Genomic DNA, 72,089 nt, shown 5'->3' with positions numbered 1-72,089 from the left:
ACAAAAGACCCTGAACAATCAAAGCAATATTGAAAAAGAAAAATTGAACTGGAGGAATCAGGCTCCCTGACTTCAGACTATACCACAAAGCAACAGTCATCAAAACAGTGTGACACTGGCACAAAAACAAGTATAAATCGATGGAATAGGACAGAAAGCCCCAAAATTAACCCAAGCACCTATGATAAGCTAATTTATGACAAAGGAGGCAAGAACATACAATGGAGGGAAGATAGTCTCTTCAATAAATGGTGCTGGGAAAACTGGACAGCTACATGTAAAAGAATGAAATGAGAACACTCTCTAATACCACACACATGCACACAAAAAACCCTCAAAATGGATTTAAGATCTAAATGTAAGGCCAGATACTATAAAACTCTTAGAGGAAAACATAGGCATAACACTCTTTGACAAAAATCACAGCAACATCTTGTTTGATCCACCTCTTAGAATAAGGACAATAAAAACAAAAATAAACCAATAGGACCTAATTAAGCTCAAAAGATTTGCACAGCAAAGGAACCTGTTTTTAAAGAGGAAAAGACAAATACCTCGATGAAACCAATACATTTTGTTGCCTTTTTGGCATTTTTGGTAAGTTTTGGCATTCTTGTAGTCCACTCATTTAGTGATGCTATTAAAAGATAATAAATTTTGGGATGAAGTTTGGGGCTCACTTCATCTATCTGGCGACTCAGTGAAAGCCCTATTTGTTCCATCTCATCCACTCTGAAGTCCATTCTCCACCACAGAGAAAAGGAGGCCAAAATGAGATTTAAGTGGCTTTGGTATTACCTGGACAGCCTGGAGACTATGGGAGTGCTTCACTCCACTTTGGCTAAGAAAGGACTAGAAGGGACAGAGAAGATCCCAATACTCAGTGCAATTTCATCTCTCACTCTCCTTCTCTCTTTGGTGGAAGGAGCAATGCTGCCTCTGTCATGGCCCAGTATCTGTCTGTATCTCAGACATCAACTACAAGAAACTGTGATGTCCTGCCTCATTCTGGAAAGCAGGCATACTTACCCATTCTAGGTCCTGAGATGGGGATTTTATTGCATGTTCCCAAGCACATGGACATGAGGTGTCACTTCTGTGTCTTGCTCTCCTTTGAAGAAATAGGTTCCGATTTAAGCAGTCATCTGTGGCTGCATATTTTAACTGGCTCATTGACCCAAATTCTTTCAGCTCCAGTCCCAGCTGTGCCACAGGTAGCAGCTACTCTAAACCTTAGAACTAAACAATTCCCACACAATTTATCTCAACTAGCATCTGTAAGGCCTGTGAGGGTAAGAACCTTTGTTTCTTTCATTCATTTTTCTGTTTTAAGCATCTAGTTTGATACCTAGCATACAGTTGGCTTTCAGTAACTATTTAGTAAATGAGTAAATGAGTGCAAGCCTTGAAACACATCCTATCCTATCAATTAAAGAAACACCTGAAGCATTTTCTCCCAATTCAGAAACAGATGATTTTTTTAAATCCCAGGTTTTTTCATTTGTGCTCAAAATCCAGTACCTCATTCCTTGTGGTCATTCTAGATTTTAAAGAATTCAGACAGAAGGCTCTCCTCACACCTTTCTCAATCTTGGAGTGAGAGGAAATGCAAGATTCCCATGGCCTGGAAGTCAGTACCCCTTTTCTTCTAGGAGGTGAAGGAGAGAGTGTTCTAGCTGTCTAAACAGTGGAAGTAGAGGCCTCTCCTTTATCTCAAGAACCAGAGGAATTTTTCTTTGCTCTTCTCAGAAGTCTAGAACTTCAATGTGAACAAAACATAGGTAAAAAATATATATATATCAGTTTCTTGGAAAACTTCTGTCTACTTGTTCTCTGCTTCAACAGAAATACCCTACAGTCACACCTGAGCAAAATATATCTATCTATGCAAATATATCACTTTTGCCTTTGCTTAAAAAAATCTACCAAGAATATTTCTCATATTAATCCTCATTTTAAATAAATTCTCCAGAATGAAACGTCATGATTATCATCAAACTCTCAAATTTCTACCAGAAATGCAGATTACTCTCCAGGAATCGAGGACGTACTCACACTAGAAAGAACTCACTTTTTGCTACAAAAGGGCACATTGTCATGAAATAATGGCATATTTGAGGAGAAGTAGCATAACTAGAAATACAGTGATAAATGACACCTAGCCAACATCTAATCTAAAAAAATTTTTTCAGTATCCCTTTATGTGCCAGTATAGCAGACCATACTTTCAAAAGAGGCCACAGCCACTTTTGGTCCCACATGCCACTCTTCATCAAGCAGTAGAGTCTATTTTCCCTCCCCTTGAAATTGAGTTGCACTTTATGACTCTCTGCCTAAACAAATAGAATATGGTGGAGGCAACACTGCGCACTTCCAACATAAGGTCATAAGAACCCCGCCTGGCTTTTTTCTTGCAATGTCTACTCTGCGACCCTCCAGATGATGTTGTGAGGAAGCCCAGGTCACATATAGGCATTCTTGTCCCCAGCAAAAATCTCAACAGTCAGCAGCATCCCCACCAGACCTAGAAGTAAGCAAGCTTTTGGATAATTCCAGACCCCATTGTCAAGCCAACCCAGCTGAAGCTGTGTGGAGCAAGAATAACTGTTCCCGCTGTGACCTGCCCAAACTGTAGCTCAGTGAGCAAAATAATTGCGGTTACTTTAGGTCACTAGGTTGTTTGTTGTTTGTTATTCAACAATAGACAACCAGAATAACCAAATACCATTATTTCATTCAATCCTCATAATCACTGAAAGGTAGATATGATCAACTCTGTGCTGCTGATGAATAAACAGTCAAAGTACTGGGCCACGGAAACACATTAGCAAGCATGGCAGATGTGGCTCCAGCCCTCAGCAAGCTTTAGGGCAGAGTGACTGTGCTCCTTAATCCTTTAGAACCATAAAGCACAAGCCATTTGAGGTACTGCTGACCCTTCACTATACATGTGAGAATAAAAATCGTCTTTCCCGAGACATTGTCTTATACCATTATCCAGCAGGAATAAATCAAATCATGTGTTTCTTTTGGTTTCAGATGGTGGTGGTGTGTGTGTGTGTGTGTGTGTGTGACAATTGGTCTTGCTCTTGCATTATAATTTTTTTTTTTTTTTTTTTTTTTTTTTGCTTTTTAAGGCCGTACCCATGGCATATGGAGGTTCCCAGACTAGGGGTCGAATTGGAGCTGCAGCTGCTGGCCTGTACCACAACCACAGCAACATGGGGTCTGAGTCACGTCTGTGACCTACACCACAGCTCCGGCAATGCCAGATCCTTAACCCACTGAGTGAGGCCAGGGATCGTACTCTCATCCTCATGGATCCTAGTTGGGTTTGTTAATTGCTGAGCCACAAAGGGAACTCCTTGCATTAGAATTTTATAGACTGTGTCTTAAACTACGATGATTGGCTTTCTTTTTTCATCTGATTTTTTTTTTTTTTTTTTTTGGCCATGCCCACAGCATGCAGATGTTCCTAGGCCAGGCATCAACCCTGCACCACAGCAATGACAACATCAGATCCTTAACCTGCTAAGCCACCAGGGAACTCCTCATTTGATTCTCTTAAATATTTTTTCTGATCTTTCTTATTATTCAAGTAATATATGCTTAATGGATAGAACTTGGAAAATATAATTAATAAAAATAAAATTATCCCCAAATGCCAATATATATAGATAACCACTATTATTTTAATAAATAGGCTTCCAGGAATTTTCTATGCCTATATATGCACATCTCCTTTTACTCCTACTCTCGCTACCCCACCCTTAGATTTGAGCTGCTGCATCATTTCCATGCTAGTGTGTTTCCTTTAAGCAATCACCCTGTAGCACTTCAGGCTTCACATCAAAATCAGCCTTACTGCGTACTTGATTAACACATTAGATCCTAAATCAGCTAACTCTGCTAACATCCTGCAGCTTGTTCTACTTTCTGGTATGGGTATTTTCTGTATAATAATGCTATTAATTTCTCCAAATCATCTCTCAGTTTTAATGTATATCTTTCAATTTTCTAGGTATGGCCTTGGCTCCTGCCTATTGCCTCTATCCTTGCAATCTATGTGTAACCAGCCCCATCAGCTCGACCTGATCTGAGACCCATTCTACCTAGACAGTGCACCAACTTACCCTTCCCTGTAGGGAAAGTCCAGGTATCAAATTCATTCAAGCAGCCTTCACCAATAAGGAGGACGACAAAGCGACACATGTTAATCAGATGGCAGAATTTTGCTGAGGGCACACAAGACTAAACTTTTATAATTTCTTACATAAACACCAATTCAAAGAGATAAATGGACCCCTATGTTTACTGCAGGATTATTTATAACCAAGGTATGGAAGGAATCTAAGTGCCTAGTGATAGATGGATTTTGAAAGAGAATGTGGTGTGTGTGTGTGTGATGGAATATTACTCAGCCATTAATATAATGAAATCTTGCCATTTGTGACAATATGGATAGATCTAGAGATTGTTATGCTAAGTAAATAAATCAGACAAAATCAAATACCATGTGATTTTGCTTATATGTGGAATCTTTAAAAAACAAAGTGAATGAACTAACATAGCAAAACGGAAACAGACTCATAGATTCAGAGAACAAACAGGTGGTTGCCAGGAAGGGTGATGCAGGGAGAAGAGTGGAAATACATGAGGAAGATTAAGAGGTGCAAACTACTAGTTACAAAATAAATGAGTCATGGGGATGAAATGCACAGTGTGAGGAATATAGACAATAATATTGTAATAACTTTGTACGGTGACAGAGGATAACTAGACCTCCTGTGGTGATCATTTTGTAATGTAGAGAAAGATCAAATCACTGTGTTGTGCCCCTGGAATTAACACAGCATTGTGGGTAAGTTATATGTCAAAAGAAAAAAATTAAAAATTTTAAAAATCTTTTATAATTTCTTACATTTCAACCTTATTTGTATTGGTACTAGAAGTGAAGTAGTGACTCATTACGCTTTTCAAAGCCAGGTTGATTTTACTCACATTAATTTTAAGTGAGTAAAATCAACCTGGCTTTGAAAAGCGTAATGAGTCTAGAGAGGACTCCATTCAAATAGTTTTTTATATTCTTTCACTTTAGGAAAGTATGATCATTTCACTAAATACAGAGTAATTTTAATGTTTCGAAGTCCTCAACCTTTGGACTCACATATGTGTTTACAATTGTCTCAGCTATCCAGGGTCATTAACACATTGGCTGTGACTCTGAAGCCTTGGCTATGAAGTTGTATGTCTCCCATTAGCAGCATCTCACATTCTTAAAGGGCTACCTCTGAATCTTGGTTTTAGCTGCTTGTGGCAATCTGGGTTTCATTATTTAAGAGAGATAAGATGACATACTGGGCTGGTTCCCACTGTCTCAGAATAGCAGTCTTAAGTATTTGGAAAATGCGATCACGAAAAATATTTAGGGATTTGAAGAGTGTAGGTTATCTGCTCACTGGACGAGAAAGAGCAGAAGATTATCACCCAGACAATTTTGATATTAGGTTTTATCTTCCTCCAACAAGCAGACTATAGTTGAAAGAGTCTGTTGTCGTTTACCATGAGACTCTGGACTTACTCATATCTCTAGCATCTCTCATTTATTTTCAGTCTCATGTTTAGTTACTAACAGTGGAATTTGTGTGCCAACATGCGTTTAGCAAATACTGTCCAGATCTGCCAGCAATTTTAGCTGCTTGTGGCCATGTAGAGATACAAAGCAGGAAAAGTGAAGAAGAGAAAAGGAGCTTTCAATGAGGGAATCTTCAGAAAAGTTTCCTAAGTTAGAGTTCAATGGCATCTATGAATTTCAATTTATTGCCTGCCCCTTTTCTTTTATCTCTTACAGTACTCCTATTTGAAGAAATGATCCTGGAAAAGAAGTCCTTTTGGATTATCTTATTTGTGACATGGAGAGATATTTGTAACAGCCAGGGGGGTCCTATTTTGCAACCTTTATTTATTTATTTATTTTGGTCTTTTGTGGTGCCACACCTATGGCATATGGAGGTTCCCAGGCTAGGGGTCTAATCGGAGCTGTAGCCACAGGCCTATGCCTGAACCACAGCAAAGCCAGATCTGAGCCACATCTGTGACCTATACCACAGCTCACAGCAATGCTGGATCCTTAACCCACTGAGCAAGGCCAGGAATCAAACCTGCAACCTTATGGTTCCTAGTCAGATTCGTTAACCACTGAGTCATGACGGGAACTCCCGCAATTTTTATTTCTAAAAAGACAGACTTCTTTTTGTAGCTACTAAAATTCCTCTGCTAGGAGACCATCTTCTCTGTGAATGGAAGACACACACATCAGACCTTAGCAAATCCTTAGCAAAAATCAGTCCTCGGGAAGCTGGGTTTCCCAGGCTAGAGTTTTCTGAGCAAACTGTATCATTGAATGAAGCTTTCACTTGAGGTACCCATTCTGGCCATCCCTCATATGATACTCTGCATTTAAATCAGACCACCCAGATGGACCAGAAATGTGACCAGCAGTTAGCAGAGCAGAAAATATAAAGCCAAATTGAATGGCCCAAGAGATATTCACTGTTTATACTATCTGCTGCCTCATGTTGTTACATGTGAATAAATAAAAGTACCAACGAAAGGAACAGAAGGCCAGATTGAACAGCTGGAAATCTGTCTGACAAATCTACAGTCCATTCACCTTCTAATTTTATTCCAATTCTTTGCACCAACCAATTCCAGCCATACAGCACTCTACAGGCTTACAGAAGGCAGTCATTATCTTGCTCTATAACACTAACTCATATTGGGGTGAAATAGGCAATGAGGTTGCAGGAGGTTACAACAGTTGAACAAAGGGAAGCCAATTCAATATATTTCTTTTTCTTATCTGAATAGGCATTTTAATGTTACTGAGAACAAAAGAATTATCTTCCTCTTTCCTTTTCTTACCTCTGACCATCGAGGAAGACTTAGAAATGCTATTGTAATTATGGCTTACATTTCATCATTTCTTGATACTCTGGAGTATATAGAAAATGAAAAGATAATGTTTTACCTTGAAAGACTGAAATGGAAAAACCTTCTGCTCATGGGATCTCTCTGGAATGTAGCGATTTGTGTGATTGCAATCACAGAGTCAGCTAAAATAGCATATGAATTCTCCAATGTCTTCCTTCTGTCAAAAGGAACATTTCCATGAAACTACCTTTATAGCCTGGAATGGCTGTCTGCTTTCCAAAAAGAGCTCTAAATAGCTATTATGGAACCAGTAACTTTGCCTAAATGTAGAGCAATTAGAACCATTTTCAAAGTTCTGAAAGATTATTCTAACCTCCCCCTTTCTTTTGCCAAGATTAGATGGTATCAAGAAAATAAGTAGCTTGGAGATGAATAAGACTGAAGCATTTGGTGGAAGTTTCCTTAGAGACATAAATGAGTCAACATTACATTTGAAAGTGAAAAGCATCTGCACCTTCAGAGCAATTTCTGAATTTTTAATTATTATGATTAACTAGGAGAAACGGATGCCATAATCACAGAACACCTCCCCATTAAAAAAAAAAAATCACACGCAAATCTCTCAGGTGCAAAGTTGAACTAACTCTATTTGTCTATGCAGGTACATTATTATGTATCCAAGCACACAGGCCCATCATTTAAAATATTTTTTTCTCTACTTGATTCCTTATTCCTACTCCTATTTGCTACATTATAGTCCTCCTCTCCAAAGTGCTTGATATGTGTCCATATGTATGAAATAGATACTTATACAATGCACATGTTTTAACTGAGATAATGGCACTGTGGTAAAGATATTGTATTGTTTCTTACTTTGGGAACAACATTATGCTTTTAAGATCTACCCCTCTTATTCTCTGAGCATCAAATGCAAATCAAATATTTCTGACTATTACACAGTCCAGGGTGTGCATTTGTCACTTTCTGTTTGTCATTGCATAGTGCCCTCTAACTCTCCAATACAACAAGCAACACTGTAATAAGATCTTTGCACTGTCCTTCATGGATATGTAACAGTGTTTCCCTAGGTTATGGATCCAGGAGTAGTTTTTCAAGGTCAGGTATACACACCTAATTTTACTGACTACTCTGGGAACTACTCTTGTTCTCTAGGACAGCCAGGCTAGTTTACACACCCACCAACAAAACACAGATAGATTTTTTGTCTCTCCACAGTCTTATTAATATTTGATACCTTTCTATTTTTGATAATTTAATGAGTATAAATTAGCTCTTGTTGTTTTAACAATGCTGAGGTGTTGGCATATCCTTTTGGGGGGAAATTGAGTACATTTTGTTTGTATGAATGTAGTTTCATTGGATTGGAGCATGCAGTTGCTTCAAATTTGAGAGTGAGGAAGAGGAGTGTGTACAAATGCTGAGCTGAAGCAGGTACTGAAGGCAGACATGGATGCTCAGCCTAGTCTGTTTCGTGTGCCCTCCCAATGATTCTGTGAACTATGCACACCATTTAATAAAACCCCTTTCTGCTCAAAATAGAGAGGGTTCTGTTGCTGGCAAATAAGAAGGCTGGTCTATGTAGTAATTGGTACCATAAGTGGTTGCAAACCCTCAAGGAATAAATTGGGAATTTAGGATTGGTTATTCACATAGATTAAGTTTGAAAACACTGAGAATCTGGTTCCCATTATAAGACAAGTCACTGTAGGATTTTATCTGTGGATTTTAATTTTTCCACATACATTTCGGAATAGATTTTATAAAAGCCTCAAAAATACTCTAGTATTTTTATGAGCTCAAAAACACTCTAGGATTTTTATTAAAATCATGTTAAGTTTATAGAATGATTTTGAAATAATTGGTATCATTACAATATTGTTGCCCATTGGTGTACATGGTATGACTTTTTAATATTTCTTTTATGTCCTATGAAAGTATTTTAAAAATTTTTCCATAAAAGTTTTGTAAATTTTTGTTTGATTATTTCCATTTTTCTGCTAGTTCAGTAACAATCCTGCCTTGATATTCAGGAAATTATGAACTCCACTTTAATGTTAATCATTATAACCACATTATAATACCACTATAAAATAGAAAGGGAATGGTAGAAGAAAAATAATAAAGTTGTTTATTATGTAAACTATATACTTTACAGGTTTTTAAATGCCCTTGTGGATGATGCCTGGATTTCTAATGCATTTTCTAGTTGGCTGCACTGACATAAAGAAACAGTACGGGTGCAGGAAACTTGCTACACTCTCTTATTCTCAGTTTCTCAACTGATTCAGCTTTTTAAAAAATGTGTATCATCTTATTTTCAAATGCTGACTGTTAGTTTCTCCCCTTCCAATCTTTAACCTCTTATTTTATTGCCATGTTTTGCTGATCCAGACTCCAACCCTGTGTTGAGCAGAATCAATGTTAGGGAAGCTCTATTCTTGCTCCAGTCTTAAAGGGGATGCATAAAAGAAGGAAGATGAAAGACTGTGCAGTCTGCCCTTCCCCGGATGAGCCACCAATCCCCTCCCTGCTACCTGCTCATCCCTGTACTCCACCGCTCTCCTTTTCTGAGAGCTGTCCCCCTCACTTATAACTAGTAGTTCTTGCAGTGGGAGAAAGGTTGAAGAAGTTGAAAAGCCCAAGGCCTGCTCAAGTGTCTGCATTGATTTTAGTCCTCCCTCCCTATCTCCCCTGGACATAAAGATTATGGCTGTCTTACTCACACTAATCTGGGCTTCTCTTTTTCTGCCTCAAGTTGCGACACAGAAGGCAAGCACCATTCAGGGCTCTGCTTTATACCCATGCTATTTTCCATCTGGGCTCCCTGCCCCTTCCCTTTCTAGGCTCTTATTGCAGAGGGAACCTGGAACCCAGCCAAGTTCTGTCTCTTCAGAGACTTCTCAGTTCTTTCAGTATTAAAAAAAAAAAAAAAAAAAAAAAAAACCATCATTTTCTCTCTTACTTCTGTGGCATATTCAGGATTGGATTTAGCAGAGAGATCCAGAAATTCCTTCAAGTAACATCTTACACTTTTGCTCTCTAGGACTGTTGTCTACAAATGTAAACAACAAAAATGAAGCTTGACTGACAACATAATAAGGAGGTAGTCACAACCTGCATGGCAAACTGTGAAGCATTATCTATGAAATACTGTGGACGGTGGCCAAAGGCTAGAAAGGAAGCCGGGCTCTAGCCCATACCTCTGCAGACCCTGAGCTACAAATAGATTTCCCTTAAAGCCGGTGTTTTAATCCTGAAAGGCATATCCCAATCCTTTGATTAGAGGGAGAAAGACAGGGAATCTGGTTGCTGCTGAAGGGGAATGTGCACTATAGTCTTTTTCCACATGCCAAAAATCTAACTTTTAGTCTATGGAGCTAGAGGTTGTAAAATTGGGTTAAGAGAAGAAGAGAAGGTAGCAATGGGCAGATCAGGACATCTTTGCCCTTGAACACCGAAAGCTAAGAGCAACACGCTCCCAGGGCAAAGGAAAAAACCAAACTGATGAGATGGCCCTTAAGATAAACCCCCAGCAAGGCTCTGGACTGCTCACATTATGCCTCTTGCTTCTTCCTCACATTATTCTCTAAACAGAAATTAGCACCACTCAAAAATAAGCAGTAATCCAAAAAGTGCTGACATTGGACTTGTAGACGGATATTAGATATGAGTGAACAGGAGGAGGGGAACATTAAAAAAAAAACAGATAAAAACTTATCTCACAAAGTGGAACTTTTAAAAATGAAGACATAATTGAGGAAATAGTTCAGTATTTCACAGCAATTACAAATAATAGCCATTCCTCACAGACTTTTGCTGTTGGCTATTGGAATCCCTCATTTTATGGAACCCCAGGCCTGCTCTCTCTGGTTGGATCCACCTTTACTGCAAGAGGAAGACCCTTCCTGCCTAGCTTTTGGTGGGAGCCCAGTTACCTCCCATTCTCAGCCTTTCTGCCTTTTCCTAGGTATAAACCAACAAATGTGTTCACAGTTTCAGGGCACATACCACACACTTGAGCATCCAAATGATGCTCACCTCCCACCTCACCCACCACATTCTCTTTTGGAAGTAGAAACGTTACCAAGTAAATATATCTTATGAAAAGAAAAGAGTATATGTAAAGTTTGATTTTTCTGTAGGCAAATATAACCACAAAAAAGAGTTCCTGTCATGGCCCAGAGGTTAGCGAACCTGACTAGCATCCATGAGGACATGGGCTCGATCCCTGGCCTTGCTTAGTGGGTTAAGGATCTGACATTGCTGTGAGCTGTGGTGTAGGTCACAAACTCCGCTCGGATCCAAGGTTGCAGTGGCTTCATTGTAGGCCAGCAGCTATAGCTCTGATTCAGCCCCTAGCCTGGGAACCTCCATATGCTGTGGGTGCGGCCCTAAAAAAAAAAAAAAAAAAAAAAAAAAAAAAAAGACAAAAAAACATATGATCGCAATGGTATGAATTCAAAAACCAAAAGAATGGCAAATAGAAATTCTTCCATAGCTTTTAGCTTTCTTTTTTTTTTAAGTTATAGTAAGATATACATAATATAAATTTCACCACTTTAACCATTTTTAAGTTTACAGTTCAGCGGCATTAGGTGCTTTCCCATTGTTGTGCTACTGTCATCACTGTCCAGCTCCAGAAAGGTTTCTTCTCTCCAAACTTCTATCCATTAAACAATAACTCTCAATTTCCCTTTCCTTCCTGTCCCTGGAAACTATTATTTTACCTTCTGCCTCAATGAATTGGATGGAGTACTTTGGGCACCTCATATAATTAGCCTTTAACATTCTTTTAGCATTTACTTAGCATTCTTAAAGTCAAATAAACCACATTTCATAGGAGTCCCATACTAGCCTCTAATTAGCACATTCTTATTTTCCAAGCTGACAAGCAAGATTGGTTTTAAGCTGTAACTTGTTTGGATGTAACCAAACAATGTTACATTGTTTTTGTTTTCCCTGAGAAAAATAAGCAAGTCTCTCTGAACTTCAATACTAGTAGAAAATGTAGTCTATATAGAGAAATAAAACTGAAGGAGAAAATAAGAGTTATACACTGAAAAAAAAGGATCCCCCCCAAAGATCTTTCTAACAGAATTCAGTGACTCAGTGGATTGTGCATGTTTAATTCAATCAGTAAGTAAGTGTACCAGTTGGTTTGAAACCACAGGGCTGAACATATATGTCCCAGACTGAAATAGAAGGCAAAGTATTTGGCTTTGGTTCACCACATAAGCACATTAATAATTCAGAAAAAGAAAATATAGTCAGGTATTTGTTCTAATTCTTGGTATGGAAATTTTCTAATGTTGAAATTCAGAAACCGTAAGATTGATTCACTTGGCTTTTTATAACCGATAAAGACTTCATATTTATTATTCCAAGATTGCCTTATGAACTGAACCTTGCTTATACAAAATTTCAAAGAGGTCATTCATTAATCACCGATCCTGTAATGACTCTCTACCATGTTTCAAGTGCTGTGCTGGTCACTGGGGAATAAAAAATACTACATTCAAATGGTTCATGAAGGACTAGGTTATAGGTAGATAGGTGGGTAAGTAACTAGCTAACTACCAACATGGGGAAGAAAAAAGGGAGAGACATAGGAAGAAAGACAGAGAATAAAGTAATAACATGGCAAACTGAGAAATTTGAGTCAAGGGTAAATAGGAATTCCTTATACTGTTCTTATAACTTTTCTATAAGTACAAATTTTTTTAAGGTGTCAGAAAAAAATAATAGAATATGTGTTTCCATAATTGGCTCATTTAGAAAGACATGATATGAAAGGGTTTTCCGACCTTATTTTTTAAAGGACTGATTCTTCATCATGTTAATGGGTATTTAGAGGAAAATGGTGTTCCATGGTAAAAAGTTTGAAAGATATATAGCATTCACCTCTCCTAGACAGTCTAGGGTACATTTTAGCATATTCAAGGATCAGAGAAGTCCCTTAGGAAAGAAAGCCAAGTACTTTATTCTGTTTAACAGAGGATATCCCAATATATTTGAGCATAGAATTCCTTTTTTTTTTTTTTAAAGAATAACACCTATTAAAAGAGACACTTCAAAAATATCATTGTAAGATAAGGAACATTATTTCAATTCGGGGGTACTCAGATTCTCTTACAAGAAGGAAGTTACTTGTAATGCTCTATGTGTTGCTGGGTTTACGCAGATACAGTTCCATTTGGTTCTCAGATACTTTCGAATGCAGGTGTAAACATGTGACCCCCCTTTAAGTAGAAACCCTTAATCTTAATGTATTTATTGAATCTCATGCTGAGAGAAATAGTTTTTGTTTACGCAATTTCTCAGGAGTAATTGCTGAGTTTTTAAAACAGACTTTCACTATGCTTTAATGAGTACAATTAAATGAACTACTAAGATAAAACAAATCACCAATTCAGCCACCTATAGTGAATCAGTTGATCCTGGAATACATGATGTAAATGTAAGATCATTGGCTTTTTACTTGAGATTAGCCAAAAGCAAGATTGTTTGATAAATTCTTCTTCTTCCCTTTTAATCTTTCTTCAAAATTCCCCAAGAGTAGAGAATGACTTCAGAAACATAACATCCAGTTTTTCTCTTCTCCAATAATGAAATCCTAGTTACATAAACTCTCACTGTATGTTCCTTGGTAGAAAAAGGTTTCATCTGAATATCTTGAAAAATCATAAGAAGCAATTAAAAATAATTTTTCTTTCATTAAAAAAATTCGATAAAAATCTTGAATAAGATGCCTTATTTCTTAAGCGACAAAAAGACTTTGTGAAAATGAAATTAGAGTATGTTAATTTTTAAAGTGCATAAATCAAATGTGTATTCAGGTGTTATTGCTTAACTCCAATATTTTGCTTCCTTCTGTATGTACATTTAGGACAAATGCCTGATACCTTTGGAAATATTAATTCAGTTTTATAAAGAATATAATGAATTATCTTCACAAAACTGTGTAATTGTTGGTAATCACAAAAATATGTCCTAACTAGAGTAGTTTTTATTCATAATTATACATGCAAATTCATAGAACAGAATACAGTGATTTTTAAAGAGTAGGCATCATCTAATAATGCACCAATTCTTAATTAACTACCTTTCTAAAAAAGTAAGCGCATTAATGCAAAACACTAACTCGATAAAATAACAAAGATAATGCCTAATAGATAAAGTTTCAAAATGTCAAACTGTCATTTTTTGATGATATTCTTAACTGGCATATTTCTTCATAGTTCTTTATGACTACACTCAGCACACTGCACAAATTGCCATTTAGCTGTGTTAATTATCTTGATTTCTTTGACGAAACTGTGTCTTGGATTATACGAAATAATATAAAGCAAGAAAAGACAGACTAAAGGAAGAGAGAGAAAGAATTCAACATCTCCTGCTGACCCAAGTTTTCTATTAAAATATAAAACATCATAATTTTTATTTCTGCTGGTAGGTTGTTATGTGGAAAATACTTTACTTTTTTCTTGGTTAGACCAAAGGTGGAGAAAATAAGTTTAAACTGCTTACAAAAGAGCTACAACTTAGAGTTGAGTTCAGTCCATTGAAATATTTCATAATCAGCCGTCATTTATGCATTCACTCATTTATTTAATCCTGGAATTTGTATACTACAACCCCTGGCCAGCCACTAGTTTTCATAAATAAAGTTTTACTGAAACAAAGCCTATGCCTTTTCCTCAAATTTTCTGTGGCTGCTTTCCCACTAAAACAGGAGAGTTGAGTAGTAGTTATAACAGAGACTTTATCATCACAAAGCCTGAGATATTTACTCCCAGGCTGTTAACAGGAGAAGTTTGCTGACTCCTGATTTGATCAGGCATTTAGTTGTTTGTTATCATTTAATAAGTGTTTTGCAGAGTCTAACAAGTACAGGTCTCAGTGCTAAGAAAAAATCAGTAAACACTTAGCAGTAGTCTCCATACCCATGGAATTTAGAGTCTAGTGGAGGAAATAACTAAACAGCAGTGACATCAATTGTGAGATACCATCTAGCAAAGGGAAAGTACAGCCAGTTATGGGGACACAGATCAAAGGCACCAAAACCTAGAATGGAGCCAGGTGCTGGAAGGGTGGTCCTGGAAGGAAATGATATCTAAGCAGAAATCTGAAGGATGAATAGGAGTCAGTCAGGTCAATAAGACCCAGGGCTTAAAGAAGAAGGAAAGAGTCTGAGGCAGGTATGAGTGTTGTAAGGAGAAAGACATATCCTGAGTGCAGGGATACTGGAAAGTGTGGCATGTGATATCTAGTCTGATCTGAGCAAAGACATGGAAAACTGGTAAAAGGAAGGCCTTAGATTATGTTCAGCCTTTTTTTTTTTTTTTTTTTTTTTTCCATGCCCACGGCATGCAGAAATTCTTGGACCAGGGATCGAACTTGAGCCACAGCAGTGACAGCACTAGATCTTTAACTCCTAGGCCACTTAGGAACTCCATGTTGAGTCTTATAAGGAGTTTATTCTAGAGAAAATGGAAAGGCATGGAAAGATATAAATTATAGGAAGGAGACAATCATATTTGTATTTTAAAATGATCACTTAGATTTCAGGATGGAGCTTGGAGGGGAGAAAGGCTGGAGTCAGAAATAAAAATTAAGAAGCTATTGTTCAGCTAAAGCAAGTGAGGAGATTGTCAAGTCCTTTCCCTTGAGCAGAAATCTGGACAAAATTGATCAAAAAAAAAAAAAAAAGAAAAGAAAGAAAATCAATTTTCAATAGTCTGGAAATGAACAAGAGCATGGAAAAATCTGAGAAGCATTTATACTTGGAAATCTGCTTAACTTCCTGGGTAGGAACAGGGAATCTGGGTGTTCCCACCCCTCCCCCAGCCCTGCTGACAAGGAGAGTTTCCTGAACAGGGCTGGCCTTAAGAACCAGCAGCTTCTCTTTGACTGGCTAAGGGGCTCCCTCAATTGGGAGTGCTGGGAAAAGCCTGCACGCAGCCGTGTTGCCAGTGAGAGATGAGCATGATGATGGTGTGCACAGGGAAGGCTCGTGGGCTCTGCTAGCCTGAAGTGGTCAGTCATCTTTGGAGAAGGTATATCCCTTGCTTGACTGTGTGAATGTGCAGCAGACCCTGGAGAAAACCCAAATGAGTTCCAGATGTCTGGCCAACCCTCAAGCAGAGCACATGTGCAGAGGATATGCAAAAGAGCCCAGCAGAAAGTAAAAGCCTGGGCACACTTAAAAATGGCATGAACTTTGAATGCCATGCCCTTTCCCCACATACATCTATCTCCCACCAAGAGCTAGACCAAAAATAAAAAATAAAAAATAAATTTATTTTTTTGCTTTTCAGGGCCATATCAGAAGCATATGGAAGTTCCCAGGCTAGGGGTTGAATCAGAGCTACAGCTGCTAGACTACGCTACAGCCACAGCCACAGCCACAGCCACACCAACGTGGGATCTGAGCCTCATCTGCAACCTACACCACAGCTCATGGCAACGCCAGATCCCTAACCCACTGAGTGAGGCCAGGGATCGAACCCGCATCCTCGTGGATACTAGTTGGGTTCCTTAACCACTGAGCCACAGGGGAACTCCAAAATATTATTTTCCTCACCGTTCTAGAAGCCAGATGTCCACCTTACTGGTTTGAAGCAGCTGAACACAACCTCTATCCAACCTAAGGTCTGACCCAAGCAATGCAAACACACGGGTGACTTCAAGGAATAAACACGAGACTATTTTAAAAAACTAGAGACGGTCAGCAGAGAAGTCGGCAACTACCTACCACAGAGGAGACAGATTTCACAGACCTAGCCAGGCAAACTCCTAAACAGAGGAATAAACAAATTAACAAAACTGCAACAATAACAACCTTCAAGGGGTAGAAAAATCAGAATCCAGAGCTGCTTCCATACATCAAGTCCAGATTCCAAGGAAAACTACTAGACAAGGGCAGACACAGGAAAGTGTGACCAATACTCAGGAAATAAAGCAGTCAATAAAAACTTATCCCATGTAACCAAGCGATGTATTTTGGCAGTTCACAGTCTCCAAGAAGCAGACCAAAAGGAGGTCAGACGTGCCAAGAGATTCACTGGCAGAAATGCTTGTGAAGAATGAAGGAAGGAGGGAGCCTCAAGACCACAGCGCAGAGCTAAGACTTGAGAGGGAAAAGAGCAACTGGGTAGGAAGACCCTAAACTGCGGTGCAGTTCTGAGAAACCCTCAGCTATTCCCGAGAGTCTCTGAGCAAAGGTGGCCTAATTGAGGGGGCCAGCCCTGGGCAGGCTCGACTCTGGTACCCACACGATGGCTCTGGTACCCACACGACGTACACTGAGTTACTGGCTGGGAACTACCCTAGTGAAGAGTGGCCTCCATGTGAATAGAAAGATCTAGATACTCATGTCGCAACAGAAGAAAGGGTGGGGGAAAAAACTGTAACTGCAATGTATACATCTAAGGATGACCTGACCCCCTTGCTGTACAGTGGGAAAATAAAAAAAAAAAAAAAAAAAAAAAAAAAAAAAAAAAAGAAAGATCTGAAGATGCAGCAGCTCAGACGTACAGCCTTCAATCTCCCCTGCCGAGGCAGAATACTAACTCAGGGAGTCCGTGTAGGAGCATGGGCTTCGATGCATTCTTCGATATGGCTGTTGATGAACATTTGTGGCTTAAGGGCTCCAGAGAGTAATTCCCCACAGGCCTTGTTTTATTATAGGAAGTGTGCCTTCCCCACAGGCTTTGTTTACTAATGTGCCTTCCCCACATGGACCTTAATCTCTAACCTACTCCTCAACTGATAGAAAAGGAATGAGAAGAGAAGAAGGGTGACACAGTCTAAGGAAAGAGAAGGACAAGGAAATCATAAAACTTAGGGGACTTTTCCACCTCCTAAAACTCCTATTGGACAAGGACTGCTATAGGTAACTGGGCAAGGCCAATGGAAGAAAACCACATCTTTCTGGACCCCATGTTGGTACACCCGCACCTTTAAGGGATAAAAACCCCTATAGGACAATAGAGAAGGGGGTTCTTTTCTCCCCTCCCAGGAGTCCTTGAAGCTATCTGCTTTCCTGTGTGTTCACGGAGTTCATTCTTCGACTGTGTGAACAAGAACCCGGATTCCGGTAACATCTTTCCAGCATCACTACTATATCCATTCCTGTACACTCACTCCATCGGCCTTTTCATTCTGTTTTGGTCTCCTCTCTGAACCACCAGAAGAACTCAGGCCTTCCCACTTCCCTTGGTGCCAGCCATCACTTTCTCTAGCCTTCTAAGAGCCGCCCTGACAGTGAGTTTGCCTGACCTTCCGGGGCCTCCTCAGCAGAGTGATCAATTGATCCATTGTGTGTCATGAGAGAGAGCCCCAAAGTGAGTAAGGTCTTGCTTACCCATTCTTTTGTTCCAACTCGCTTGAGCAAGCACCCTCAAAATCCAGTCCTAGGGTAATCCTCTCGTTCTTCATGGTACATGCTAGCTAATTCCTAAAACTCTTATAGGGTGTAATTTCTCCCCTCCCTTATCAGCCCCAGCACTTCCCCAGCCAGGTCCTGTGGAGATTTAACCCTAGTTATCTCTCAGGAAAGGTAGAGAGAGAAGCTGCTGAGGGGAGCACCTATTGCCTTGCAGGTGAGGAGTGTGGTCTTATCTTGCAGCAAGGAGTGACAGCTCCCTGGCAGAGAGGGTAGGGCCACCACTGTAAGCCCTGAGCATTCAAAGTCCCAGGTGTTTCCAACTGGAGCCCTGGCTTTAGCAAGAAAGACCTGCCTTGTCTGAGCATTTAAGTAACTCTGAAGCTCCTGGGCCAATCTTAGCTTCTCTCTGCTGCTCAGCTGTTTTTCTCTTCCACTTCCAAAGTTAAAGCTCTCTTCTTAAGCTGTCAAAGAGGCCCCCTGGCTCTCACACTTAGCCTTCGATGGTTTGTTAACTGCCCTCAATGTCTCGTTATCCCATCATAGGATGTCAATACAGCTTGTAATAATAAGGCAACTCCACTCCTCTAGGCATTAGCCCCTGCCATTTTTCACATGCCAGAATCATTGCACTCTCAAGAGTATTTCTTACCACTGGGACATTTTCCAAGGTCACCACTGGGGAAATCTTCAGCAAATGGGCTCTCACCTCATCCCAGAGTCTGTACACTGCCTTCCTGACTTCACATATAAAGGATCCTTTATGTCAGGCAGACAGTGGGTGAGCCAGACCCAAGCTCCATCGTATTGTCAGCTTTCTCAGTGCCAACTTCTTTTTTTTTTTTTTTTTTTTTTGGTCTTTTTGCTTTTTAGGGCCACACCTGTGGCATATGGAGGTTCCCAGGCTAGGGATCCAATCGGAACTACAGCTGCTGGCCTACAACACAGCCACAGCAATGCCAGATCTGAGCTGCGTGTGCGACCTACACCACAGCTCACAGAATGCCAGATCCTTATCCCACTGAGTGAGGCCAGGGATCGAACCCACATTCTCATGGATGCTAGTTGGGCTTGCTAACTGCTGAGCCACTACAGGAACTCCCTCAGTGCCCACTCTTGATACCACCTGTCCTCTGAGAAACAAACATTGATACCACTTGATATCACTCTTAGATCCTCCAAGAAACAGACATTGAGATGTATTAGATGTGCGAAATTTACTGGCAGAAGGATACAGGGAAGGGCACAGGAGTAGGTATGGAGAACTTTCAGAATTAAGCAGAAGACAGATGCACCCTAGGCTGAGCAACTGCTGTCTATTCCCTGTGGACAGATAACTTCAAGATAGATTATGGCAGGAGCAAGGAGAAGCTGTGTCCTCCTTGGATAAAATATAGAGACCACCTACTTCTCATTCTTGAGGTCAAAGAGGCCTTCAGACCTACACACTCACAGAAAAGGTCCTCAGGGGTCAGAGAAAAGAAGGGTACCAGACCGCAGTACATCCTGTCAACTTCCCTGAAAGGCTCATGCTAGAATCCATCCTGCCTAAAAGATGCTCCTGCACAGGGGAGGTCCCAGGGTCAGGCCAAAGCCAGATGAAGCAAGATGATTGGCCAGAGGGAGCCCAGAAGGACTGTCCCCATACAAGTGATTTAAACCACATCCAAAGCACATGTCACTCTCTTCCTCTCTTGCTCTTTTTCTCTGTCTCTGTCTCTCTCCCTGCACACATTCCCCCCACCACGGCTGCCTGCCCCCCAGCCCCACTGGGCCTGCCTGTACTGCTTTCTCCCTTAATAAGCACTTATTTGCCTCACTACTCTCAGTCTCTTTGCTGATTCTTTCCCCAAAGGGACAAGTTCTGGGGACTTACATCAAGTGTTTAGGGTTCAGCATTCTCACCCCACAGCCATCTAAGAACAAGACTGCAACATAGATGCAAGTGTGACTCTTGCAAAAGGAGAGAGAAAAGAAGGGTAGGAAGAGGCTCGGATCTCAGGGGACTTCAGAGATAGTTTTGGCAGGACTGATGGAGAGGCACCGGGAAAAGGTACCATTGGAAGAGTCCTGCGTGGGGCAGGCCTGGCCCAGTTCAAGTCCCCACACCATGTTCACTCAGGGGCTCAGTCAGGGGCTGGGAGCAAGAGGGGAGCAAGGCGTGGGTGTGGGTGCCATATGGCTCTAAGGTGAGGTAGCTGAAGGCTGTACATCAACTATGACCTACAGCTGTTCATGTGGAAGGATGAGTTGGGCAGTGCGATTCCATCACCGCTACCTCTACCTATATCCTTTCCTAGGGTTTCTAAGGATCCCTGGACCAGAGTGTTTGCATTCAAAGGTCTCCTTTTGTTTTGAATTCCTGCTCCTGGTTAAGCACTCTGCTCCACTGATCCTACCACCTCTTCTGGCTTCCTTAGCCCTCTTGGCATCTATGCTCCACATTAGAAGAAGCCCTCTGCTTCATTCCCCAAAGTAGTCCTATCGCAGCACTATGATAACTGCCTGACATGCGAAAGATTTGATGATAATGGGGAAAATTCCGAGAGAGATAAAGGAAGAACTTACATTTTAATTTTAGATGTCCTCATGTTTAAGGTCTGTTGGCCCGTCTCTGCCACTTTATGTTTTTTTCCCCAAACTTCAGTCGCAATTCTCAAAATTCTCCTTCTCCTGGGGTGTCAGGTAAGGGAAAAAAAAAATCACTATTCCTCTCTTTTGTATCCCTATATGTAATGTGTGCACACTCTGTCTTTTATCTCTATTGTTTTCTAAAATGAAGTTCTAGAGTCTAATCGGGCATAACCAAAAATGGGTTCATCGGGGTGTTTACATTAAATATTGTAGTCAATCCTGGATTTCTAGGTACTTTTTATACCTTGGTTTTGGCCACTTCTGACTGTATTTTTATGTTAACAATTATTAAAAACTCAATCTCAGATTAAATAGAAAGCTATGACACACCTAAATGCAAAGATACAAGAAAACAACTAGCCGTAAGTCACAGCCTTTTCTATACAATTCCTTATCTCAAGTTCATTTCCAATCTATTGATATTTTTATCTTTGAAAATGTTCAGTAATGTCAAATGTACATAAAAAAGCCTACATATCAATTTACAAACAGATGTAGGCATGTAGCCAACACGTTTAAAAGGAAAATGTTTTAAGGAGGTGATTCTTTGATGTGAAGGTTCTTTTATAAGAATTTTTCTTTATCTCTTCCATAATGAAAAAAAAAAAAAAAAAAAGTAAGAGCCTAGTTCAAAGCACAATCAGTCTTTCATGGTAAGGACAATGGATGGAAGCAATTTGGAGAAAATGCCCTTTGATTAAATAGATGACTATTTGACTTCTTAATAAATAATCAACATCAAAATAAAAGTCTAGATCTTTTCAAGTTCACATGGGTATGGTTTACTTTAGCAGAATTAAAATGGTATATGCACTTTGAACTCTGTAGCTTAAATATTTAAAAAAGGACTTCTTGGGAATAATTTTAAAATAACCCAACTTCATTCATGCACCAAAGCATGGAAAATTGAAAGCAAATCATGAACCCTAGAATATGTTATTTGCCTTTCAGCATAACCGTGTACCTGTAGCTTTGATTCCAAACTGCCCTCGCATGTGTTTGATTTGAAGTCACTTTTGATGGGGGTAGGATGTGCTGCAATACACAGATAAGCAGGAAATGAACCATGGAAGAAAAAAATCTATTAGTTCCAAAACTCAAAGAGAGTGATTTCCCTCTCCCTTTTCCAATTTAAAATGTTTTCTATCCCAAATAATGCCGTATAAGTTTGCCCCAATTTTGAAACGGCCTATTCTGCACTTGTACTAGTTTATTGGTATAAATTTTTTTTTTCTTACCTACAAGTTTCAAAGAAAAACTATCATTTTTCACAAGGCTTCTCTGCCGGGATGCCCCAGCAATGGCAGTTCTGCTCCCGCAGCAGGAAGACTGGTTGCTCTTATGTTGGCAGTACCTGCTGGCCCTTGCTTCCATTACAGTTGTCCCTTTAAAAGTCAGAGTTGTGTTTTCTTCCCCACAGTTGGGAGGAGGTGTTCTCAGTGAGTTGGTGATACTTTCTCCTTAAACACACCAAGCGTAAAAATACAAGACAATAGCTCTGCTGCACCTAAGCTTTATTCTCATTAAGTGGTTCTCTAAGTGGGTGCCAGCTGATTTAAAAAAAAAAAAAAAAAGACTCTCTATCATTGCCCACAATATCCTTGTCCTCTGTATATGGCAAAGAAGAGAGATTTCTTCAATGATGAAAATTATTAAATTAGCAATCTGCTATTCATGTCTACCTGGAACCTCAGAATGTGATCTTATTTGGAATAGGGACTTTGCAGTTGTGACTAAGGAGCTTGAGCTGAGATCATCCTGGATGAGGGAGGGCCCTAAATTCAATGATGAGTTCCCTTATAAGAGGCAGAAAAGAAACCAGAGACACATAGAGAGAAACCCATGTGAAGACCAATGCAGAAATGGGACTGATGCATCTATAAGCCCAAAAAGGACTGTCTGCAGCCACCAGAACTAGGCATGAAACCAGATGTTCTCTCACAGCCTCCAGAGGGATCCAACTCTGCTGACACCTTGATTTCAGATCTCTGCCTCCAGAACAGTGAGAGAATAAATTTCTGTTGATTTAAGCCACCAAGTTTATGGTGATTTGTTGCAGCAGCCCTAGGGAACAGATACTGTACACAGACACACACACACACAGACACACGCACTATTATCATTTTGGAAAGTTTCCATAAGGCTCAGTGGTTCTCACTGAAGGCTGTACTGGCCATAGTGAAATACATGAAGGTGGTTCGGGTTTCAGATGATTGGAGGATACCACAGGCATTGAGTGGGCAACATTCATACCGGCCCCACACAATGAAACACTGTTCAGCCTGCTGTATGACTTTTAAATATCTCATCAGCCATTTATGGAGGTGAAAAACCCTCTCATAATTATTTGAGGCAAGAACTTTATGTTGGTGAACAGAAAGTATTTTTGCATAGTTTAATAGACATGCCTTTCCTGAAGCTTTCAGCAAATACAATTAGTGAAAAGTAAGTTTGCATTTTTCTTTTGTTCAAATCATACTGACATGACTGTTGGTCTGCCTTTGTAGGCATTGCCTCAAAACATTGACAGTATTCTCTTACCTGTGCCTAAAGATTTACATAATTAAACAGATATTATATTAATAAAGTTTCTCCTAATTACTATGAAGAGATATACTATAAGAAATTGGCTCGCATGATGATGGAAGCTGACAAGCCCCAAGATCTGCAGGGTGAGTTTGCTATCAGGAGAACAAGAAGAGCCAGGGGTACAGTTTCAACTTGAAAACCTGGAAGAGCTGATGTTTCAGTTCAAGTTCAAAGGCAGGAAAAAAAAAAAAAAAAAAAAAAACGCAACAAAACAAAAACATTTCCTAGTTTGAAGACAGCCAGGTAGGAGGAATTACTTCTTTTTTTTTTCTTTTCCCACTGTACAGCAAGGAGATCAAGTTATCCTTACATGTATACATTACAATTACAGTTTTTCCCCCACCCTTTCTTCTGTTGCAACATGAGTATCTAGACAAAGTTCTCAATGCTACCCAGCAGGATCTCCTTGTAAATCTATTCTAAGTTGTGTCTGATAAGCCCAAGCTCCCGATCCCTCCCACTCCCTCCCCCTCCCATCAGGCAGCCACAAGTCTCTTCTCCAAGTCCATGATTTTCTTTTCTGAGGAGATGTTCACTTGTGCTGGATATCAGATTCCAGTTATAAGTGATATCATATGGTATTTGTCTTTGCCTTTCTGGCTCATTTCACTCAGGATGAGAGTCTCTAGTTCCATCCATGTTGCTGCAAATGGCATTATGTCATCCTTTTTTATGGCTGAGGAGTATTCCATTGTGTATATATACCACATCTTCCAAATCCAATCATCTGTGGATGGACATTTGGGTTGTTTCCATGTCCTGGCTATTGTGAATAGGGCTGCAATGAACATGCGAGTGCACGTGTCTCTTTTAAGTAGAGCTTTGTCCGGATAGATGCCCAAGAGTAGGATTGCGGGGTCATATGGAAGTTCTATGTATAGATTTCTAAGGTATCTCCAAACTGTTCTCCATAGTGGCTGTACCAGTTGACATTCCCACCAGCAGGGCAGGAGGGTTCCCTTTTCTCCACAGCCCCTCCAGCACTTGTTATTTGTGGATTTATGAATGATGGCCATTCTGACTGGTGTGAGGTGGTACCTCATGGTAGTTTTGATTTGCATTTCTCTTATAATCAGCGATGTTGAGCATTTTTTCATGTGTTTGCTGGCCATCTGTATATCTTCTTTGGAGAAATGTCTATTCAGGTTTTTTGCCCTTTTTTCCATTGATTGATTGGCTTTTTTCTGTTGGGAATTACTTCTTACTGAGGAAAGGGTCAGCCTTTTTGATCTAGTCAAGCCTTCAACTGATTAGATGAGGCCCACATTAGAGAGTGCAATTTATATCATTCAGTCCATTGATTTAAATGTTAATCTCAGAGTTCCCATTGTGGCTCAGTGGGTTATAAACCTGACTAGTATCCATGAGGATGAAGGTTTGATCCCTGACCTCTCTCAGTGTGTTAAGAATCCAGTGTTGCAGTGAGCTGTGGCGTAGGTCCCAGATGCAGCTCAGATCCCGTGTTGCTATGGCTGTGGCAAAGGCCAACAGCTGCAGCTCTGATTTGACTGCTAGCCCAGGAACTTCCATATGCCACAGGTGCAGCCCTAAGAAAAGCAAAAAAAAAAAAAATTTTAATATTGTTTACAAAAACATACAGACACAACTAGAGTAACATTTGACTAAATACCTGGACACTCTGTGGCCCAGTCAAAATGACTCCTAACATCAACCATCACACTTACTAATATACAAGTTGATTTTCTTCCATTTCTATGTCATATTTAACTTAAAATATTATATTGGCTTCTAAAAATACAACTGTATAAGAAGGCTATGTTGTTTATAAATTTCATTTTCAATATTAAAAAGGGCATTAAAAATATTCATTATAAAGAAGAGTCACTGCCTGTTAGAGGACCGAGCAAAACTCATCTAGATGTGCTGCGATCTATGGTGACAACTTAATAGTTCACCACACATGGACACACAATGATACATTTAATTAATTAGCACTTCAGTTGTTTCTTTTTTTTTTCCTTTTCTCACTATTACTAAAAATATTATGGAGAATACCCTCATACATATATCTTTGCACATTTTACAATATTTCTGTATAATAGATTCTTCAAGAAAGTATTCCTCAGAAGAGTATGTGCATTTAAAATATTGATATAATGGAAAAAAATAAAAATCATTATAAAAAATAAAATAAAAATTAAAAAAGAGAAAAAATAAAATAACATTGATAGACATTCTAGCAGTGGGTTTGAAGACAAGAACTCTTTCTTCAAGGGAAATTATACACTGTGGATGAAAAAATGTTGTCTGCCATATCAGTAAACAAAGGATGTTACAGCCTATAAAGATATCAGCCACTGCAGCTGCCCCAGCTGTGCACCCTGAGAGGATGTGGGATAGAGAAAAGCAGGACACTGGCCCTAGATAGTTAAGGTGCCTATCAAAGGAATGATTTCATTGAGCCAGATTCTTGCATCTTCCCCTACATAGAAAAGCTCACTCAATTTGTTAAGACATCTAGTTTTCTTTAATTCATGGTAATCTTTTGATGTGCGTACTACCTGGTTTTTATTGCAAAACTCCTATATATCCTGGCTCTTCCTCTACGTTTTCAAAGCAGTTCCCCAGAACTTTCTGAGAGGCTGTTTTCCGAGCTTAAGTCCTCAGTTTTGTCTGCCAAATAAAACATAATTCTCAACTTTTAGGATGTGCATTTTTTTCAGTCGACAATACCAAACACTATAAAACAGATATAATAGAGCTGCTTTTGAAACAAGGATGGAAATTTAGAAGAGCTGCCCATTCCTTTCTGGACCAAGGCAAACCCTGGGCATCTCCGCGGAGATCCTCAGGTATCAGGAACCTAGCTTGAAAAAACTGGCCTGAGTTGCAATTTGTCCCTTTCTTGGTGGCTTAGGCTTTGTAAGGCTGGCCTTCCCTATGAGACTCCTTGATAGTTTCTTCTCACTTTCCCTGACATCTAGGTTGTTATCATAGGTTAAATGCTAGCCCATTTATCAGGCATATAGGCCAACCAGGTAGAATCCCCACACTGTCTTCATTATTATTATTTACTTTCTTGAAATGTTTTAAATATATGTACTGAACAGTCCATAAAATGTAAACATCCAGTTTAATAAAATAGTGTAATGCACATGCCGAGGTAGCCACTACTCAGATAAACAAATATAACAGCACCCCAGAAACACCCCATACACACTGCCTCACCCCTCACCAAAGGTAATCACTGCACTGACATCTATAGTTATCATTCCCTTGTTTTTCTCTGTACTTTTACTCCAGCATATACTGTATCTAAGTAAATATACTATAGTTTCTTTTTTACCTGTTTGGGAACTTCTTATCAAAGGAATGACACAGTATGGATTTTCTGTTTTGGTGCAATATTATCTCTGTGAAATTTGTACATGCTACAGTTTTTAAAATTTTTATTACTATGTTGCATTTAATTCTGTAAATAAACCACAATTCATTTACCCACCCATTCTATTGTTGATGAGTATCTGGTTGTTTTTCAGTTTCAGACTATTGTGAATAATGCTGCTAAGAACTTTTTTAGACATATCTTCTGGTTCCCTTAGTCTTTCATTCCTATTTCACATATACTGGAGATAAAATTGTTGGGACATATGATAGATGAACTTGAGCTGTCTAGGGTGTTTTCCTAAAATAAACAAGCAATGTTTCTGCTTGGTTTTAAAGGTATTTCTTCTGTAGATTACCTGATAACCATGTATAATCACAGTCATCATTTTCTTAGATATTTTCCATAGTATCTTATAAAATGTAGGACTGAATGGGTTTTTTGGGGGGATGATGAAAATATTCTAAAATTAAAGAGCAGTTATGGGTGCACAACACTAAATATACTAACCCCCTCTGAACTGTACACTTTGAAAGGATAGATTTTATGGTATGGGGACTATATCTCAATTAGGCTGTTATAAATAAACAATTTAAAAAACTCAAATGACAATAAGAATTCAGGATTGTTGATGACAAAAATGGTATAACAAGGGGAGTTCCCATCGTGGCTCAGTGGTTAATGAATTTGACTAGGAACCATGAGGTTGTAGGCCCGATCCCTGGCCCTGCTCAGTGGGTTAAGGATCCAGCATTGCTGTGAGCTGTGGTGTAGGTCACAGACATGGCTCAGATCTAGCATTGCTGTGGTGTATGCTGGTGGCTACAGCTCTGATTAGACCTCTAGCTTGGGAACCTCCATATGCCACGGGTGTGGCCCCAGGAGAAAAAAAAAAAAAAGAAGAAGACAAAAAAAAATGGTGTAACAAGGGACTCTCTCTACTTCCAACCATTCTACCAGGATCAGGAAAATGGGATGGGGAGGTAAAGAAGGAGAGAGGACAGTATTCTTCAGTGGTAGGTTTAGATGGTAGCTTAGAAAAATATCCTGGTAGCTTGTATTATTTGATTATGGGAAATAAAGATAAGAAAATGGAAAGATTGATGGAGTACTTAAAGTGATGATTATGTTTACATATGCATGATTTTCTGATCTGCACATGTCAGCTCTCTACATCTCCAAAAGTGTTAATATTTCATGGAATACACAAGGGAAGATGACGACTAGGGATGGAACTCAGAGACACAGGATTACCATAGAAAGATAATAATAATAGTAACAATCATAGCTAGCTCAATTATTTCACATTTATTTTTAAATTTATTGTAAGATTTCAAATCCCAGCTGTACCACCTACTAAGTGTGATGTTGAGCAAGTCACTGAGCTTTTCTTGACCTAACTTTCTTCAGCTGGTAAGGCACGATTGTGCATTTCAGTTCTAGAAGCGAATTGCCCTGGTTTCCCCACTTTGAGGGAGAATGCGCAGTCATGGCGGTGCCAGTTAGAAGGTGTGCACACTTGCCCTGCCCTCCATGCCCCTGACATAATCACCTTAATGAGGGAAGGCAGCTGGCTCAAGATAGGAACATCCCTGAGTCAAGAGAACACAGAAAACTGCCTTTCTGCTTGCAACTCGAGAAAAGGGAAAAAAATAACATCTCCACAAATCACCCTGTCACACAAGCATCCTACTAGCTGCAGAATTCTAGGTGGTTTAACTACAAGAGCACTTACTCAAATTGTACGGTATCCTGTACCTCTTAAGATAGGGCATGAGAAACACCTTTTATATATCCACAAATATTCCTTGCAATAACATTTTTATTTTTTTGTTCATTTTTGGATAAAGTTGGGAACATGCTCATTTTTGTTTTTTAAAAAAAAGATATCTAAGGAACACTACTCATGTGTCCATTTTGTTCACAGAGAAAGTTTGAGGACACATAAAAGTGCCCAGAAAATTCCAACAGGCTGTTGTTATCACATGAATCAGATGACCTCTTTAGCAGTGGAATATCACCCTCTATAACACTTTTCTTCTATAAATGGAGGCCTTGTTTTATAACTGGCCTGGGTGCTTCTGATTTTATTGGAACTATACTAAGGAGTTGGTTTGCTGTGAATTCCTTCCTTGTGGCTAAAGGTGCACGAATTCAATACAGTGCCTGAGCCGCCAGTAGGTCTCACACCATCCACGTCCCAGGTGGAATTAAATGTCCTCGAGGAGGCTGCTTTGAAATTCTAGTTTTTAAAGCATGCTTTTCAGAGCAGCAAAGCACAAATGACCATGTGTATATTTACTGCACTTTATGCACCCTGTGTATAAAAGCTGTATTGAACATTTATGAGGGTTCTCCTCTAAAAAACTGCAGATCATAATAGAAAGTATGTTTTTGCATTTTTACCAAAACCTCAGACTCCAATAGACTGAGGACTTGATGGAGCCAAGAAATAAAAAGAGAGAGCTGGTTACCACAACATATAGTTTTCCTGGCACAAATAGATCTCTTTCACTCACTCCGGCCTTAAGGCAAATGAACAAAAGAACCTGAGCTGTTCCAGCACCCTTTGCCCAGGTCTGCCTGTGCCCTGCTCTTTCTCTCCACAGAGAGCAAAGGAAGGGAAGACATGAGGCAGGTCGTGCCCATGAGTTCCGAAAAATAGGGTAAAGGGAGATGCTGGGAGCCCTTTTCATTTTTTTCCCATCGTGTATCTAGTATATTTTTCCTGACTTTCAAATTTTCAAATGACTGTGCATTGTTCAAACAGCAGAGGTCTAATTACAATGGCCTCCAAATGTTTGCATTAAGTAAGTTGACTTATTTCCAAGGTAATCTAGAAACAAACATTCACTGTGTTTATTGCTTGAAAAATACTTAAATATGCTTGGTTTCCTCCCAACTGCTTACATGTAGCAGTCGGGGTCCAACAGGGAAACCACTTTATCATTTTTTAATAAAGGGAAATCAATGCAGGGAATTAAGTACAAAGGTGACAGAAGAGGTGGACGCCAAGCAGGAGACAGTGTGACAATGCAGAAATGAACAATAGCAGAGAGAGATGAGGGGAGGTATTAGGTCTTCAGAGCCCAGTGCCAAGGTCACAGGATGTAGCTGGCACCTCCATGGACCTGTCCAGGAGGAGCTGGGTCACAGGGTATATGCAGCCATGCCAGAGGAAGCACTCAAAGCAGAGAGCTTCCTGTGAGCTCCCTTCCTCCTGCAACCCCCTTCCGCTCACCACTTCTGCTCCAAGCAGAAGCCAGCTGTAGGAGGCTGAGAACCAGCCTGCAGGCAGGGGTCAGCCCCATGGCCATAGAGAGCAGAGCAGAAGAGAAGTGAATCTGAGGGCACACACTGAGATCACACCTTCCTTGACCATTCTCTTACTCCTCAAACTGAAGGAAAAAATATATCTGGAACAAAATCTCTAGCTTAATGGATAATGGAAAGGCTAGATCCCAAAGGCTGCAGCAGCCAAAGAAACTCCACCTTACCCCTACCTGGGAGCTCAGTGCCACTCACCTAGAAAATCAAGGCAGCTCCCTTTCTACATTTCTTCCAGCAGAGGCTCTGTTCAATGGGACCTGTGGCAGACTCAGGGAGGGGATTAGTTGCCTCTTTCTTGATTTTCTTGACAGCGTTTCTGTATTTTCTCATACATATTCTCGCAGGAATTAGTCTGCAGCCTTTTATGAGCTGTCACAAGGAAAAATGGCTGTGGCACAAGCTGTTGGCTGACAGGGTGTTTTGCCACGTCTTCCAGAGCTTTGAGGTATAAGGAGAGAAAAGGAGAGAAAATGTAATGACAATGAGTGGTGAGTTGCATCTCCTGTACTCTCTGGGAAGTTACCAGAGTAGAATCACCTTTATCTTTCTTATTCTTTTCTAAGAAGAACAAAAAATGCCTAAGAGAAATATTCAGGCTATCTAAGGGTGGGGAACAAGAGCAGTTAGAAGAAAACAGCTGGAATGTATCTGCATGGGAGTGGACAAGAACACTCTTTCTGTGCCATCAGTGAATTGCTGCAGTGAGAAAGCCAAAATAGCAAGCTCTTTACTGCCAAATCAATTCCCCCTGTGGCCAGTTCCCATCTTCCCCTGCGTAGGTACCCAGGACACTTCCCAGCTGTTTGTCAGTGCTGCAATCTTCTCCACTGACTGAACCTCAGATCACAACGGAGCTGCCATGACTAAGGGAACTTCACATCAACATGTGATGGTGGGGCACAGAGAGTCTGGGCAAGTTCCATGGAGAAAGGACACTATACTAGTCAATGTGAATCAAGAAACACTGGTCTTTATATGAGTGACATAACTGGCATCTACTGACCAATTGGTGTGTGCAAGACTGTCCTTGTAGAATCTTCCCAGCAACCCTATGTGGTCACCGTCTTGATTTTCCCGATGACACAGATGAGATTACTGAGGCTTTGAGGTCAGGTTATCTGTTTGGTGACACTTCTGGGATTCAAACCTAGGTCTGCCTCTCCCCTCAGATCCAAAGCTCCTCATCACCACTCTATTCTGTACATCAACTCTATGGGAGACTCAATGGACAGTGTGTATGTTCAGGGAAGACAGGCACTCACTTCTTCATCCATGATTTCTGGAAGAGAGAGTAAAACAAAATCCTTACCCATTTGTTCTCTCTGTGTAATATTTGAATGCAAATAATCAGTGAACTCTTGCTATCTATTTAGTCTGAATGACTGAGTCATATGATAGCTGCTGATGTTCTAGAAGCTTCTGTGATCTGAATCTCTCTAACTACCCAAACCCTATAGAAGGAATGCTCTATTTCTGTAACTTTTCTCCCAAGACCATCTCAGCTGAAATCACTGGAGACCAGAATTTTTCGGCTCAGATCCCAGTCAGGTCTGGAATGACTCAATTTCACCTGCAGGGAAGGTCGTTATTATAACAGCATTTTGCCCAAGATCCATTGTGTCTGCAATGACAGCTAGTCATTCAGGGGCCCACCCAGTCCTCCTCTTCTCAAGCCCATATACCTGGACTTTGCTCTCATCTTTGCTGCATTGCTGGGGTCCAGCAGGCTCATCTTGACCGTGCTGACCCTTCTCCCTGGAAGCTGATCCTGTCCCTTGGATTCTTACAACATTTATAGATGTAAAACAGCATGGGATGACACACATGTTGCACATACATGGCCAGTCCCCTTTCTTGTACCCACAGTGTTAGGGTGATCATTTAACTATCTATACCAGGATCCTTCGAGAGTGAAAAGGAGGACGAAACTACATGCAGACAACATCAACTCTACGGGAGGTATAAGCCAGGGCAGGTATAAGCCAGGGCAGTCCCAGAGTAGCATCCATCACTCATTGATCCTATCCTTCTCCTTTGTGATCACAGCAGCCCATCAGAGGTGAAAACTTATAACTGGTACTTTAGGACACTTACTCCTCACATTTATATGCACGCTATTTATTTTGTTTTTATCAGCATAAACTGGAGTGTTTACAAGTTTCCACATAAGGAACAATTCACTCTTTGAAGAAAAGGAAGCTATAATTTCTGCTCACAGATTATAATCTAGTTTTTGAAGGCAAGACAACATAAAATAATAAATAAATGCATAAAACAAGTGCACTTTATGAGTGCAAATATTCTGTTCCACAAATGAACTTCCCTGGGTGAGTGAGAATACCAGGCAGCAATTTGCAAGGTAGCCTAGGCTGGAATGTAATCATTTCATTGTTTCACTTGGATTGGATAGAAAATATAGCCCAGATTTTGAGTTAAAAAGTCCTGAAACTGGAGTTCCCATCATGGCGCAGTGGTTAACGAATCCGACTAGGAAACATGAGGTTGCGGGTTCGGTCCCTGGCCTTGCTCAGTGGGTTAACGATCCGGCGTTGCTGTGAGCTGTGGTGTAGGTTGCAGACTCGGCTCGGATCCTGCGTTGCTGTGGCTCTGGCGTAGGCCGGTGGCTGCAGCTCCGATTCGACCCCTAGCTTGGGAACCTCCATATGCCATAGGAGTGACCCAAGAAATAGCTAAAAATACAAAAAAAAAAAAAAAAAAGTCCTGAAACTGCATTTTCTATCTGTGTGAAAAATAGAAAATAAATGGGGGAGGGGACCATGTTCAGTGCAGCATTCACAATAGCCAAGAAACAACCTAAATGTCCACCAACAGATGAATGGATTCAGAAGATGTGGTGCATATATACAATGGAATACTACTCAGCCATAAAAAAGAACAAAAATAATGTCATTTTTGGCAACATGGAATGCAACTTGAGATTCTCATATTAAGTGAAGTAAGTCAGAAAGAGAGACAAAAACCACATGATATCACTTATATGTGGAATCTAAAATATTGCACCAATAAACCTATCTACAAAACAGAAACAGACACACAGACCTAGAGAACAGACTTGTGGTTGTCAAGGGGGAGATGGAAGGGAGAGGCATAAACTAGAAGTCTGCAGATGCAAACTATTACATTTAGAATGGATGGGCCATGAGGTCCTGCTGTAAAGCACAGGGAACTATATCTAGTCTCTTGGGATAGAACATGATGGAAGATAATATAACAAAAAGAATGTATATATACATATGACTGGGTCACTTTGCCATGCAGCAGAAATTGACACAACACTGTAAAGCAACTATACTTTCATTTTCCTAATGTAAAAAAAAAAATCTAAAAGAAATGAAGTGGGTAAGGGGAGGAAGAGTCTTAATCTGTGGGATCTGGTTTCTTTCTCTCTCCAAGCACTCCCCGGGTAGAGAGTGTCAGAACTGAGCTAAGCTGTAGGACACCCAGCTGAGTCAGAGGACTACTTGATGGTGTAGGGAAACCAATCCTAACCCCTCACCCCCAACACACACACACACACACACACACACACACACACACACACACACACACATACACATACATGCACACGCACATACACATTAAGATTTGGGGGAATCTAAAATATGGCACAGATGATCCTATCTAAAAAAACAGAAACAGGAGTTCCCATTGTGGCTCAGCAGCTACCGAACCCAACCAGCATCCACAAGGATGTGGGTTCGATCTCTGGCCTCATGCTTAGTGGTTTAAGGATTTGACATTGCTGTGAGCTGTGGTGTAGGTCGAGGTCATGGCTCAGATCCTGTTAGCTCTGGCATAGCCCAGCAGCTACTCCAATTGGACCTCCATATGCCAAGGGTATGGCCCTAAAAAGACAGAAAAAAAAAAAAAAAAGAAAGACAGAAACAGATCATGGCCAAGGAGAGCAAACTTGGGGTTCCCAGGAGGGGAAGGAAGAGGGAGTGACATGGATGGGCATTTTTGGATGCAAACTGTTATATTTGGGATGGATGGGCAATGGGGCCCTCCTGTATAGCACAAGGAAAGGTGTGTGATTGGATCACTTTGCTGTACAACAGAACTTGAAGAAACATTGCAAATCATCTATACTTTAATTTTTTTAAAAGGAAAAAGAAAAGAAAAAAAGAGACAGAGATTTGGGTAACCAGAATCATTGACATTTGAATCTCACCAAGTGTCCCTAACAGGAGAATGGGAATTTAACAGGAATGCTTCCTAGCATGAGATTCTAGGCAGCCCTTAAAAGACAGGGTGGATTTTAAAGGCAGGACAAGTCCTCAGGGGAGGGCTAAATTTCTCTAGATACCTTGCAATATGTGATTCTACATAAGGCAGGTATTCTGTGTAAAGTAACTAGTTTAGCAAGATTTCTCTAAACACCACTGTAGTACCTAGAGGCCAGTTTATTTTACTTTTATTTTTATTTTTATTTTGTCTTTTTGCCATTTCTTGGGCCGCTCCCGCGGCACATGGAGGTTCCCAGGCTAGGGGTCTAATCGGAGCTGTAGCTGCAGCTGCCAGCCTATGCCAGAGCCACAGCAACGTGGGATCCGAGCTGCGTCTGTGACCTACACCAGAGTTCAGGGCAATGCCAGATCCTTAACCCACTGAGCAAGGGCAGGGATCGAACCTGCAACCTCATGGTTCCTAGTTGGATTCGTTAACCACTGCTCCACGACGGGAACTCCAGTGGAGGCCAGTTTAATGCGAATTAAATTGCAATGAATATTTTCAAGCCAGACAAACTGTCTGCAAGATTATCAAGTACCCACAGACTGCCATAATGACCCAGAGGCACTAGTGAGGAGCTTGTGCAGAGCTGATCTCTTAGGAAGATTCAGATGCAGGGTTAAAATTTTATGAAGAATTATGATTCTCGGTGATGAATGAAGAAAGCTAGAGCAAAACCACTCTGCCAAAAATGAAAGAGTGTCTTGAAGACTTGACAACAGTGGCAATACTGCCTGCCAATGCTCTGGAATAATTTATGAATCACACAGCAATTGAGTGGTTTAACAACAATTACCAGATGATGAATGTGTACTTGGAAATGTTACTATTTTTGCAATAATATAATGATATCAAATTAACAAATTCTGGTTTACTCCTATATCTGAGGGTTTGAGGATACCGATCACTTAAATATGCATAGGTTTAACCCCTACTTGTTGGAGACCCTAGTGATCTCTAATGACGTCCTGAGTAAGAACCTTCTGTACTTAGAAACATGTAGACTCTATGTGACTCAAGGATGGATTGATCTGATTTTTATACTTACCCAGGATGGTAGGAAGAATAATGGCCCCTCAAATATGTCCAGGTCCTACCCCCAGGACCTGTGAATATGTAACTTTATGTGGCTAAAGGGACTTTGCAGTTTTAATTAAATTAAAGACCTCAAGTTGGGGAGATTATTTTAGATTATCTCAGTGGGCTTAATGTATCCATAAGAGTCCTTTATAAGCAAAAGAATGAAGTAAGAGAGTCAAAGTCAGAGAAGGAGATGTGATGACAACAGAAGCAGAGGTTGGAGTGATTTGAATTAAGGGACCATGAGCCAAGGAATGCAGATGGTTTCTAGACACTGGAAAAAGGCAAGGAAGTGGATTTTCCCCTAGAGTCTCAAGTAGAAACTCAATCCCTTCTTGCTTTCAGCCAGAGTCTTCATTCCAGCCCAACAAAACCTATTTTGGATTCCTAACCTCTAGAAATGCATGAAAATAAATGTTTTAAGACACTAAATTTGTGGTAATTTGTTACAGCAACAATAGAAAACTAGTATCTTTCACTGTTGTTTTCTTCATTTCTTTGCCTCATAAATTCAAAACCCAGTAAGCCAAGTCCAATACCAAAGGAAAATTCAACAAAGCCTATTTAACAAAGCACAAGAAAGATGTCATATAGATCCAAATAAAAGCAAGAGAAATATGAAATAATACTATAAGTTTATGCCATATTAATATAGCATAAACTTATAGTATTATTTTGGTTAAAATTATAGTATTTATTGGTTACACTTATAGTATTATTTTGGTTAGTCAGTAATTCAATTTATTTAAATATTTTCAGTGTCTCTTAAAAGTTATATTAAATTAACCACAGACCCCTAGCAAGGCTCTCTTCACAAAAATCTCTTTCGCATATTTCACGGGAAACTGAATATTTAAAAGGTAATACATTTAAAATGCTAGAATTTCAAAAACTTATATTCTGATGTTGTGACAAATCTTTGGGGGGATTTTCCTCTAATTTCCCTGAGAATTTCCACCTCTTTGGGAACTGCCCTTTCATCTACAGGGCCTAAGTTTAATCTTCCTTTCTAGCCAGTGTGAACTGGAACAAGGAAGAGCCAGAAGGAACTCCTGACCCAAGCTAGGCCAATAATTTCCCCCTGGGAATCTAGAATTTGAGCTGTGAAATTCAGAATCTAGGAATTGGAAAGAGTGACTTTAACGTCAGAAATATAGAGGGGGTAGTTCCTATTGTGGTGCATCGGAAGTGAACCTGACTAATATCCATGAGGACCTGGGTTCAATGCCTGGCCTCGCTCAGTGGGTTAAGGATCTGGCATTGCTGTGAGCTGTGGTGAAGGTCACAGATGCGAAGGTCTGTGAATTCCACATCTAAATATTAAGGCTTCCTAGACCTGGTTGTCATTAAACTCCTTGGATTCCATAAGATACTCCATGTGGCAAAGTGATTGGCATAAGCAGCAGCAGTTCCTACCCCTCCCAGTGTGATTTGCAGGCCCTCTGTGTGGTGGAGTGTTTCCCTTTCCCTTGTACCTGGGATGCCCCTGTGACCTGCACTAAACAATGGAGTGTGGTAAAAAATGATGGACAAGTTTCCACACTTCCTCAGTCTGTCTCTCTGCCCTCCTCTGCTTCCTACATGAACAAGTGCAGTGTAGCCTCTTGGATCATCAGAGACTTGTTACCCATTTACCGCCTTCATCCCAGTGAGGAGCCTGTCAATCACCCAACATGAGAGTGGGGCAGTGAGGCTATTCTATCCCTGCCAGCAGATCATCAGTTTAGGAGCAAACCTCGAGATCCCAAGCCTGACCCAGATCAGGAAACCCATCCATCTGACTCAGAGATGCACAAGCAATAATACTTTCATGGTTTTAAGTCAGGGTTTGAGGGTTTCTATCATGAAGCAACAGCTAATTGATATATCCTGATTTGTTGACCTGCCTGTTTCTTCTCTTATTTAAGAAATATCCAATCAAGTAGTTAATAAAGACCAGGTAAGCCCTTATGCGAAGACTATGAGCTTACTATGCTGTTACTGTTAAACAAAGCCCCTACTCTCATAAAGCTAGCACTCTAGTGAGTTTGGTGCGGGAAGTAGGGGGGATAGGCAATAAAGTAAGAGAGTTCAGAAAGTAAAAATATGGCATGACACATGGAAAAGAATAAGACAGGATTAGGAAAATAGGGAGTGTGGTGGCAGGAGAGGAAACTGGTATCTTATAAAGAATGTGGGGGCGGGGGTGGGGTGGGGCGGGGATTATCGCAATATGATGACACTGAGCAGAGACTTGAGTGTGGGGAGTGAGTAGGCCATGCAAATATCTGAAAAGAAAGCATTCCAGACAGGAAAGAGCAAATTCAAAGGCCCTGAGCAGGAGGGCGCTTGGCATGTCTGTACAACAGATGTGTATTTTCTGGACCAGAGAGGTGACCGAGAGAGCGGCCACAGCAGAGGGCAGAGCTGTGGCCAAGTGTCAGGCCTTGAGAGTGCTGATAGCAACTTGGGATTTTACTCTGAGCAAGATGGGAAGCAATTAAAGTGCTGTGATCCCAGTAGTTCAGGGAAATGAATCACATTTCAGAACTCTCACCCTGGTTGTAGTGTGAATAAACCCTAGATGGGTAAGAAAGGAGCCAGCTGCAAGAATCAAGTGGAGGTGATGGGGATTTGAATCAGTACAGTCACAGTGGAGAAAGCAGGTTCTGGACCTGTTTCCACAGGGGTGATTACAGGGTTTGCCAAAGGCTTGGCTGCAGGGTGTGAACAAATGAGGGGGGATGACCACAGTCAGGTTATGGCCTGACAACTAGAGGGACAGGCAATGGAAATGGGGATTTAGAGAAATCAGGACTTTGGCTTTGACAGTGCTTTTATACAGCCACAAGGATAACATTAGGTAGATAGTTGGCTGTAGAAATATCAAGCTGAGTCAGAGCACTGAACTGGAGGACATGAATTTGAGAGTTGTTTGTGTGTAGTCCGACTTGAAAGACTCTGAACCTGAGAGAAGTCCTGCATGGAGCATAGGTGGAAAAGAGAAGCAGCCCTGGGGCTCCCTCATGATTACATCCTGGGAGAGAGGGAGAACAAGCAAGAGCTGAGAAGGGAGGCCAGCAAGGAAGAAAGAGAACGATGGGGCATTTCTGCCACCAAGTTCCTCTCTTTCCTTTTCAACCTAGCTTGCGCTGGTTTCTGTTATTTATGTCATGGGCTAATATATGGGGTCTTGTCTTTTCTTTTTTTGTTGTTGTTGTTGTTTTTTTTTGTTTGTTTTTTCTTTTTAGGGCCACACCCAAGGCATATAGATCCGAGGCTAGGAGTTGAATCAGAGCTGCAGGTGCTGGCCTACATCACAGCCACAGCCATGCCAGATACTTAACCCACTGAGCAAGGTTAGGGATCAAATCTGCATCCTCATGGATGCTAGTCATATTCATTACCACTGAGCCACAATGGGAACTCTTAATGTATGGAGATTTTAAACAGAGGTACTCCTGTTGCTCCTTAGTGCTCCGTGCACTGGATCCAGCATATTCAGGGCTGCATGGGGAGGGCAGAAACAGAAAGAAAGACTTTTTTTTTTTAAGTCATAGCAGGCATAAAACCCAGCATTTTTAATTTGTGAAAACTAAGAGTATAAGAAGAGATGCAGTTTTGTTTTGATTTCTAAAAGAGCTGAGTGGAAGAGTGAGCCAGAGCCTGGGGTAGAGCACAGACCAGGCAGGAAATAGTGAGGGATCAGGATTAACAGGAGTTTCTCCCCCAACAGGAGGGAGATAGGATCCCTTCCTGAGAAGCTGGAAAGAGAAATCAGGAGCATCTAGATGCTTCTGAGAAGCCTTCCTGGCCTACCCTTTGGCTGCCTCTCCACTCCCACTGCTCAACCAGGGTGGAAAGTCCTGGGGGGAGGGGGATGAAGGGCCAACCAAGACTGCCCAAGCAGGTTTGAAAATCCTCTGCTAAAGGCCCTTGCTCCCCGCTTCCCATCCGGAGTGTGAAAGGTGTGGATTCAAAATATATGCGTCTCACACTGATTCGGGAGGGGGCAGCAGAGTGGTCATGGTGGTGCTGAGTATTTAGGCAGAGAGTGCCCAGGCAAGCAGACACCTCTCATGGCCCCTGTGAATTCTACTAAAAGCCAGCACAAAGCACAGGTCAGATTCAAAGACTTCCTCATGTCTCAAGAGGGGATGTGGAAGGTGGCTTCGAGTGCCTTCAGCTCTTCCAAGGAGCTGTCACAGGCAAGGTCCCTAAGGTCGAGGGTGGAACGCTAAAAAGCCTGAGCTAGATGGAGGCTTCTGCTGAGGCTCAGAGCAGAGGCAGTGACAGTAAGAACCAGAGGAGGCCACTATGCATTGATCCTGGGGGTTACAGAGAAAGGAGTTATATCTGAGCAGTGCTGATAAATTTTAAAGTGGCTACACTTGCAGTGGAAAGATGCCTGCTCAGTCTGGACATCAACATTATTGTTGAACATTCTGCGTTGCTTATTCAACATCTGTAAATTCTACTGAAATTATTTTGGTGACATTTTTGTCACTCAGAATATGGGCAGTCCCCAACTGGTGGTTTGAAATTTATTCTGCCATATGAATGGTGTTATACATAGAAGTTAGTTTCCATATTCGTTCATTAAATGTAGGTGATCCATAATAGAAATGAATTATGACTAGCCCAGTTGGGGCCAGAGTCGTAGAGTGGAAAGAGTATTTCAGATTCCTAGCACCAACTTCTCACTGTGGATCCTCAGCTACATGCTCAGCTTTTCTGGGCTTCAGTTTTCTGGGCTTATATGTAAAATGGGAATAACAATATCATTTCTTGTAGGTTTGTTGCAAAAATTAGTAATTTCCATTAGACACCCAAATCATCAGTGTAATTGGCTTGGGGTTAGAAAAAAATAAATAATCTGACTTTTTAAAATCTCCTGAAGCTAGGGATGGTTCATGTTTCCTTAATCCTCATAGAAATATTTGCTACAAAGTGGGAAAGATTTATAATATAACTAAATATCTAAATAAGGGCATTTTTAGTAATTCTTTTAATAACAAAGTCAACTAAAATTTACAGTACCATGAGGGAAAATCATTTGAAGTGGGATGATTGTGCTTTATTAAGCAAGGTGTATCTATCTGTCCAAGCCAGCTTGGTGTCTTTTCTCTTAGGATTAGTTTGGGCTGCATATATGAGAAAAGCCCTAAAATGCATAAACAACATAGAACTTAATCTCTCTTATACATATAAAAGTAATCTTGAAGTTAGCAATTCATGACTAGTATGATTACTTCACAAAATCGTCAAAGTCCACAACTAATTTGCCATCCTTGAGCGTGGCTCTAGTTCCTCATGGTCCAACATGGCTGCTAGAGCATCAGCCATTGCATCCACATTCTGGGCAGCATGATGAAAGAAAGAACAAAACAAATAAAAACAAAAGACCGACTTCTTTGAAGTCCCACATAATAATTTCATACGTTTATTAGCTAAAATAATGACTTTATCTAGCTGCAAGGAAAGCTGAGAAACATCCTCTGAGTCTTGTCTTCCAAATAAATTCTGGGTTCTGTTACTAAGCATGAAAGAAAGAACAGATGTCAAAAACAAGCAACCAGCAGTCTTTGCCACACTGCTAATGAGTCAGTAACTAAGCTCTTGCCTCTAAGTTTCAGCTTCTCCCTTTGATACTCTGCTTTGTGATGCTGAGGATGGGACTCTGCAAACCACACTTTGCTTTGCCAATATTCTGGAGGGAGACTAGAAAAACCGAGGAGGAAGAGTACTGTTCCTATTGGCCTTATCCAGCTTTGCCTATTCTCCCTGGCTTTGGCAGTTCTTTCCAGAAGCAGCAGTGGATCCCAGTCGGCAGCTTTTTTCACCACTCAGAGACCAGCCTCCCTTCCTTACTTTGGCTGCATCAGCATCAGACCAGCTGGCATCCCTACCATGGACTGAATCGTGCCCATGCACAAATCATAGGTTGATGCCATAACCCCTAATGGGACTGTATTTGGAGAGAGGCCTAGTAGGTGGTAATTAATGTTAAATGAGGTCATAAAGTGGGGCCTATTTCAAATCTCTATCTCTCTCTTCACTAGTGCTCCCCCTCCCAGGAAAGGCCATGTGCCCACATGGCGAGGAGTTGGCTATCTGCAAGCCAGAAGAGAGCTCTGGTCAGAAACTGGTCATGTTGTACCTGAATCTTGAGATCCTGCCTCGGGAACATCATGTTTAAGTCACAGGTATTTTTTTCATGACAGCCTGGGTGGACAAACACAAGCCTCTCCTCAGAGGTCTGAGTTTTTAGGCCCCACAGGGTCCCTTCTCCAAACCCCTCCTTCAGCCCCCCACCCCCCAACTCAGGAGCAGTAGCTGTTTTCATCAGTTGCCAATTCGTGTGTGTCTGTGTGTGTGTGTGTGTCTTTTTAGGGCCGTACCCACAGCATTTGGCAGTTCCCAGGCTAGGGGTCAAATTGGAGCTGCAGCCACTGGCCTACACCACAGTCACAGCAACAGCTGATCTGAGCTGTGTCTGTGACCTACACCACAGCTCACAGCAATGCCAGATCCTTAACCCACTGAGCAAGGCCAGGGATTGAACCTGAGTTCTCATGGATACTAGTCAGGCTCATTACTGCTGAGCCATGATGGGAATTCCCATTAGTTGCCAAATTTTTGATATCTTATGTTTCCATTTTTACCTTTTCAATCCTTCTATATCTAGTTAACTCTTCATACTAAGGTGTTGGTTGGTTGGTTTCATTTTTTTTAATTTTACTTCTATTAAAATAAATGGTGGTGGATTCTGACTGTTGACTGGACCTTTATCCATATAATACGAAAAGCTCCAGGATAATCCCAGTTGTGGCTACCGACACTTCCACAGAAGTGTCCATCTATAGCACGTTTCCCAAGTTTCGCACGTCCCCAAACACGTCTCCACCACACTCCACCTGCCACTTCACATCTCTGCTCATTCCTGGTCTCCACGTTTACCACCCGATGGTCCTATACCTAGACTCTTCCTCTCCCTTTACCCAGCCGGAGGATGTACTCGAGTCTTGGTTCCCTTCCCCCATAGAACACAACTTCTCACATCCCTGCCTTAGAATTGGGCTGCACTGCTGCCCTAAATCTGGGCCCAGCATTCCATGTTTTTCTGGCCGGGATAAGGATCATAATCTAAAAATTATTCCCCCTCAACCAACTCTCTTAATCAAGCTGCTATTTTTTGAAAGTTTCAGAACTTTTCATTTTTATAGCCTGTGAGTTCTCCAAATAGTTCCAGTTTGTTCTCCTGATAGCAGAGAAGGGAATTCCACAGATGGAATAGGTGGAGCACTTATGTAAGAAATAATTACTTTGTCAGGAAGGCAGGCATTTTAGGTTGGGGGCAACCTGAAATAACTTTATACTTAGCTGTGCATTTAAGGAACCAATCCCAAGCAATATATCAGCTGCACACATTTTCAGGTTGCTTTTGCACACCCGATATTTTTCTGCATCATCTTTTTCATCCTATATTTGAATTTTTTGGTGTGTTTGCATATATTGGATGCAATGAAATAATAAAAAACTTTTGGGAGAGTTTATCTTTCTCTTCAGAGCAATATTCTTCTTTTTACTATCCGCTGCTTCTCTCCTTAGGCTATCTGGTTTAGTTTAATAGACTTTCCTTATCACCATAAATCCCACAATCACTAAAAAATGCTAGGGAACAAATATAAAGCACTCTGTTAAAGTGCTCTCTTATCAAGTTATCTCGTAGAAGATAATAACATTTTTAGGCACAATTCATGTCAAGAATCTTGTTTGCCTGAAGAATACTTCTTGTAAACATGTTTTTATAGCCTTAGGTATGGGTGAGGAGTGAGGCTGGAGAAGCATTCACTGATCTAAATTCCCTTGCTTTTTCTGTGGCTGAAGAAAATGAAAACCCTCACCTATGTTCTAACATGAAAAGCTAAATTGCAATAAGCAGACATTTTCAAAATACCTAGGAAGCCTCAGGACAAATAATGATTACACTGACTCAACACAGTGATCATTGCAGCCTGTGCCAATTTCTGTTTTTCCATGCTTCTCAGGAAACCTGGCATTTATACCCACAGGGACTGTATTTTTTTAAAACCAAGGAACAAAACATACCATCAATTCAGCATAAATTTCCTCATGTATACATCTGAGAATAATAGGGAAATAACAATGGATGGCTGTCCCAGGAAATTGGAGTATGGCTGCTACAAACACACTGGATGTGCAAAACATACCAAGCAAACCAAGACAGGATTTGGGGAAGCTTCATCCTAGTGTAAATACCCCAGGGTTGGCACACTTCTGTAAGGAGCTAGAGAGAAAATATCTTAGGTTTTGTGGGCCACAAGATCTCTGTTTCAACTATTCAACTCAGCTATTGTAGCACAAAAGCGGTCAGAAATAATGCTTAAAAGAACCGGCTAGAGTGTGGTCAATATCACTTATTTTTTATTTTTATTTTTTAAAAACAAAGCAGGCCGAGGGCCATTTTGGACCATGGATCATAGTTTTAGCAACCCTGATCTAGAATATCCAAGAGTTACAAACACACCACCAACAAACAAACAAACAAAAAAATGGCACTCTGCCCTTCTAGTATTCCACATAATAAGCTACATATGTTACACATGTAAAACTGTATCCAAAATATTGTCCTTTTCCTTCAGCTTCCTGAATTGAGGCAATGAATTTTCACTCCCATAGAAAAAGGCATTTAGTGCCATTTTATCATTTCCCATTTGCTAAGGTTGTATATCAAGGTAAGACATCGTGACTAACAAGATCATTTACGGGCTAGGCCTGGGTTCTAACTTAACCTCTTTCAAGAGGGTAAGTATAAGAGCATTCCAGGCCATTACAAACCAAATAACCCAGCCTGGACAGGTGAAGGCTCATGCCTCTAATGGCACTCAGGAAAATCAATCAGCCAAGACAAACAGAGAAGGCTGTCAATGTAATGTTGACAAACTGGTGGGTGGTTTATTTGAAAGGAAAGGAAGTGGGTGAGGGGAATATTTGGTTGAGCAGTAGAGGACGAAATTCTTTTTAGACCCTGAGGCAAAGGTTCAAGTTCAGGGTTGAGGTTAATGGGTTCATGAAGAAGAGGCTTCATCGACTAGAGTCTCATGATCTGGTTCTTATGGGATTATTATTATTGGTAAATTATCAAAGTTTAAAAAAAAAAAACCTTAAAATAATTGTGCTTAAAGTCCTCAGAGGAGGGGAAATAATATTAATAACTAATATTTGAGTGTTTATTCTAGCTTTACATATTACCCAATTTAGTATTTATTATTATTAGACCCAATTTATAGGTGAGGAAATATGCTCAGCATGGTTAAGTAATCGCCCAAAGACAGACAGATATTAAGTGGCAGGGCCAGGGTTTGTAAGTGAGTCTGTCTGACTTGGAAGTTGTAACTCTCGATCTTTACATCATACAAAGTTATTTTCTCCCCTCACTTCTTGGTGATAGCTAAATCTTCAGGTTGTAAAGGATTTTGAAAGTAATTTTTGAAGAGATGATAAATTAAGTTCTAACTCTCAAGTTCCAAAGACACTCGAGATCAAATTTTACTCCCACCGAGTTGCTTAAAGTTCTATTACTGAGACAAGGATGTCTTAAATTTGGAAATTTTTATCCTGGGTCAAAAAAAGAAAAGAAAAGAAAGAAATTGGAGTTTCTTGTTGGCTGAGGAGGCTAAGGATCTGGCATTGTCACTGCTGTGACTCAAGTCACTACAATAGCTCAGATTTGATTCCAGGAACTGCTGGCATGGTCAAAAAAAAAAAAGAAAGAAAGAAAGAAAGAAAAAAAGAAAAGTAAAGAACTGGCAAAAGAAGGAATGTATTAAATTTGATATTTAATTAATTTTATTAAATATTTCATTTAATTACTATGTCTCCATGAAAGTCTGGACAAAATATTTTAGGGTCAGCACACTGATGAAATTAAAATAGAAAATTCCAGTTTACATCAGGTGCATGATGGTGGAGAGGGAATCTTATTCAGATGCAAATAATGAACAATCTAAAAGATAAATATGCATGTGTGGGGGTATGTTCACTTTAAAGAGTATTCGTTATTACAGCCGGCTAGTCTCTTGAAGGAACCTTCATTTTATGCATTATTCCTTCGTTTCTGATATCTACAGCACATCTGACAAGTCCTAACCTTGCAAATTTAAGAAATTCTGCCATTAATGTGAGGATTGTATCACCTCATTCTTTGACGTGGTTTTCATCCCTGACACATATGTCCCACTTCCTCCCTTTTTATCATAGAATTGGACACATTTATGTAATCCTAAACCTGAAGTCCAATTTTTTTTCCTCCTACTTAGGTCTTTATGACTTTAGCTTGTGGGTTTGGTCACTGGAAGCAACCCCTGTTTCTCCTCTGCCCTCCCTCCCTCTCCCAACAGACATTACAAAGCTTGAGAGCAGGGAGAGGAGAGCCTCAGGAAGAGGGCTTCACACTAGTTAAAACATGTAGGCTTTGTTATTTATTTAAATACTTTCTTTGGCTCAAGAAAGTCGAATAGAGGAAGTCTGAGGAAAAACAGCTCCCTCTGGGAACTTGGCTTCAGCTGCTTCTCCTTGTTTGAATGAAATCATCTTTGATTCTAAACTTTGTGCCTCCAGAACCAAGCTGATTTTGAAATGTTAGGCATATTCCAGGACCCAAGACTGCAAGGAGTTAAACTGTCTGCAGATTATTTAGACCACCCACCTGCAGTAGATGCTCGGTCTGTCCAAACTCCACCAAAACTCGAAAGCCCGTCTCTCTCTGTCCAAATAGTGCCCAGGAGGCTTTGCTCCCCTTTAGAACTGCTGAGCTAGACAGGAATTTTACTCCTCTGGCGCAGTGTCCCTTGCAGGTGGAGAGAAAGGGAAATTAAGACACAAATTCCATTGCTAGTGAATAAATGTTGGGCCTAGGAGACCAGTCCATCCAGAACTGGGGAGGGAAAATTTGGGCTTCACATACTTACACACTGGGCTTCCACTCAAATATTTATTTTTATTATTTTTTTTCAAGGCATTGGTTCCCATAGAAAAGCATTCCCTTTTCAGTAGCATAATCACATGTGAAATAAGAAAACTTCTGTGTTGAAATTACTTTCAGATCTTCTCTATGGGTCAAGCAAGCAAAACACTCACATCACTTTCTATTCAAATCCATTTTTTAAATAAAAGCTTGGTTCATCTTATTCCCTATGAGTTTTGCTGTGTCCAAAAGAGCAGATCCACTCTTAAAAGTTTGGTACTACTGGTGGCATTTAAAAGAATGAAGGCTGTGAAAATGTGGTGAGCTGGATTCTAAGAATGACCCCTAAAGAACCTCACCTTTTTTTTTTTTATTATTTAATTTTTTTGTTCTTTTTTAAGGCTGCACATGCAGCATATGGAAGATGGAAGTTCCCGGGCTAGGGGCTGAATTGGAGCTGCAGCTGCCAGCCTAAATCATAGCCACAGCAACATGGGATCTGAGCTGCGTCTGTGACCTACACCACAGCTCAAGGCAACACCGGAATCTTCACCCATTGAGGGAAGTGAGGGATCGAACCTGCATCATCATGGATACTGGCTGGGCTCATTTCCACTGAGCCACAATGGGAACTCCAAGACCCTCATCTTTGTATAGTTTCCTACCCTGTGAATAAGATGGGACATTACTCCTGTGATCATGTCACATTGCAGGGCAAAGGGATTTTGCAAAATGCAACTAAGGCTGTAAATCATTTGACTTTAAAATAGAGATTATGTGGGTGGACTAGGTCTAACTACATGATGCCTTTATATTATTTTTTAATTTTTTAATTTTTAAAATTTTTGTCTTTTTAGGGCCTTACCCATGGCATATGGAAGTTCCCAGGCTAGCAGTTGAAGTTGATGCCTTTAAAAGCAGGGAATCTTCTCTGGCTGGTGGCAGAAGAGGAAGTCAGAAAGGTTCCCAACAGAGGAAAGACTGGACACACCGTCTCGTTGGTTTAAAGAAGGAGGGGCCACGTGATGGGGAAAGGGCACAGCCCCTAGGAGAGTGGCTCCTCGCTGGCAGCCAGCAATAAACTGGATTCTCCAACAGCCCAAGTGAGCTTCAGAGCTGATTCTTATCTTCAGATAAGAACCTGGGCCAGCCCACAAGGACTTTTGACCTACGAAACAGTGAGCTAATAAATGGGTGTTGCTTTTTTAGGCCACTAAGTTTGTAGTCATTTATTCTGCAGTAGTAGAAAACTAATACAGGAGAAGAGGGGGATCTTTGAAGGGGATGAAGAACCCCAAGGGCATGCAGACTCATGAAAACATCCCTGGAACAAGCATTCTCCTTCCCAGGGGAGGACATGCCTGGAGCTGGAAATAGCATCTGGGCAGATGTATGAATTCTGAGGTATTTCCTCATATGTTATTTTATAGCCATGTTCCATCTGCTGTTTTTGAATCTGCTCCTTAGAATCCACTCCTCCACTCCAAACCCACCCTGGAAGAAGGACAAGGACGTGGTTAAGTCTCCCTGACCAGGCATCACATGGGGGGACAGCACTTTGGGTGCCTTTATTCCTTCCTGTCCCCTGTGTTTCCCTCTGCCTTTCAAGAAATGAGAGCTATGAGACTGCACTCTTTCAAATACCTACTCTTGCCACACCACAAGCCAGTCCTGACTGGCTCTTCCAGCCATTAAACATGCCACGCAACCATCTGTTAGTCAATGGACCCATTTTCTCTTCTGCCTAAAGAGGCAGAAAGCAAGATGTTCCAGAGAGGTCCTTTCTACACAACTTGTAAGGTCCTTACTAGACAACTGGAAGGTACTCCCAGGGGAATCTGAGGTCCATGATCCATGATCAGGGGTCCAAACAGAAAAACAGCAGGAGTAGACAAAAAGCAGCAACTAGTAAAGTAGACAAGCACAGGAGCAAATATATAGACTGGCCCAACTTCATTTTGAGAGCTTACATACATACCTATTGGATCTGGCACTTTGATACCATTTATAACTTTAGAATTTCATCCATTAGAATTTTAATCTTACTGTGTTCATTTCTTTCTAGAACTCTCACTCTCTCCTAACATCTTGAAACATCTCCTTTAGCTTTCCTGACACCCTCTCCTGCTTTTCCTACTATATCTCTTTTTTTTTCTTCTCCTTCTCCTTTTTAGATCATGTGTATCCACTCACCCTTAAAATTGCTGTGTCTTGATGCATGCATTAAGAAGATGTGATTACACACACACACACACACACACACACACACACACACACACACAATGGAATAATACTTAGCCATAAAAAAGAACAAAATAATGCCTGGATGGAACTATAGACTCTCCTATTAAGTGAAGTAAGTCAGAAAGAGAAACACAAATACCATATGATATCACTTATATCTGGAATCTAATATACGGCACAAATGAAACTTTCCACAGAAAAGAAAATCATGGACATAGAGAACAGACTTGTGGTTGCCAAGGGGGAGGAAGCAGCATGGATTGGGAATTTGGGGTTAATAGATGCAAACTACTGCCTTTGCAATGGATTAGCAATGACATCCTGCTGTATAGCACTGGGAACTATATCTAGTCCCTTAAGATGGAGCATGATAATGTGAGAAAAAGAATGTATATATGTATGTGTGACTGGGTCATCTTGCTGTACAGTAGAAAATTTTCAGAACACTGTAAATCAGCTATACTGGAAAAAAATAAAAATCATTTTTAAAAAGCATTAACAGTTCTTTCCAGTCAAAATAAAATAAAATGAAATAAATTAAATTGCTGTGTCTCAATGACCCATCCTTGACCAGCTTCTCACTGTCCCATTCATCCTGGGTTATTTCGTTTATTCCTCTGGCTTGGTTTCAACACCCACATTTGCTTATGACTTCTAAATATTTATCCCTAATCCAATCCTATGTTTCAAGATCTAGAGTTGTAAATATGACTCTCTCCTAGACACTGCAATTTGAATGTTCCACTGGTACCTCTAACTCAGTGTGTCTGTTCCCCAAATCATGTTCTTCCTCCTTGAGCACTTATCTGGTTTACTAATAACATCATGCAACAAATGCTAACTATATATCTATCTATTGTGGCTGTCAAATTCTCATTCTCATGACCTGAGACCCAAGTTAGGTTAATAATAAATAGGTAACACTTAATGAGGAACAGCCACCAATTATTCTTTAGCTTCAGACAGAAAAAGAAAAACATTGCAAGAAAAGGAAAGACCCATTAGTTGGTAGGGATATAAGTGAACATCGTTTCCTTGTTCAAGTCTATATGCCAATGGGAACAGAGCTTTCACAGGTAAAACTGCTTTAGGTGAGGATACTCTTGGCATTGACAGGATAATCCTCTTATAAAAATTATCTCAACCTAGCTCATGCTTCTCCCTAAACTATAAAAGCTTAGTCTCTTGATAATTCAAAGCCAAGATCCTGGCAGTTGTCTTACCTACAAGGCCAACTCCCCGGTAGCTTTCACTTCCTAGTGAGGTGCCAGTATTTCCTGCAACAAAGAGCCCACAGACAGGGCTTCACTCTCTGCTTCAGGTCCACTTGTGCTTATTTCTAAATTTCAAACAAGCCAGGAAGATAATTTACACATACTTCTTGTCACTATTCCATTTAATTATAATATAATTCTACACATGCAAACATGAAAACAGCAATCATGTTTTATTCCAAGTTCTAACTGCATGTAGCAATCATGTGCTTTCACTAAATTATTTCCCATCAAGCATGCATAGCGCCATTATTTCCAGCATGCCAACTGGCCCACCTGCAGCCTCCCACCACCCCCAACAGAAAAGCCAAGTCAAGTTTTGCATACTTGCTCTGCGGTTTTATACAGTGGTCCCCCACCCATAAATACATCCCCCCACACACACACACATGTGCGCATGCACTCTACATCCCAAATGTATATGAGTGCAGCTCTGCTATAGCGCTTCCCTGTCCACCAACATCACCAATCTTGAGATGTTGGTCTAAAAGGGAACTCACTGCTCCTTTTCCTTCTTTTGTGCATGGAACATTCTCACACTTTTTTCTTTTATTTTTAATTATTATTTCCCCAATACAATTTTTTTTTCTGCTGTACAGCATGGTGACCCAGTTACTCATACATGTACACATTCTATTTTCACACATTATCATGCTCCATCATAAGTGACTAGACATAGTTCCCAGTGCTACACAGCAGGATCTCATTGCTAATCCCTTCCAAAGGCAGTAGTTTGTATCTATTAACCCCAAGCTCCCAATCCACCCCACTCCCTCCCCCCGCCCTTGGCAACCACAAGTCTGTCCTCCAAGTCCATGATTTCCTTTTCTGTGGAAAGGTTCATTTGTGCCGTATATTAGATTCCAGATATAAGTGATATCATACAGTATTTGTCTTTCTCTTTCTGACTTACCTCACTCAGTATGAGAGTCTCTAGTTCCATCCAGGTAGATGCAAATGACATTATTTTGTCCTTTTTTATGGATGAGTAGTATTCCATTGTGTATACATACCACATCTTCCTAATCCAATCGTCTGTCAATGGACATTTGGGCTGTTTCCATGTCTTGGCTATTGTGAATAGAGCTGCAATGAACATGTGGGTGCCTGTGTCTTTTTTAAGGAAAGTTTAGTCCGGATATATGCCCAAGAGTGGGGTTGCTGGGTTGTATGGTAGTTCTATGTATAGATTTCTAAGGTACCTCCATACTGTTCTCCATAGTGGGTATACCAGCTTACATTCCCACCAACAGTGCAGGAGGGTTCCCTACTCTACACACCCTCTCCAGCACTTGTTATTTTGGACTTCTTATTCTGACTGGAGTGAGGTGGTACCTCATGGTAGGTTTGATTGGCATTTCTCTAGTAATCAGCGATGTTGAGCATTTTTTTATGTATTTGTTGGCCATCTGTACATCTTCCTTGGAAAAATGTCTATTCAGGTCTTTTGCCCATTTTCCATTGGGTTGTTGGCTTTTTTGCTGTTGAGTTGTATAAGTTGTTTGTATATTCTAGAAATTAAGCCCTTGTCCATTGCATCATTTGAAAGTATTCTCTCCCATTCTGTAAGTTGTCTTTTTGTTTTCTTTTTGGTTTCCTTTGCTGTGCCAAAGCTTGTCAGTTTGATTAGGTCCCATTGGTTTTGTTTTGCTCTTATTTCTGTGGCTTTGGGAAACTGACCTGAGAAAATATTCATGAGGTTGATGTCAGAGAATGTTTTGCCTATGTTCTCTTCTAGGAGTTTGATGGTGTCTTATATTTAAGTCTTTCAGCCATTTTGAGTTTATTTTGGGGCATGGTGTGAGGGTGTGCTCTAGTTTCATTGATTTGCATGCAGTTGTCCAGGTTTCCCAGCAGTGCTTGCTGAATAGACTTTCTTTTCCCCATTTTATGTTCTTGCCTCCTTTGTCAAAGATTAATTGACCATAGGTGTCTGGGTTTATTTCTGGGTTCTCTATTCTGTCCCATTGGTCTGGATGTCTGTTTTGGTACCAGTACCACACTGTCTTGATGACTATGGCTTTGTAATATTGCCTGAAGTCTGGGAGAGTTATGCCTCCTGCTTGGTTTTTGTTCCTCAGAATTGTTTTGGCAATTCTGTGTCTTTTATGGTTCCATATAAATTTTGGGATTGTTTGTTCTAGTTCTGTGATGGGTAATTTGGTAGGGATTGCATTGAATCTGTAGATCGCATTGTGTGGTCTGGCCATTTTTACAATATTACTTTTTCCAACCGAGAAGCATGGAATATCTTTCCATTTCTTTACATCTTCTTTCATTTTCTTGATTAATGTTTTATAGTTCTTGGCATATAAGTCCTTTACCTCCTTGACCAGGTGTATTCCCAAGTATTGGATTTTTGGGGGTGCAATTTTAAAAGGTACTGTATTTTTGTATTCCTTTTCTCTTCTTACTTTTTAAAAATTCTGTATTGCTGTTGAAAAAAAGAGAAACATTAATAGTTGGTTGATGCCAATAAAACTAATTTAAGGTATTATTGAAGAAGAAAAGAGATTAATAACGGTTCCACCTGTGAGGAACAGAAATTGACATGTTAGAGTCAGAGGAACAGGAAATGTTTAAGGAGAAAGTGTGAGAATGTAAAATATCAAATGCCAGAGGGGATGTGTAGAGAAGGGAACCCTCCTGCACTGTTGGTGGGAATGTAAGCTGGTATACCCACTATGGAGAACAGTATGGAGGTACCTTAGAAATCTATACATAGAACTACCATACAACCCAGCAACCCCACTCTTGGGCATATATCCGGACTAAACTTTCCTTAAAAAAGACACAGGCACCCACATGTTCATTGCAGCTCTATTCACAATAGCCAAGACATGGAAACAGCCCAAATGTCCATTGACAGACGATTGGATTAGGAAGATGTGGTATGTATACACAATGGAATACTACTCATCCATAAAAAAGGACAAAATAATGTCATTTGCATCTACCTGGATGGAACTAGAGACTCTCATACTGAGTGAGGTAAGTCAGAAAGAGAAAGACAAATACTGTATGATATCACTTATATCTGGAATCTAATATACGGCACAAATGAACCTTTCCACAGAAAAGGAAATCATGGACTTGGAGGACAGACTTGTGGTTGCCAAGGGCGGGGGGAGGGAGTGGGGTGGATTGGGAGCTTGGGGTTAATAGATACAAACTACTGCCTTTGGAAGGGATTAGCAATGAGATCCTGCTGTGTAGCACTGGGAACTATGTCTAGTCACTTATGATGGAGCATGATAATGTGTGAAAATAGAATGTGTACATGTATGAGTAACTGGGTCACCATGCTGTACAGCAGAAAAAAAAATTGTATTGGGGAAATAACTGTTTAAAATAATAATAATAATAAAATAAAATGCTAGTACATATTTTTCTGTCACCTTAACTTGTGACAGAAAAAGTAAAAGGAAAAAATAAAAATAAAAAAGGAAAAAGAAGAATGTTCATTTCCCTGTGTTCATTCTAAAGTTCACTTCTCACTCTAGGAATTATTCATTCTTTGCCTTATTCCCTCCCAATTCCCTTTTGACATCATATCATTGGAAACAAGCCTAAAAATAGCTAAGTCATGTATATTAAAATGAAAGCTAGAGAAAAGAAACATGTGAGGGTGAGTTGGTGAATTACTAAGCAATGGGGTGAGCAGGCATATGAATATTTGCTTCTGCTTTTCAAAGTTTTGTGCTGTTGGGTACATTCCAAGCTAGGCCTCAAGCCATTATCAGAACATTCATCTCAGTAGGTTTTTCTTTTACTTTTTCCCAAAAATGTTATCAATCAAGCTTTCTCAAAGGCTCATGGCTATTAGCAAAGCAAAAGGGATCCTCAGTGTCTCAGATGCAGGATTACCATTTGCTGCAGGAAGCAGGAACAAAACTAGGAGGAGTTGGCTTTGTGCTGTGTCTCTGTGCTTGAGAAAAAGCCTGAGAGACCTCTGAGAACTTGAAAACAGCCAGCATGACTTCACTATTTAAAAAAGAAATCCTGGATCATTCCAGAAGCACGAAGACAAGTTCAGTACTGAGCAGCCAGAGAAGGTCCCTCCCTGGGACTAGTTTGTGGAATTGACAGAAATGACTTTAGGGATTTTCTTTTTTCTTTCTTTTTTTGTTTTTGTTTTTGTTTTTTTTAGGGCCTCACCCATGGCATACGGAAGTTCCCAGGCTAGGGGTCAAATCAGAGCTACAGCTATTGGCATACACCGCAGCCAAGCAACACCAGATCTGAGTCATGTCTGTGACCTACACCATAGCTCACTGGATCCTTAACCCACTGGAGTAAGGCCAGGGATAGAACCTGCGTCCTCATGGATGCTAGTCAGATTTGTTTCCACTGCGCCACAACAGGAACTCCCCCTTTCTTTCTTCCTTCCTTCCTTTCTTCTTTCCCTCCCTCCCTTTCTTCCTTCCTTCTTTCAGTTTAAGCTGAATGCTCACCAGTCTTAAGAAAAAGGTTGAATATAAAATGAAACAGAATAAATGAATGTTTTCCAACTGTCTCTGTGTGGCCAGCTGCTAATCTGGCTCACCTGGGTAATAATTCTTGCCCTAAAGTCAGCAGAGAGCTGGGCTGTGTGTTTGTGGTGTTTTGTGTTTGTTTGTTTGTTTTTTTTAACCGATGTTGTGTTGTAACCATTTTAGCTGTGAAAGGCTTTGAGATTTAACAAAGAACAATTTGTTAGAAAGAAAATTGCAGTCAGAGTTTGGGATTCTGAACTCACTTCTATTGTTCAACAGATGCTAAAAGGCAACGGTCTCTCTCAGCCTAGGTTTCCTGATTTCTAATGTAAAACATAATGATTCAAGGCTGGTTTCATACTGTTATTCATATCCTAGTTTAAATGTCACCTCCTCAGAGAGATATCCTATCTAATAAAGCATCTGCCTCCAACCACATTGCCACTTTCTGTCACATCACCAGTTCCAACTCCTTCCCCAGACTGCTTTTTTTTTGTTTGTTGCCTGTCTCCCCTAGTTTGAATATAAGGACTCAGAGGGTGAGGACCTTTTGTCTTTGTTGATTCATTTGACGAGTATTGCTTAGTGGCTTCTGGGTACCAGGCACTGTTCACTGTGCTGGGGATGCATCAATAAATTAAGGAGGTAAGAATCCTATTTTCTAATAAAGAAGTTAGGCTTGAACAGGTAAGCAAAGACTGTCTAATGTGTCCAGTGGTAATAGCACTTCTTCTGCTTTGGAGAAGAATAAAGCAGGATAAAAGAATAAGATGGATCATTGGGGAGTATACTGGGTCATCAGAGAATCAGAGAAGGCCACTCTGAGTAGATCACATTTTAAAACAGACCTGGACAATATAAATGAGAAAGAGCTACAGATATCTGGGGCTGGTGTATTACAGGAAGTGAGAACTCTTAGGGTAAAGGCCCTGCTTGGTTCCAATAACAGCAAGGGCTGTGTGCCTGGAGCAGTAAGGGGCATGGTGGGAAGAGATGGAAAGGGAGTCCAGCCTATGGAAGAACATGTAATTCATAGTAAGGACTTTTGGTTTTATTCTAGGTGCGATGGAAAGATAGGCTGGTTTGGGTGAAGGAGTGACTTTGGTTTTTTGAGGCTTACTGTAGCAGCTGTGTGAACAGATTGGAGGGCTTGACTGGAAGCAATGTGACATGTAATGGTCATGGCAATGATCCAAGTAAGAAGTAAAGGTGTTTTGATTGGATGGTGCTGACGGTGGAATTGAGAAAGGCTTCAATTATATATATATATACTTTTTTTTTAAGGTAGAGGCCATAGGACAGGATTTCCTGATGGATTAAATGGGGAAGAAGGAATAGAAAGAGGAAACAAGGATGTCTCCCAGGCTTTGACCTCAACAACTGGAACAGAGATGGGGAGCACACGGGAGGAAAAAGTTAACCTGAGGAGGGAGGCAGGGATGAGAGGTTTGGTTTTATACATATTTATTAATTGTGAGATACCTATTAACAATCCAAGTAGAAATGTTGAAAAGTTAAATATACTGGCTGAAGCTCAAGGGAAACTATTAGAGTCTGGATATATAAATTTGGGCAACATCAGAAAATAGATAAACTTTATTTATTTATTTTTTATTTTCCCACTGTACAGCAAGGGGATCAAGTTATCCTTACATGTATACATTACAATTACAGTTTTCCCCCACCCTTTCTTCTGTTGCAACATGAGTATCTAGACAAAGTTCTCAATGCTACCCAGCAGGATCTCCTTGTAAATCTATTCTAAGTTGTGTCTGATAAGCCCAAGCTCCCGATCCCTCCCACTCCCTCCCCCTCCCATCAGGCAGCCACAAGTCTCTTCTCCAAGTCCATGATTTTCTTTTCTGAGGAGATGTTCACTTGTGCTGGATATCAGATTCCAGTTATAAGTGATATCATATGGTATTTGTCTTTGCCTTTCTGGCTCATTTCACTCAGGATGAGAGTCTCTAGTTCCATCCATGTTGCTGCAAATGGCATTATGTCATCCTTTTTTATGGCTGAGGAGTATTCCATTGTGTATATATACCACATCTTCCAAATCCAATCATCTGTGGATGGACATTTGGGTTGTTTCCATGTCCTGGCTATTGTGAATAGGGCTGCAATGAACATGCGAGTGCACGTGTCTCTTTTAAGTAGAGCTTTGTCCGGATAGATGCCCAAGAGTAGGATTGCGGGGTCATATGGAAGTTCTATGTATAGATTTCTAAGGTATCTCCAAACTGTTCTCCATAGTGGCTGTACCAGTTTACATTCCCACCAGCAGGGCAGGAGGGTTCCCTTTTCTCCACAGCCCCTCCAGCACTTGTTATTTGTGGATTTATGAATGATGGCCATTCTGACTGGTGTGAGGTGGTACCTCATGGTAGTTTTGATTTGCATTTCTCTTATAATCAGCGATGTTGAGCATTTTTTCATGTGTTTGCTGGCCATCTGTATATCTTCTTTGGAGAAATGTCTGTTCAGGTCTTTTGCCCATTTTTCCATTGATTGATTGGTTTTTTTGCTGTTGGGTTGTATAAGTTGCTTATATATTCTAGAGATTAAGCCCTTGTCAGTTGCATCATTTGAAACTATTTTCTCCCATTCTGAAAGTTGTCTTTTTGTTTTCTTTTTGGTTTCCTTTACTGTGCCAAAGCTTTTCAGTTTGATTAGGTCCCATGGGTTTATTTTTGCTCTAATTTCTATTGCTTTGGGAGACTGACATGAGAAAATATTCATGATGTTGATGTCAGAGAATGTTTTGCCTATGTTTTCTTCTAGGAGTTTGATGGTGTCCTGTCGTATATTTAAGTCTTTCAGCCATTTGGAGTTTATTTTTGTGCATGGTGTGAGGGTGTGTTCTAATTTCATTGCTTTGCATGCAGCTGTCCAGGTTTCCCAGCAATGCTTGCTGAATAGACTTTCTTTTTCCCATTTTATGTTCTTGCCTCCTTTGTCAAAGATTAATTGACCATAGGTGTCAGGGTTAATTTCCGGGTTCTCTAGAAAATAGATAAAATTTAAAACAATCTCTTTCACCATAATATTTTTGGTGCTCAACATGGTATGGATACTGAATAAATATTTGTTGAATAAATGGTATATGAATCAAATAAGATAATGTGTATGAAATGTTTTTCAAACTAGAAATCCCTCTGGAAAGAAAAGGTTATATGCAGTATTATAGAATGTTTATCATGCAAACAGAAAACCTTTGAATGAGCAATATTTAGCAAAAGTACAATAGGAAATCTTGCCTCTGAGAGAAACAAACTCCAGGTGGCTTCTTTCCTCCTCCCCCTTTGTATATTTAAAGTTGATACTATCTAATACTGTAATTAAGGGCATTAAAGAACCATAAAAAAAGAATGCTAGTGAAATATAGCAATATTTTTCCTTAATAATGTCTCTTCAAATTGTCAAAAAGATTTTCATAATTTTTTCAAGCTGTTTCAAAAGGAATGATTTTTCAAAAAGTAATTCTAAAAGTATATGGTCATTTTGACAATGTTGGTTCTTCCAGTCCAAGAACATGGTATATCTTTCCATCCGTTTGTGTCATCTTTGATTTCTCTCATCAGTGTCTTATAGTTTTCAGGGTAGAGGTCCTTTGTCTCTTTAGGGAGGTTTATTCCTAGGTATTTTATTCTTTTTGATGCGATGGTAAATGGGATGGTTTCCCTGCTTAATAAGATGGAAGACTATACTCTGATAGCTATAAGATGCAGTTGAAATAAATCAAAGATGACACAAACAGATGGAAAGAAATACCATGCTCTTGGATTGGAAGAATCAATATTGTCAAAATGTCTGTACTACCCGAGGCAATCTACAGGTTCAATGCAATCACTATCAAATTACCAATGGCATTTTTCACAGAACTAGAACAAAATATTTTAAAAATTTGTTTGGAAATACAAAAGACACCAAATAGTCAAAACAGTCTTGAGAAAGAAAAATGGAGCTGGAGGAATCAGGTTCCCTGATTTAAGACTATACTACAAAGCTACAGCCACCAAGGCAGTATGTTACTAGCACATAAAAAGAAATACAGATCAACAGAAGATGATAGGAAGCCCAGACATAAACCCACACACCTATGGTCAACTAATCTATGACAAAGAAGGCAAGAATATATGATGGAGAAAGACAGCCCCTTCAATGGGTGGTGCTGGAAAAACTGGGCAGCTACACGTAAAAGAATGAAATTAGAACACTCTCTAACACCCCACACAAAAAACATGACTCAAAAAGATACATGATAAAAGGGCTCCTATTTAGAATACATAAATAAATCTTACAATGTATGAATTTTTAAAAAGAGTCAAAAGACTTGAATATAAATTCTAGCAAAGATGATACAAGAATGACCCCCAAAAAAGTATATGAGATGTTCAACATCATTAATCATCAAGGAAATGTCAATTAAAATCACAATGAAAGTCTACCACAAACCCAATAAAATGACTTACATTTTTGAAAATGCGACAATGATACCTACTCTCTAGCTATGAGGAAATTATAGGGACCAAACTGGAAAACAAACATCCATCAAATGGTGAATGGATAAATTGTGGCATGTTCATACTCATTTACCTATGTATTACTCAGCTGTAATTTTGACAGATGCCAGTACATAGATGAATCCCAAAAGCTCTATGCTAACTGAAAGAAGCCAAACACAAATGATTCCTTTCTGCTTAATTCCAATTATATGATATTACCGATTTTTTAAGGCAAAACTGTAGAGACATAAATACGTCAGTAGTTATCAGGAGTATTAGGTATAGGAGGGAACTGATTGCAAAAGGACAAGAGAGAACATTTAGGGTGATAGAAATGTTCTATATCCTCATTGTGATGATGTCTGTATATATTTGTTAAAACTCAGACTCGTACACTTAAAATTGGTAAATTTTAATGTATGTTAATTGTTTCTCTATAAAGCTGATGTCATTACATATATTCATTCGATGGGTTTTAAAACATATTACACCATCAACAAGTAAGGATTAGTAAACTAGAAGGCAAATCCATAGAATTTATCTAAAGCACAAAAAGAATAAATTTTAAGGAATAAATAGAACCTCGATGACTTATGGGCCAGTTTCAAGCTGGTTAACACAAATGTATTTAAAGCCTCAGAAGGAAAGAGTGAATACAGCAGATACAAATATTTGAACAAATATTGGTCAAAAAATATTCCAAATATAATTAAAACATCAATCAACAGATCTAATCAGCTTAGTGAACCTCAAGAAGATAAATACAAAGAAAATCAAAACAAGCCACATTGTAATCAAACTGCTAAAGCCCAAAGGAAAAAAAAAAAGCCAGAAAAGAAAAGATGTATTACATACAGAGGAACAACACTCAGAATAAAAAACAACATAAGCCCAAAGAATAAAACTTGCAAGTGTTTAAAAAAAAAACAACTGTTAAGCTAGATTTATATATCCAAGGCAGATATTCTTCAGAAAATGAAGATGTTCCTAAATGAATGAAAGCAGAGACAACATGTTGCTGGCTGACCCACACTAAAAGAAATGCTAAAAAAAATTATTCTAGGTGAACAGAAATGATACCAGCTTTACAGGAAGGAATATAACACACCAAAGAAAGTAAATATGTGACTAGGTATAAAGAGCATTTTTAATTAAATTCTTTAAAAGATAATTTGCTGTGTAAAGCAAAATAACAACAATGTAATATGTAGAAGTTAAATACACAATATTAATAGGACAAAGATGTTAGGGAAGATAAATGGAATAATGATGAATATTATAATCACTAGAGCAACCACTAAAAAACTAAGAATACAAATGTAGTTAAAAATCCAATAGGGGAGATATAATGTAATACTAATATTTTATTAATCCAAAATAAGGCATGGAAGAAGGAATAAAGAACAGAGCAAACAAAACAAACAAACAAAAAAAACAGATTTCTACTCAACCACATCAACAATTATATTAGATATAAAGAGACTAAACACTCCAGTTAAAGATAGCTTATCTTACTGGATTAAAAAAAAAGATACATGCTGTTTACAAATAATGGGCTTTCACTATAAAGACACAGATAAACCCCAGAAAACACAAATTTCATATATCAAGATGATAAAAGAGACATCTCTCTAAATCCTGCTAATATTAAAAGGACTATGTTGGTGCGTTCATAAAGAAACCTTACAATCGTGTCCCAGCTGGCTATAATGTTCATTCAAAATAATGACCAATAGTTACCATAAACTGAGGTTCGTGCTAAACAGGTCATGTGCATCTTTTTAGTCTTCTGAAGTGTACATACATTTTTATTCATACTTTGTAGATGAGGAAGTCAGGGCTTGTAGAGAATAACTGACTTGCCCAAGGTCACATAGCTTGTTAGTAGCAAAACCACTTACTTACTGGATTCATGTCTTGGGAATATTCCTAGTCTCATAACTGTCTCATTAGAATGAATCTAAATGAATTATATTATATTTTAAGGGAAAAACAGTTTTGTTTTGTTTTTTTCCCTCTCTGAAACAATTTATAGCCTGAAGGTCATGAAGAAAGAATGGAAAAGCTACTCACTGAATTGCTGCCACTGTTGCCGTGGAAACCTGAAACGAGATTACATACACATCAGTTTTACAACTCCATCTTTTAATAGGTGCAGAACGTAACCACAGGCTGCTGATTCCTCACGGAAAACTCCCTGAAAAATCCATTTAATCAAAAACCTCCTCAGCTTTTTTTTCTAATACAAAAATCCCAATTTACAGAGTAAGCTGAACTTTGCCAAATGAAGTAGATGGTGATTCTCTTTTTCTGAACTGCTGCCCATCCTCTGCCTGTTAAGAAGTGAACCAAGACAAAAAAAAAAAAAAAATCTTAATAATACTGAAAAGCAAGAACAAGAAGTTACAATGCATAGGATGCATCTGTCTTAAGAGCCAGACCGAGAGGTGCTGAGAGGTAACTGTGGGCCCTACTTTAAAGGAGTGGTAAATATCACTGAGATCAATAGGAAAACAGAGATGAGCTTTCCCTGACAACGGAGGCAGCCTCCTTCACTAGAAGCAAAATAAAATGCTCTTTGGCAGCACAGACCAACCCCCATTGAGTATTTCTGTGATGCTGAGGCATAGACACTGTCAACTAAAAGTCAGCTGTCACAGTAAGATGAAATTCCAAACTGAGTAAGACATAAGTCTGTTTACAAAGAATGAGAGATGTCCTTGCCTATCTAAATGTAGGTGCTTTAACATGCCTCTCTGCAAACTGGTTTAAAAAGTCAAAAAAGAAAACTGAGGGAAGAACAGTAGATAGAGAAAAGTAAAACACAATTTGCCAATTCTTTCATGATGTTTGATTCAGGCTCAGCCAGTAGAAATGATTTAGTAAATATCTTAATTAGGATTGGGTTTGGTTGCAAATGGCAGAAACCCCAAAGTAGCAGTGGCTTGAGCAGTGTAGCATTCTATTTCTCCCTTCTTTAAAGGTCTTAAAAGATCATCTAGGGCTGCGATGGAAGTTCCACAATCAGCAGAGGCCCAGGCTTCCCCAGTTTGTTGTCCCACCATGCTCAGCATGTGACTTACAACTCATGCTCCAAGACGGCTCTTCCCACCGCAATCCATGCATTCACAACAGAGCCAGCAGAAAGGAGAAAGCAGTGAAGAAGGGCACTCTGCTCCTCTTTAAGGACACTCCTCCCTAGTTTCGTACACTTCCTACTTACATTCCATTGGCCATGTCCCAGTGACTTGGTCTGCACCTCTGTGCCACAGACAAGGAGCACCTCAAGAGTTGTGAGGAAACCACCAAAGAGGAAGGGACAGTTGTTCTCTGCATGGTCCAGGGACCCAGTTTGACTGATTTATTCATTTGTTCAAATATTCATTCAAGACACAATTATTAGTCATATGGTATGTGGTAGGCTTCACGCTGAATTCTTCAAATAAAGACAACAATATGACACATAAGTAAATAAATCATTTCAACAAAATGTGTTGGGAATCTCACAGAGGTTAAAAGTATCAAACTTTGTTGTATTTCAAGGAGAGATTTTAAGGCAACTTTCACAGAAGAAATGCCTTGTAAGGTAAGTCTTTAAGAAAAATATGACTGACAATTATACTGGTATAAAAGAGCTGGCAGGTGGGGTAGGGAGGCAGGAGTCATTAGAGAGTGTTGGAAAGTAGAGGAGGCATTCCAGGCAGAAGGAGGGACAGATTACAAAATAGGGGAAAATAAGCTTGTTATGGAGGATTTGGAATGGGGATGGGGAGCTCTAGGAATGGGGGGGATCATGATGAGTTTGTGTTTAGAACGATTGGTCTGGACAGTGTGTGGAAATAGGGAAGACGAATGGGCATAACTGAGAGGAGGAAAACTGTTCATTTATCAAGAATTTGCTGAGCACCATGTCTGTGCCAGGCCCTGTGGCCAGTGTTCAGGATACCAAATGGAGTGCAACAGAAGTAGGAGCCCGCAAGGACCCACAGCAGAGGGAGACTCAAGCCCGTGTTTTAACAGTATTCTGCAACTCGTGTAACCATAGGAAAGGGAAAGATGCCTAACCCTACATGGCTAGTACAGAAAGCTGCAGAGAAAGTAAACTTGAAGTTTGTGAAAGCTGAGTAGAGGTTTGATAGGTGGTCAAAGGCTGCAAAGAGCATTCTTGGAAGAGCATGCGGTGCCTACAAATATAAAGAGTCAGGAGGGAAAATGACAAGTAGTTCAACGTAGGAGTTTAGGCTACAAATGTGAGGGTGGTGGAAAATCAGGCCCAAATTAGGACAGAATCACTAAGCCCTTGATTAGACCTGGTAAGAAGTGACTTTATGGTAGGGTCTGGGCAGGAGGAGGCAAGAGCCTTATTTTCAGTAGGTGGAAGGTGAGGAAGGTCACTGAACTACAGAGCTCCCGTTGGCTTCCCAACCCACCCAGCCCTTCCCCACTCTGCTCATTGCCCAGGAGGCTGAATTCCACCATTAGCATCAACAGGACTCCCTTGTTAGGTTTGGCTAATAAGGAACAAGAGAAGGAGATTAACGGGAAGAGGACTTGAGAGAGTGAGGTCAGGTGGGAATTTACCCTGATGGTGCTACCCAGGGTCCTCTTATCTCCACGGAGCTCTCGTGCTTCTCTCTCTCTCCTAAGGCTCTCACTTCTCCTGGTTCTCTGCCCCTTCTGGTCCCAGAACCACTTCCTGCCCTACCCCATTTGGGCAGCTCACTGCCTACAGGGTATTATACTAACTCTGTGGTTTCCCAACACTATGCCCCTTGTAAATAGTCCCTTTATTAAGTTCTCAAATTATACAATACGTGTGCCAACTGTTTCCTGCCAGAAATCTCACTAAAATAATCACTACCCTCATTTAAACTCCATATCTTTCCAACTCTTACGACTTTCCTGTGTGACTTGGAGCCCCCAATTTCCCAGGAGGAGTGATAAAACCCCTAAGATGGTTCAGATTTCTCACAGCTCTTGGCTAGTAGGTCAAAGATCATAATCTGGGGGGTTCAGGTGAATTCAGATGACTAAAACTAAAATCTCTTACTATCGACAAGTCCAGAAATTAATGGGGGAGATAAACTTATATATTATTAATAGTAAAGCCCACCTAACTAATCTTTGGCATACTTCCTCAGCATGGCATCGTTTTAAGCAAATAATCTTGATCTAAATAAAATCATCATTTCCATGGGGTCAAACGGTGTGGTTCTGGGGATCTAATGTAAAGCATGGTGATTATAACTAATAATATTGTATTGTATACTTACCTGATCATTGCTAAAAGAGTAGGTCTAAAATGTTCTCACCACAAAAAAAGAAATGGTAATCATATTATGAGATAGAGACCTTAACTAATACAATAGTGGTAATCAATTTACAATATATAACTGTGTAAAATCAACACACGTACAACCTAAATTTACGCAATAATATATGTCAATTATATCTCAATAAAACTGGGGGTGAGGAAGACTGCCAGGAAAAAAGTTCCTTTAAATTAAGGCAATGAGGACCCAGGAAAGTGCTAGAGCTTATGCAAGACCACACAGCTAGTCTACTGGGAGGTAGGATTTGAGTTCAGTTCTAGATGTGCTGTCTTCTACTATCTATTTTTCACAGCTATTTAAGAACAGTAGCAACTTAATGTTTGTGCTATCCCAGCTCGCTCCCATGCTAGAATTTTATATCTCAGACACTCAACATCTGTTAAATTTTTTTTATTTAAATCACTTATGGAGTTCCCATTGTGGTTCAGTGGGTTAAGAACCTGACTAGTTTCCATGAGGAGGCAGGTTTGATCCTGGCCCTGCTCAGTGGGTTAAGGATCCAGTGTTGCCACGAGCTGTGGTATAGGTTGCAGATACTGCTGGATCTGGTGTTGCTGTGGCTGGCAACAGTAACTCCAATTTGACCCCTAGCCTGGGAACCTCCATATGCTGAGGGTGTGGCTGTAAAAGAAAAAAAATAAAATAAAAATTAAGAATCATCATTTCTAATTTCCAATTTCAGGGAGAGGGAATTTGTTTATCCAAATCACGCGTTCAGTTCTAATCCTATCAGAGTGGCTCACAAACATGAGCACCTTCAATTCAGCACTCCACAGGGAGAAGTTACCAGAGAAAATGTACTGGTATAGGGTGAGCAGCATCCCTAAAAGCATCTCTCACAGCACGCAGCAGACCCTGGCTAGTCTTTCTCTAAATGAATAATTTCATAAGGCAGATTGTGATGTGCCAAGAAAGACTGATTTAAAGTCTATCTTGTCAGGTATTTTAGTGCTTTTTTCTTTTTTTTGAAGAGAAGTGATAATAGCATATTTACAACTTAATTATATTTCTAGTATTCTAGTTCTAGTCAAATTAGGCATTCCTTGCTTCCACAGAGATTTTTTTTCAGGCGGGGAGGGGTGTTGTCACACCTGCCACACAGCTGGGTCCAAGGACTGCCTGCATATTCCCAGCCTGCTCTGGGGTTAGTTTCCATGCCAACCAGTCTAGGAGTGTTTCCACCCTATCTACCCACTCCAGGACAGACATTAATAGAATAGACATACATGAGGAAGAGGAAAAGTTGAATAAGTGTATGCAATTATTTTTATAGCACTGAGGTCCTAAATTATTCCTTATGCTAGTCCTCTTTATAATGCAAGATAATAGGAAACAGATTATGATGTCTTTCATGCTAAGTGCTCAGAGCTCTTTCAAATATGCTATCACATTATCCTCAGAGCATCCCTAAGAGATAAGAAAGGTCTTATTTCGCAGGTTGGGAAACTAAGGCACACAATGGTGACATGTCCATCTTACAAATACAGGATGAGGCAATTCTAGCACTAGGATAAAAATCCAAGACTCCTGCCTGTAAAATATGCATTTTCACTGTACTTTCTACTCCCATGTCTCCATGAGCTTTAAGCCCCAGAGCAAATCGATTCAACAAATTTTGATTAAATACCATTCTCATTATATTTTGTGTTAACTATAAAACTAGCTAAGGTGTTAGAGGTAGTTTCTGGGAAGGAAAATTGGAATAAACTATTAAAGAAAAAGGCAGATGAATACAAAGATTGGGTAACAGGAAAGCATATATATATATATATGTTAAATATATATATATATTTAACTTAAAAGATTTTACCTAAATTTTATTTTAAGGAAAAGAAACAACTACTTGGCTGTAGAACTGCTGGCATCAGGCATATATGTGACTCAAAGAAACAATAATATGACATCAAACATGGCCAAGATTATCAAAAGACATGATTACCTGGGAGTGAGAGGGAAACTAAGGAAGATGTACCCAAAAAGCGCTAAAATATTGTCAGCCCCTGTTCCATCCGTTCCGGAGGTTCTGTCTGGTCTCAACAGCCTCAGGGAGCAACCTGAAAACAGATAAAAATGTACCTTTGTGAGATGGATCCCGAGGACACATTAAACCCTAGCAAAGTGCTGACTCCATTGCCTTAAAGACCTTGAGATTCAGCCCGCCTCATTACTCCACGCAAAAAGCTACAACCAAATTAGAGATTTTGCTCTATAGCACAGGAAACCATACCTAGTCACTTGTGATGGAACATGATGGAGGATAATGTGAGAAAAGCAATGTGTGTATGTATATATACATATGTGTGCGTGTGTGTGATATATATATATATATATATTACATATATATATATATAACATATATATATATATAACATATATATATATATATATATATATGGTTGGGTCACTCTGTTGTACAGTAGAAACTGACAGTACATTGTAAATCAATTATAATAAAAGTTTTTTAAATAAAATAAAAATAGATGGCACTCTAGCCTGTGAATGCAAAAACATCAGAATGTAATTTTATGCCCCTGATGCTTGTCAAAGCCATAACCAACCACTTCAAAAGCATTCCAGATGTCCATAGCCAGTGATGTGCCAACGTCAGGTGCTTTTTGCACCCTGAGATTTGGGAAACCAGAATACTAATTCTGGATTCATATGTACATATGCATGTATACACACATTTATATTTTTTCTTCCCTCTCTTATTCCCTTTTCATAGAACATTAAGGTGTATCAAGTTAATATCACAGTATTTAAGCATTGTTAATTTTACATCATAGTATTTCAGTTACAGGATATCAACAGAAGAGTAACTGTCATTCAAGGACTTCACTTCCTCTTCTGGGGGAGGGATTGGAGCATTTCAGTGGTTTGCAGGATTGCTGTATTGTGTTAGGCATAAAGATAACCTTGTTCTTGTCTTTATTTGGAGATTAAGCATGGTTTAAAGATGTGTGAGTGCTGAGTTGACAAGGGGTAGACTTGCGATGGTTACTTTTATAAATTAACTAGGCCACCAAATGCCCAGATATCTGCTCAAACACTTCAGGTTGCCTCTCTGAGGGTGTTTCTGGAAGAGATGAGCATATGAATTGGTGGGCAAAGCAGCTGGCCTCCTCAAAGGGGGTGGGCCTCAGCCAGACCATGGAAGACCAATGTGAGGGAGCGTTGGTCTCCCTTGAGCTCTCAGCTCCTGCAAGTGGCAACACTCCCTCACCTGACTACACCCTCCATCCAGAATCTCCTCTGAGAATAGAAGACTAGCTTAGAACTCAGAAACCCCCTCAGGAAACCTCTTACCCCCATTCCTGAGCACTATCCCTGTAATTTTTACTGCCTATTTGCCTTGGAGCAACAGACCCAGATGTCTCCCTTCACCACCACTGCATCCCCAGAAAGGGGAACAGGCTCTGGAGGAGGCTTAAGAATTTCAAATCTGGGCCCACAGTGATCATTTTGCCGACCAGTAACACTAAAAATGAGTGAACATAGGCAATGTTGCTTCTCCTCTCTGACATTCAGTGTTTCCAGCTGTAAACTGTGGATGTTAACAATACCAATTTTTGCACTTCTCTTCATGGCTCAGCAATTAACGAACCCAACTAGGATCCATGAGGTTGCATGTTCGATCCCTGGCCTTGCTAGTGGGTCAAGGATCCGCCATTGCCGTGAGCTGTGGTGTAGGTCGAAAACTCGGTTCAGATCCCGCTTTGCTAGGCTGTGGTGTAGGCCGGCAACTATAGCTCCAATTTGACCCCTAGCCTGAGAGCTTCCATATGCTGCGGGTTATAGCCCTAAAGACACAGGAAAAAAAAAAAAAAGCAAAAAAAACCCCAAACAACAACAAAAAATATCTATTTCATAGTGGTATTATGAGCATTAATGAGATAATCCACATAAAATTTTGGTTTAGTGCTTAGAGCACAGCCAGCACTCAATAACTTTTGGCTATTGATTAAAACAACTCCCAAGAAGTCTTTTACCAGGGAACTGTGTCTTTGCTCATCAGACAGGCCTTTCTGTCACACTCAAAGAGGGTAAACACAGAGGAGAGCAATAAAAAACTGCAACTGGACAACGGTGAGGCTGTGAAAGTGGCCAGTCAGGAGAGAACCATTAAATGTTTGCCCGAAGGATGTCTTAAGCGGCTCTCAGAACAGAATGGAGCACAGTGTGCATAAAACAGTTGAATGGGCACAGTTGAAGCTTCTTAGGATGAATCTAAAAAGGGACATATTAATATATTCACAAAAATAGACAGACTTTGGAAACTATACTTAATTAAATGAAAGATTTGCACTGAAATCTAGTCTTTTTCCAAGCTTATTAGAGTAGAAATTCAACGATCCCATAACAAACTTAGAGGGTTGTTTTACAGGATGAAAGATTGAAACAACCCAACACATACAGTAAATCTATGTCATGTCCACATCTCAAGCAGAGCTAATGCATTTTAGGTGATGAAAAAGTAGATTCTACAGGAGAATTCAACAGACACAAGGGACATGTTTAAAGTATTCCAAGTATATCTACAGAAAAAAAAAAGATTTATTCTTTGTTGCTTTCAGAATACTGCTCATAGCAATAAAAATCTCTTCCTTACATTCTTGGTTCACACTGCTTTTTCTTTTTAACATGCTGCCCTTCATTTGGCACACAAAGATATTTCTAAGGTGCCACAAACACAGACACTCCCCATGCCCTATAATGATAAACTAACTGTGACAAAGAGCTTAGAAGCCAGACAGAGTGTTCCTACATATCAAACCCAAGTTATTTTCTGTGGCTTAACATATTTTCAATAGCAGTTCAGCCACATGCTTAACTCTAACATAGGATTCCTTTCACCAGCTATGGAAAAAAATAATCAAAGAGACTATTGCTTCTGTGGAAGTTCTTGTACATGACTTCAGGGGAATTCTTCTTTCCCTCATTCCAACAAGCTTTATGAGGTTGCCCCAACCTGGCTGCCCTAAACCCCCAAATGTACAACTCTGTGTGCGCACAGTCATGGGCGTTGGAACAGTCCCAAGAGTCTTAGAAAGACAAGAAAGGATGCTTTACAGCCCCCAGACTGTGAAATACCCTGCAGCACACCTAAATGAGGGAAGAAATTCCCTTCATGGTCTGCATTATCCCAGCCCTATTCAAAGTACCATCTCCCCAAAATGACAGTCGTTGTTTCAGTGACCCTTTGAATGTCCTCTGCCCTTGTGCCTGCATCAGCGACCTTCTGACCAAGGAGACAGGGTGGAAAATGCCCTAAGGGCCTGGAATGGCCTGCACTCACTTGTGGCTCAGGTTACTGCTGCCTCCTGACATGATGAAGAGTGGATTTAAGGCAGAATGAACTAGGTTTGAATTCTGGCTCTACCTATTGTTGGCTGTGAGAACTTGGGCGAGTTCTTTATCTGTCCTGAGCCTCGGTTCTTCATCTATCAATTAAGGATCATAAAACACCTACCTTTTTGAGATTGGGGGGAAATTAAATGATTTATGTAAAGAATTCAGTATGTCCAGGGAGTTCCCTTGTGGTCTAGTGGTTAGGACTCAGCACTTTCACTGCTGCAGCCAGGGTTCAATCCCTGGTCTGGAAAGTGAGATCCCACAGCAAGCCTTTGCATGACATGGCAAAAAAAAAAAAAAAAAAAAAAAAAGACTTCAATAAGTATGGTAAGCAGTCAATGCATATTAGCTGTTGTCATACTGCTGCTTTGGGGATACGGTCTGACCTTCATGGCTCCTGAGCATTCCTTCATTCATTAACTGATTACTGATACATCTGAGGCATTAGGAAGCCATCCACAGAACCCCATCAGCTACTTGTGGGAGAGCCCTGAAGTGCAAACAACATGCAAATTTCCAAATTTGAGGAAACTAGTCCAGTTGAAGAAACACACCGCCTTCTATCAACAGTTTATTTTTTCTTGACCCTTAAGAGTTATTCCACCAGACTGTTGGGCTCAGTCACATGAAAACCCAGCCAAAAAGTCAAACAATAATTTATATTTATATAGGAAGGTAAATTACCAGTAGACACATTAAAAAGTTTAACCTTAGAATTGATTAAAAGAATTAAAAGTAACCCATGTTTCCCTTATATTTATCCAAAATATAAACAGTTTTATATTATAATATTCAAGGTCATCAGAACCAGAATGAGATATGTTGATGAGAATGTGAATTTCTGAAGAGTATTTTATTAATATGCTATCAAGACCTCTCCAAGACTTTTATATCTTTTAACCCAATAATTCAACTTCTGCAAATTTACCCTAACGAAAAGCAAAGAAAAATGTATATATACAAAAATGCTCAAGGAAGTACTATTTTACAGAAAAAAATCAATAAGTAAAAATAGCATAAATGCCCAGAATAAGGAATTGCATAAGTCATAAAAACAATAAATAAAATACCATGCACCCATTAAAAATCATATTTTCAAAGAATATTACATGACATGAGAGAGCCCTTGCAATATAATGCCACTTTTAAAAATTGGGTATAGAACTTCTAAATTTGTTGAAAAATTATTATAAGGAAATATGGTAAAAATGTTAAAAGTAAATATCTATAATGAAGGAAGGAAAGAAAGCATTTTCTTTTTTAAGTATAATCTTATTTTTAATTGAAATACAGTTAATTTACAACATTGTTTTAGTCTCAAGGGTACTGCAAAGTGATTGAGTTATATATATATATATATATATATATATATATATATATATATATACTCTTTTTCAGATTCTTTTCCATTATGGGTTATTACAAGATATTAAGTATAATTCCCTGTATTATACAGCAGGTCCTTTTAATATACTTTACTTGTTTTGTATATAGTAGTGTTGATATGTTAATCCCAAACTCCTAATTTCTCTCTCCCCCAGCTACTTTTCCCTTTCGTAATCATAAATTTGTTTTCTTTTTTTTTTTTTTTTTTGTCTTTTTGCCATTTCTTGGGCCGTTCCCGCAGCATATGGAGGTTCCCAGGCTAGGGGTCTAATCAAAGCTGCTGCTGCAGGCCTACACCAGAGCCTGCTATGCGGGATCCGAGTGCGTCTATGACCTACACCACAGCTCACAGTGACGCTGGATCCTTAACCCACTGAGCAGGGCCAGGGACCGAACTCACAACTTCATGGTTCCTAGTTGGATTCATTTCCACTGTACCAAGATGGGAACTCCTGTTTTCTATGTCTGTTTTGTAAATAAGTTCATTCGTATTATTTTTAAATTATATACAAGTGATATGATATTTGATTTTTCTGACTTACTTCACTTAAAATAATAATATCTAGGTCTATCCATGTTGCCGCAAGTGGCATTATTTCATTTTTTTATGGCTAATATTCCATTGTTTATATACGCCACATCTTTATCCATTCTTCTGTTGATGGACATTTAGGTTGCTTCTATGCCTTGCCTATTGTAAACAGTGCTGCAATGAACATTGGGGGGAATGGATCTTTTCAAATTAGAGTTTTTTCAGATATATGCCCAGGAGTGGGATTGCAATATCATATAGTAACTGTATTTTTAATTTTTAAAGGAACCTCCTTACTGTTTTCCAGAATAATTGCACAAATTTACATTTCCACCAACAGTGAAGGAGGCTTCCTTTCCCTTTCCCTCCACACCCTCTCCAGTATTTATTATTTGTAGACTTATTTTTATTTTTGCCACATTTGTGGTATGCAGAAGTTACTGAGC

General features: G+C 39.9%; 1 long non-coding RNA gene across 1 annotated transcript; it reads right to left on the bottom strand.

The window, feature by feature from the left end:
- Positions 1-28,200: 28,200 nt before the first annotated feature.
- On the bottom strand, positions 28,201-47,635 carry LOC110257018 (uncharacterized). Its single transcript, XR_002339168.2, has 4 exons — positions 47,405-47,635; positions 46,282-46,422; positions 31,243-31,518; positions 28,201-30,677 (listed from the first exon to the last, which is right to left on the bottom strand). It is a non-coding gene; the product is annotated as an uncharacterized LOC110257018 (long non-coding RNA).
- Between the last annotated feature and the right edge of the window lie 24,454 nt (positions 47,636-72,089).

The sequence above is a fragment of the Sus scrofa genome, chromosome 1 (assembly GCF_054392235.1).
Source record: "Sus scrofa isolate SSC_HxYL_T2T_F1_AM1 chromosome 1, Sscrofa_HxYL_maternal_Yorkshire_Landrace_v2.0, whole genome shotgun sequence".
NCBI classification, from domain to species: domain Eukaryota; kingdom Metazoa; phylum Chordata; class Mammalia; order Artiodactyla; family Suidae; genus Sus; species Sus scrofa.
This window is presented reverse-complemented; position numbering and strand designations above follow the sequence as displayed.